This window comes from Helianthus annuus, chromosome 11 (genome assembly GCF_002127325.2).
Source record: "Helianthus annuus cultivar XRQ/B chromosome 11, HanXRQr2.0-SUNRISE, whole genome shotgun sequence".
In the NCBI taxonomy this organism is placed as follows: domain Eukaryota; kingdom Viridiplantae; phylum Streptophyta; class Magnoliopsida; order Asterales; family Asteraceae; genus Helianthus; species Helianthus annuus.
The window spans coordinates 135,418,484-135,490,572 of NC_035443.2; the positions used below are offsets into that span (position 1 = coordinate 135,418,484).

General features: G+C 38.3%; 3 protein-coding genes and 1 long non-coding RNA gene across 12 annotated transcripts; 2 read left to right on the plus strand and 2 right to left on the minus strand.

The window, feature by feature from the left end:
• Positions 1-13,146: 13,146 nt before the first annotated feature.
• Positions 13,147-13,764, minus strand: LOC110888266. The gene has a single exon (XM_022135798.1). It carries the CDS (start codon positions 13,762-13,764, stop codon positions 13,147-13,149), a length of 618 nt encoding a protein of 205 aa, XP_021991490.1.
• Positions 13,765-18,651: 4,887 nt separating this feature from the next.
• LOC110888265 lies at positions 18,652-19,733 on the plus strand. Its single transcript, XM_022135797.1, has 2 exons — positions 18,652-19,094; positions 19,196-19,733. Exons 1-2 carry the CDS (start codon positions 18,652-18,654, stop codon positions 19,731-19,733), a joined length of 981 nt encoding a protein of 326 aa, XP_021991489.1.
• A 44,590-nt stretch (positions 19,734-64,323) lies between these two features.
• LOC110890285 lies at positions 64,324-68,522 on the plus strand. Of its 9 annotated transcripts, none has more exons than XR_004871189.1 (11): positions 64,324-64,684; positions 64,750-64,891; positions 65,034-65,163; positions 65,491-65,568; positions 65,816-65,923; positions 66,123-66,204; positions 66,320-66,483; positions 66,584-66,645; positions 66,745-66,855; positions 67,607-67,733; positions 68,100-68,522. XR_004871189.1 is itself a non-coding variant. In XM_035979240.1 (2 exons), exons 1-2 carry the CDS (start codon positions 67,528-67,530, stop codon positions 68,338-68,340), a joined length of 447 nt encoding a protein of 148 aa, XP_035835133.1. In that variant the 5' UTR covers positions 67,522-67,527; the 3' UTR covers positions 68,341-68,522. The 9 variants fall into 9 exon arrangements, 1 of the variants encoding a protein (XP_035835133.1); XR_004871188.1 differs by having other exon boundaries at positions 64,325-64,684; positions 64,778-64,891; XR_004871190.1 differs by having other exon boundaries at positions 64,325-64,684; positions 64,811-64,891.
• Positions 68,523-71,027: 2,505 nt separating this feature from the next.
• LOC110892020 lies at positions 71,028-71,352 on the minus strand. Its single transcript, XR_002565765.2, has 2 exons — positions 71,298-71,352; positions 71,028-71,222 (listed from the first exon to the last, which is right to left on the minus strand). It is a non-coding gene; the product is annotated as an uncharacterized LOC110892020 (long non-coding RNA).
• Between the last annotated feature and the right edge of the window lie 737 nt (positions 71,353-72,089).

A 72,089-nucleotide genomic window follows, 5' to 3' on the forward strand; every position in this document is an offset into this window, starting at 1 on the left:
ATTATTTTCATGTCCTGAACATTGCATTTCCTGTTTAAAAGGAAAACAACATAAAAGTTCTTACAAGTCCATTGAAGAGTCCAAAACAACCCAGTGTTTGCAAATGCTACACATGGATTTGTTTGGCCCAGTTAGAGTCATGAGCCTTAAAAGGAAAAGATATTGTTTGGTTATTGTTGATGACTTTTCGAGGTTTACATGGGCTTTCTTTTTACACTCTAAAGATGAGACTGCAGGCATTTTGCAAGACTTTGTGACACAGGTTGAAAAGCAATTTGACCTTCCAGTGAAAAGCTTCAGGAGTGACAATGGCACATAATTTAAAAATAAGGAGTTGGATGCCTTCTGTGTGAAGAAAGGGATTGTAAGGCAGTACAGCATCCCTAGAACACCAGAGCAAAATGGGGTTGTTGAAAGAAAAAACAGAACTCTGATTGAGGCTGCCAGAACTATGCTTGCAGATTCAGGTTTGCCATTAACTTTCTGGGCAGAGGCAGTAAACACTGCCTGCTATGTCCAGAACAGAGTTTTAATAAACCCCAGGCACAAAAAGACTGCTTATGAAATTCTGTATAAAATCAAACCACTGATCTCATACTTTAAGGTATTTGGCTGTCCATGCTTTATTTTGAACTTAAAAGATTCCATTTCAAAATTTGCAGCCAAAATTGATTGTGGTTATCATCTGGGATACTCAGCCACTGCAAGGCCTACAAAGTGTTCAATACACGGACCAAGGCAGTGGAAGAGACTGTGAATGTAAAGTTTAATGAACTTTCTTCAATAAAAATCCCAGCAAATCCTGCTGATCTGTTTGATCTTGAAAAGTTTACTTTTGAAAATACTGCTGTCAAGACTAACAGTGCAGGTCCAACAGAGGATACAACAACAGACTATGGGTATGAAATCATCATCCCTCAAAGGTCTGCCACAAAGGGAAAAGCATCAGTTGTTCAAAACATCTGTCAAAGCTCAACCACTGCTACATCAACAGTTGTTGACCAAAGTAGTCCATTCACCACTGCTTCCACATCCTTAAACACTGCTGACAAAAGTCCTCAAACAGTGGATAAAAGTCAGCAGTTGTCCACTTCATTACCTCCTATTCCACCACCTTTTGAAGCCACTGCTGGGTCATCAAAGTCACCAGCAGTGGTTAGCTCAGATGATACACATCTGCAGCCTTCACCAACAAATGCCATCATAACATACCAAGGAGATTTAATCTTCTTGAGATCTCATCCACCTGATCAAATCATTGGCAACATCAATGAAGGGGTGCTCACAAGAAGCCAAACCGAAAACATTTGTCTTTTTGCTGGTTTTCTATCACTCCATCAGCCAGTCAAGTACCAAGAGGCACTAAAAGATAACAGCTGGGTAGAAGCCATGCAAGAGGAGCTCCAACAGTTTAAAAGACAACAAGTATGGGAGCTTGTACCACTGCCAGAAGAGGTTAGTCCCATTGGCACAAAGTGGGTCTTCAAGAACAAAACAGATGAAAGGGGCATTGTTGTCAAGAACAAAGCCAGGCTTGTGGTTCAAGGTTACAGACAGGAAGAGGGGATTGATTATGATGAAACATTCGCCCCTGTTGCAAGATTGGAAGCTATTAGACTGTTCCTTGCCTTTGCTGTCAACCACAACATGAAGGTGTTTCAAATGGATATCAAAAGTGCTTTCCTCTATGGTACATTGCATGAAGAGGTGTATGTATGTCAACATCCAGGTTTTGAGGATCCATTTTATCCTAATCATGTCTACAGGCTAAACAAAGCCTTGTATGGCTTGAAACAAGCACCAAGGGCCTGGTATGAAACTCTTTCCAACTTTCTACTCTCAAATGGTTTCAAAAGAGGTACCATTGATAAAACACTATTTCTTAAATGGAGAGGGAAAGATTTAATGATTGTCCAAATTTATGTGGATGATATTATTTTTGGAAGCACATGTACCAAAATGTGTGAAGAGTTTAGAGAGCTCATGACAGCTGAGTTTGAAATGAGTGCAATGGGTGAGCTGCAATGCTTTCTTGGTCTCCAAGTACAACAATTGCAAAATGGAACTTTCATTCATCAAAGCAAATATGCTAAAGAACTTTTAACCAAATTTGATATGAATGATTGTAAACCATGCAGCACACCCATGGCAACAAATAAGCTGGTCATGTCTGATGAAAAGGATGAGCTGATTGACCAAACACTTTATAGAAGCATGATTGGGTCTTTATTGTACCTAACTGCATCTAGACCAGACATCATGTTTGCAACATGTGTCTATTCAAGAAGTCAATCAGCTCCCAGAAAATCAAATCTCATTGCTGTAAAAAGGATTCTCAGATACATAAAAGGTGCTCCCACACTTGGTATCTGGTATCCAGCTAATGGGAATATCAAGCTTTCAGGTTTTTCAGACAGTGACTTTGCTGGATGTCACACCACAAGGAAGTCCACTTCAGGAGGGTGCCAGTTTCTAGGTGATTGCTTAGTTTCTTGGCAAAGCAAAAAGCAAGCAGCAGTTTCAAAATCCACTGCTGAGGCTGAATACATTGCTGCTGCAAGCTGTACAGCCCAACTCCTGTGGTATCACTGCCTTAAAGACACCACTCATGTTGGACAGTCAGGCAGCAGAAAATATCATCAAAAATCTAGTTTCCCACTCTACCACAAAGCACATCGACATCAGACATCACTTTGTGAGGGATTGCTATGAAAAAGGTTTGATTTCTCTGCATCATGTCCCAACTAAAGACCAGCTGGCAGATGTGCTCACAAAAGCACTTGATACAACCACTTTTGAAAGCCTGGTCTCTAGGATTGGGATGCTAAACATGGAATAACAAGCAACATCTTGTTTTTCTATGAATAAAAGCAACAAAATGTTTTCAGAAAATCAAAAATCCATCCTTAAAAATAGCTAAAAATGAAAATTTCAATAAAATCCTTAAAAGTCTGCCATAACCACTGATTGTTCAAAAGTCTGCTCTACTTCAAAAAGCCTGCCACTGCTGAAAGGCAACCTCTGTTCTCTCATCTCTTGATAACCTCTGTTGTTCAAAAGCAGTGTCTTATCCACTGATATGCTATCCACTGATAGTGAAAATCATCCACTGCTTCCTTACCACTGCCTTCATCAGTTGCTTTCATCAAAGTACTGTCCTTCATTTTTCACCAGGGGTTGTCACGTGGGCAGTACATAGCAGTCAGACCTTTTGTAATGGCTGCCACGTCAGCATTCACTTTCTTCCCATAAAATCCCCCACTCACCATCAAAACAGGGTTTTACTGTCGAATTGAATTCTTAAAAATTCTCTTCTCAAAGCAGTTTTTCTTCTCATTTCTCACAAATTTCTTCGATCATTCGTTTCAAAAATGACAAAATCGAAGCCATCTGCAAAACCCTCATCCAAATCATCATCGAAAACAGCCTCTCAAAAGGCAACTTCCACTGAAATTCCATTCAAATCATCTCACAATCTCCTGGGTCTTCTCACAAAACCAGGAACCACCAATGTTTTCAATTCCATTATTTCCATCATGGCAAAATCAAAGTACAAAACTTTGTTCACCGCCGATGCACCAATCTATTTGGCGACCCAAAGGGAGTTTTGGAAGAATGCAACCCTTGAAAAACAAGGAGACATTGCAACCACCATACACTCTTCTATAAAGGGTAAAAAGGTCCAAATCACGCCACAATCCATCTCCGAAGTCTTTCAACTCGATGATCAGGCAGGTAAAACTTCCTTCACTAAAAATGAGTTGCACATTGACTTCATTGAACGAGGGTATGAAGCCACAATGATGAAGAAACTTACCTTAGGAAAAGGTTATTTTCCTCCTGCAACCAGATTCCTATTTCATACCCTCCTACTATGTGTTTCAAACAAAACCACTTCTTTTAATGAGATCCCTATAAAGATTCAAAATCTGGGATATGCAATTCTTCAAGAAGAAAATTTTAACTATTCTCGGGAAATCTTTAAAGATTTGGTTAATAATGTTGAAACCAAATCATTCTTACTGTTTCCAAGGTTTTTAAGTTACTATTTTGAAAAGAAATTCAGTAAGGATGATTTAGCTTTAATAAACCAAGGTGAGATAACTGTAATAAACTGCCTAACATCTGAAACTTTTTCACGAATGTTAGCACCTTGCAAAACACAAGCAGGGGTGCCTGAGCAGAATTTAGCAGCTACCACTGCTCCTCAGGTATCTGCTGCTGAGCCTACTGCTCTAGGTGATCAAAGCAGCAGACCAACTGTGTTGAAACCCACACCTACCAATCCCAAAAAGCAAAACAAAAAGAAAAATCCAAAACCCCCCAAACCAATCAAAACGGCAACTCTGGAGGATGAGATACCAGAGTTAATGCCTGTGACAACACAAATGTCACAAGAAACCACTGCTGCTTCTTCCTCACAGCAGTTGGTACAAATATCTCAACCCATAACCATAACTCCTCCTGCTTCTTCACAAAAAGAACAGGTTGTACACAAAGGGCCACCGCATTATGATGCTCTGGATACACTCGTTTCCATCATCCACAGCTCAATGCCCGGGGCAAATCCGCTTTCTATACCCACCATCACATCCACAATTCCACCAAAAACACAACTTCTGTTGGATGCAATTGATTTGAACGAGGCATTACCCAGTCCTTCTCAATCACCTGTTAATGAGAATATGCCTCAACAATTGACTAAGCCTGATGTATCATTCTTTGCTAACCCACCAACACAACCTGAGGAGGTTAAACCCCTTGAGTTACAGGAAACTCTTGGTGGTAATCCAAGTGAAGCAGCCACTACAACTGTTGAACCCACTGGTTTACAGTTGGACAGTGGTTACATCAATAAGACTTCCTTGGAGGCAATTCCTTTTATAGCACCTCTGTCAACCACCAGTGGATTTATTTATCCTACTGTCAACATCAAAAGGTTGTCAAGTGTTGAAGGAAGAAGACCCCAGTACCAAGAAAAAGGGGCGTCAGTGGTTAATCTTTGGAGTAAACTCTCTACTTCAACCACTGATAAAACCACTGTTAGTGGGAAATCAGATGATCCCATTAAGTTGGGTGATGGTTTAAAGTACCAAAAATTGACGGCTCGTGTTGAAAAACTTGATAACTCTGTTGCAGAACTCAAAGATATGCTACAACAGTTGTTACAAGTACAAAAGGTACAATCCACTGCTGTTCCATCTCCAGCACCTGCTCCACAACAGGCATCTGCTACCAAAGAGCTCTGGAATCTATTTCAACCTTTTCTCCATCAACAAGCAAAAATAGCAGATCAGCAACATGAAAAACATGTTCAACAGCTGTGAAATGCAATGGAGTCAAGATTCAAAAACACCCAGGCAGATCTAAAGGCTCTCAAATCTCAGATCCTGCACACCACTGGCACTGCTCCTCCATCAGTTTTCTTCATTGATAAACTTCCCGAAGATAATGCCAAAAAGGGGGAGAAAATTCAGGAATGGAGAAGAAAAGGAATAGAGGATGGTCTTTACCTTGCACCAGAAAATTCAAACATGACCAAAAAGATCCCTTTGCCAGATGGGAGCAAGAAAATTGATGTGACTACAAATGCACTTGCAGAAGCAGTTGCATGCGTAAAAAGGGATAGAGAGGCCAAAAAGAAAGCCAGGGTTGATTATCCGGATCAGGGTACTTCAGGGTCAAGAGATGATGAAAATCTTATTGATGAAAAGAAGAAGCCTACAAGAAGAATCAGGCTACCCAAATCCATTCCAACCAGACGTTCAAAGTCTGCTCCAAAACCACCACCTAAAACAGCTGTTGTAACTTCTGCTGTATCCACTACTGTTGGTACTTCAGTGGTTTCAACATCTGATCCCACTTCAACACACACCACTTCAACACACACTACATCCACTGCCTTATCTCCATCACCACCAAAAACAAAATCACCTCCTGCCAAAAGGCAGAAGACAGCAGTTGTTATAACATCTGCTGTAAAGACAACAGTGGTTGGAACACCAGTTGTTTCAACAACTGTTAGTCTACCACAAACCACTGCCACTACAACCACCTTTCCGTCCAAAACATCATCAGTCCCTCCTCAAATAAAGAGGAGAAGGCTAATTCTTAAAGATGATGTCACTTCACCATCCCAAACATCTTCAAAATCTTTAGCTCTTGTCAAAATACCAAAACCATTTCCTCTCTCTTCAGTTCCAATGCACAAGCCCTTACCTCCTGCAGGTGTTCAATTTCCTCTTGAACTAGAAGCTGTTAGAGAAGAAATAAAATCCTTTTATTATGAGGATGACCCTGCCAAAAGGAGTTTGCCATCAATCAAAGGATATTCCTGGCCCAAAAATGTTGATAAATATTTGAAGATAAAGGCCAAGCAAGCAGAGGATATCTCGAAAAGAAACACACAAGGGAAATCTGACAAAGAAATTTCTAGATACTACCAATATCTGCTCACACAAGTCAGTTCCCTAGAACGTTTTGCAAAGAATGTCAGTCAACAAATTTCAGAAAAAGCAGCTGAAACTTTGAAGAAAGACTACATTGAAAGCATTATGATTCACAAAAGATACAAAGGAGAGAGACACATGTACAAAGAGTGGACTGTTCCTGAGCTTGAAGATGAAGCGGCAAGAATTCAAGACATGATAAAAAGGAAAGTCACTCACACTCCTCCTGACTGGGCAAAGTTTAGAAAGAATGTACCTGACAAACAGGTAGAACTGAAAAGAATGAGAGAAGAACTGGTTGCTGCTGAATATGGTAACAAAAGACAAGTTGCAAGATGGAAAGAAGATGTGGTCAGGACAACCTACAAAAGGTTGGAGGAATTAAGAAAGAAAGATCCAAAAGTTCCTCAAAAGCCTGACTATCCTGAAGCAGAGGTTTCAAAAAGACCATCAAAGCTGCAAGTCAGGAGAGCCACTGCTCCAACTGGTACTGCCATCTACAAAATAAGGATACACAAATAGTTGGGAGCTGAAACCATCCAAGAGTTGATAAAAGGAGATGACCTTGTAAAAGAAGGCATAAAGAAAATGATCATAGAAACTCTTAGGTTGGGTCAATCTGCACAAACTGCTCAGCCAGTCATGAACAGGACAGCCTCACCAAATACCTCTGCTAATAAACATCTCCCAAGAAACCCACCAGGCTCAAAAATACAAAAGTGGGAAACTGACAAACAGACCTGCGTATTGACTTTGCTCAGGTCTGGTGGAGAAGTGAAGAAAATATCAAGGGAACAAGCTCTTGGCCTGAGTCTTGAAGATTTGCAGGATCTCCTTGATCTTCCACTTAGCATGGATGATGAAGACACAGATGCCCTTAACTTTGAATTACAATTTAAAGGTCAGATAAGGGAGCTGTTAATGAGGCAATAAAATGTCCACAATAATGAAGAGTTTTGGCATTATCTGTTCCAGGGGGAGATTGTTGGGATTGAACCGTATCAGAGGAACAGATAATTAAAGCCAAAACTAGATCAGAGCAGTGGATCCAGAATAAGCAGATGTTTACATACAAGTCTCTCCACTTGAAAGTGATTACAACAACTGATAACCTCCTATCTGCTGATCTTGCAAAGTGCTGACCTACAACTGCTGCTCAAGTAAAAGATCTGATGGAAGACTAAAGTCCTGCTGATTCAATCTACTGCTTTGAGTCAAGCACTGCTGATCCGGACAAGTGCTGCAGGGTTCACAGCAGTAGAAGGTTGCAGCAGCTGTTCTAAAGTCTGTTTTGTAAAAGAATGTATTAGCAGTAGTTAACACAAGCAGTGTCTGTATAGATCAGAGGTTAGAGTTTGTTAGGAGGTTAGATGTCACTTTCATGGTGACGTCAGCTAAGATGCTCAGTAGTTTGCAAGTGCCTATAAATAGTTCAGTACTTTGTACTTTTCTATTAGCTCTTTTGCATCATTCGTCTTCTTTGCACGAACAAACAACTGAGCTCTGGCTGAGGGGGAGTTTGCATTCATTCATCAATCATTGTAATCGTTGTTGAAATAAATTCAATCTTTCGGTTCATTGTGTAAAGATGTTTGATCAAAGTATTACTCTCGTTTGATTGTATGCAAAGTTTGTTTTCATCTTAATTCCGCTGCACACTCATCCACTTTCATCTTAATTTCAAACACAAAATACAATCAAAATCAAACTCAGATCCAACACACTCTTTTGACTGCCGAGCAATAAGATTTAATCCCATGATGTGGATGAGCACCCGAGACATGGGCTCTACCTAGGATCGGAGGTTGTTTTAGACCCTGAAGTCTTGAGAAGACTAACACCCGATTACCATTATTAAGAGATTCAGCCTTCGAACATTCTCTGTTAAATCTAGCTAGGTTGACCCCGTTCACCGTTCCTTCAAAACAGACCTCCTTAAGCTTCTCCATCCACCAAGCCGGATCCGAAACATTAGATAATTTAATAAAGCCGAACTTGTTCCCAGCTTTATCTCTCTAGCCGAAACAAAAGCATCCTCTAGAATGTCCAAGTGCTCGAATGCCTGCCATAAAGATGATCTATCACACGAATCAGGAAGGTTTGAAATGAAGAAAGACGTAGCTTTCCGAAGTCTTTCTTCCCTGGTATTAAAGATTCTTTCTTTCCTGTAATCATGCTTATTAATAATTGTATTCCAAACGCCGTTCTGGTTTTTCTAAACTTTCCTCCCCATAATGAAAACAGCACTTCAGAACCGGAAGCACACCACGGACCTTTAAAAGGTTAATAGGATTCAAACCGATCTAGCTTAACTATACACTGATAGTCGCGATCGGTATCAGACCTACTAAGCAATCAAAGACACCGGGGAGCCACAGCGAAGTCAAAACGAAGAGCGAGAACGAAACGGGAGACAAGGAAGAGGAAGAGGCACGAAACGTCCCGAAAGGCGAATGGGTGAGACAACAAAACCGAATAGGGAGAAAGGTGCGAACCAGACTTACCACCGGAGTGGATAGCCAAGGACCTTGCATGCTATTCTTATGAGGGAATCACCGTCGAGCACTTCCGGCGGCGAGACGGGAGAAGAGAATGGGAATCATAGTTACTTCTCAAATCTAGTTTAAAGATGATTATTTATGTTATTTTCTTAAAGTATTATTCAATCTACCATTAGTTTTGTGTGTCCTATTTTTTTTTTTTTTAAGAAAAAGGTCTTATTTTATTTTTTTTTCTCTTTCAAGTTTGTGTGTTTGCTAAATAAATTTGGATAGTTATGATGATTTTACGATCGTAAGATTTTTAAAGTTATGACGTAACTATTCCATATTTTTTTAATTTACCCTTACAACATGTTTATTTTCTACGTTTCGTTGTTCAAATACGCGCGTGATGTGCGTTTAATTTACGTTTTCGCGTAAAAAAGCAGCTTGCCACAACATGCAGGTAATTCCACATATTTAAAAAAAATTTGTATATTCTTTTTAAAATGTTTATATTTCAGGGGCCGTATTTTATCTTCACACAAGGTTCACAAATTTTTAAAGATTTTCGAAGGGAGCCTTTCATGGTTTATTAAAATGTAAAATAGAAAATAATTATAGTGAGTTATGTTGAAGAAAAATGAAAAAGAAACTATAGTGATTTGATTGAAGAAAAAAATGATAATAGGTTGGTTGAAAAAAATAAATAAAAATAAAATACTTATAATAGGTTAGTTAAATATTAAGAGAGGAAGAAAACACAACATTTGGATAAATATTTTTCAATCATCTATTTGGGCGTGCATTATATATTTTCATCAAGAATTCTTATTTCAAAATAATTCATATAACAATATTTATAATATTATATGTTTGAAATAGTTGTGGTATACTCGTATCTAAATATGTAATAATTGATATCAGATTAGTCTTTACATGTGCTCATGTGTTATTAAATTTAGATGTTTATGTTAGGTACACAGAACCAACAACCACTACATGATCAATAATATATGTCTATACATAAAACTACTGAAATGACTATCTAGATACGTAATTCGTATTTCAGACGAAGAGTTATTCCAGAATAAATTTTAAAGATAATACTATTATTGCAGGTCTTTTCAAGTTTTGGTAAAGATGGAGATCCAATCAAGTTTCAATCAAATAACAAGATTTAAATGGGCAAACCAGCTAGTTACGCCATACACATATATGTTTGTGGGGCTAGTACCATTTAATTAGTAAATTGACAAAATGAGTTATTGAAGTTTGGAAACTCGTTCTAAAATATTTATTGCATTTTTTTAAAGTCTAAAATATTTATTGTATATTTTTTTAACCGCAATTTTTTGTTGAATGGCATACGGTTAGGATATCGCTAACCGGGTTATTAGTTAGTATGTTAGTATCACCAACTTAGTCTTAAGAGCTAACCGGGTTACTAGTTAGTATGTTAGTATCACCAACTTAGTCTTAAAATTCCTTTGTCTGGACTTAAACACCTCTAAGAGAAGCAAAGCTTTTCCCCCCTCCTCCTCCCCCCCCCCCCCCCCCTCACAACCACTAGGCCAAGAGATCATTAGTGGAAAATTTATTTTAACCTTTGTCGTTTGTAGGATTTGAGCGGCAATAAAATTTATGGTATATTTAGGTGCTGAAACTTAATTAGAAACAAATTATTACAACGGGCTAGACAGCGAATGTATATTATGACCGACAAAAAAAATGTTAATATTACCGTTCAATTTGTTTTTATTTTATCCTTTAGTAACGAAATGTTAACTATATATGTCTATATATTATGTTAAAAGCCACAACTTATAACTTTTTTAAATGTATCATTCAATTAAATATGTTTAATCGAGACCCTTATTTTTATATTTATACAAGCACTATAATTTAATAGGGTTGGATTATTAAACTACAGATTTAGCCTTGAATGAAACAAGTCTCACATACATTATTTAATGACAAGAGGAAATTGTTAGAAGTCGCTGTCATATTGTTAAATTGGACTCATTGTATCTTCTTTTATTGTGTCTTTGTTGTTGCTATTAATGATGGTGAAGAAAATGGAGAGAAGCTTCTGCTTACCATTTTAAATGTTTAAAGCTTCGTTTCTGTCGGTGGCTACTCAATAAATTGTCATCAAGAAGCAAAATCAAAAAAATTATCTAACATATATATCATGACCTAACATGTGGCGATACTTTATAGTTTATAATTTAATCTTCTCTAGGGAACTAATTACTAAATTCATGATGAATATGACATAATATCTAAAGCAACCGACTTGATTGGGAAACCAGTTTTTTGGTTTGGCAATAGTTTTTCTTTAACGGTAAAAGGTTATTTCTATTCGATTTTACATCAATTATTTAAAGTTCTTTAATTGTCGAGATTTTAATTTAGGAACTCCGCTTCAAAAGATATATACCTTTTTACTAAGTGGGTTATCCTACATTCATAATAGTTATATGGGTATAAGTGACCGCATCAATTCACATTAAAATCAAAATATATATGTTTATTTATTATTAATAATATATAATATATTATATGTTGGAAAAATATTATAATTTTTACAAATGAGACAATAGTTGGAACTTATTTTCGTTAATAAATCAACATAATTTAATATTTTGATTTATCATATTGAATGTAAAAATTGAAATTATATTGAATATAATAATGTCCAAAAGCTTTGGTTAACTAATGCTTAACAATTGATATTAGCTTGATATATGCTTATACTATTAAAGAACTTGGGGAAATGGTGGAGCAGGTTAATCTTCAAGGAGAAGCAAAGTTGGTGTTACATGGTATTATAAAAGTGGCGTCTTGGTATATTTGAAAAGCGAAAACGCAAAAAGATTTACTAATGAGACGGTTTGTATAGATAAGATTATTCATGATTTTAAGTTGATAGGGTTTTTATGGTATAAAAGTAGATCCAAAATAGCGAAATATTATGAAAAGATTGGTGTAGTTTCAAACTGATGTAAGTGGTTTTAGTTGGCCGCTCCTATTTTAGAAGTTGTGTTGTGAATAAAACATACATTTGAACCATTTATAACTTTTTTTGAACGGCCAACTAAATAACCGGATAAGCATCCTAAGATGCCCTCAATCGAGTAAATGAATCTCCTTTTACATAACGGTCAATGTTGGATGCATACCCGAGCCACTAAGCCACTAGTTCCGGGGAAAACCCGCCCGCCCGAAGGCCTACTGCGGTAAAACCCGATTCGGCTCGGTTTCAAACTGGCGACCTCCACAGAGGTCTAGTTCTAAACTTCATTGCCACCACCAATGTCCTTCAAAGTGATCCTAGTGGGAGTTGAACTTAGGAACTCAAAGAGAGAAATCAAGTGACTAACCACTAGACGAACTTGTTAAGATGGAACCATTTATAACTAATGCCAAATGATTATGCAAACCTAAAAACTTACCTCACTTTATTTATAAACTATGGTTACTTCTATTAACTGAAACTCCCATGAGCTGATTTTCTCTTTTACAACACTATAAACTTTGATTTACAATGGCTTAATTTTGGACTGATTGACTGAAAGATTTCAAATTAGTTGTATTCATGTAATATCTCAAAATAAACATAAAAAAGTACTTTATCATCAAAAATCAGGCAAATTAGATGGATGTAACCCTAAAATCGCGGAAAGATATGCATCCAATATTTGAAGCAAATTAGAATATTGATATGATAGTTTGTGTCTCAAATGCATGTCTTCATTATAAATTACAAACTACACATTTTATAATAAAAGAATTACAATAACATCAAATTAATAAACAGGTAATTTACATCGAGATAGTTGGTAAACGGGCAACAAGCTGCGCCGCTACCCCTTTTTGAATAGCAAAACTAAGCCTTTTAAAGGTGAAAAACAAGATTTACATTTATCTTGAAATTAAACTCACATCTATTGTAGTAGAGGTCACTACACAAACACAACAAAAGTACAAACAATCAACCTAACAATCAATGAACAAACTAAAGAAAACTTTTTCAGATCTTTTGTACTTGTACTGTTGTACATCATGCATCATCACATGTACTTGATGCATTAGTTATTGTAACATAAGACCCAAGATTTGTCCAAACAACAAGGAGACAAAAGAAGAAATGGACACCAAGGACTGAAACCCTCCAAAGCTTTTTGCATGGTAGTTCTAAACTTTTAGTGACTTTATCCAGATCTACAGCCCACAATTGACAAAAAAGCTTTCTTCATGATCACAACCGTATATGAACCACCACCACCACCACCACCATCAACACTAACTGAATCAGATCCACCACCATACATGTTTCCATGATCAAAAGAAGAACCAAAGCTCATGAAACGGCGTCGTCTTCTTGACCTATATCCATTGGAAGAGGGAACAGCAGCAGTAGCACTACTCATTGAAGATGACCATGAGGATGATGATAGAGAGGATGGTGAGGATGCTGCCACGTGGCCTTTCTTGCTCACTTTCATGTTCAATAAGAGATTGTACAAGAACTTGGATCTTGTGTGGTATTTTCTCTTTGTGTGTTTGGTTTGATCAGGATCAAGATTTGAGGTGTAGTAAGAAGGAGGGGGGGTAAGTGGAGGGACTGAATTGTCAGAAAATTTATGTTTAGGGGTACCAGGTTGAATTTCCCAAGTAAAAGGGACTGAACCTGTAACATTACCATAGTATACTCTGAATGAAGGGTTTGCTGCTGAAGTTTCCTTGGATAGAAGTTTGGAGAAGAATTTGTCATCTTGTTTGATCTTCAGGGGCTTACGTGAAAATTCTGGGCTGCTACTGTTCGGCATCTTGATCTCAGTTTGAGGTGAGAAGAAGTTGATGATGAGAGAGAGAAGCAAAGAGGAGGGAGAGAGAGAGAGGATGTGTGTGTGTGGGTGGTAGTTGAAGTGTACATGCATGTTATGAATAATGAGGAGACATTTATATAATTTAATCAAAATATTATATAGCTAGGAAATCAGTATAATCAATTTATGCCCTTGTGTCATAATTCGGTTGACAATAGGATCTTACTTAGACAATTATTTAATTATTTATCTTTCTTGAATATATGTATGCGGTTCAAAAAAAAAAAAGGAAAAAAAGAAGCGTGTGAATGATGATTCTACTCTTCGTTTAAATCATAAGGCTTTGCGGTACGGGGTTTGTCCCTCTCATGTCCTGCTCCAGCGCCTCCGTCCCCCCATTCCCCCCTAGCCGGCGTCCTGAACGTCGAGTTCCAGACGATGGAGCCGGTCCTCCCCCTCTCTCACATACCTATACATACAACTTATATATACATATTAGATTCATCCCTCATTTCCTCACCTCCATCCTCTTTGCCCAATTTCTCACACCCGATCTACGTGGCGCCTACGTGACGGATCATCCTCCAAGGGAGGACCATCTCCATACCGCATAACCTAACTACTTAATTTTTTTTGGATTAACTCATTTTTTACAATTTTTTTAACTAATGGTAACTCATACACCTCTAATTCTATTTCTTAATCTATATTTTTGTTCACAGTAAAACATAGACTATAAGGTGGTGTTTGTTTTTTAGGAAAAGTACTTCTAAACCTCTTTTGTCTTCCCCAAGCAGACCACGCGCAGACATAAGGGTATGCAACTTGTTTGTTTTTTAGAAGAGCTTTCTCTAAAAAACCTCTTCCCCACCTCTTTCTCGTCCAGACATTGCCTTAAGTCTTCAAATCTCTTCAAAACATATCTCCTTCTCAAAACACACATCTCCAACCCTAATCCTCTATCCAGCCGACCTCCACCACAGCCGCACCCCCACCTCCACCTCCGGCGCAGCCCCCACCCCACCTCCTCGTCCACCACAGCCGCAACCCCACCCCATCGTCCTCCTCCGTCTGCATCTTGACCCTGTAACATCATCACCGATCAACAGCAACGACCCATAACATCATCACCGTCCACCTCCGGCGACCCCTTCACAGCCGTCACATCATCACCGTCCACCTCCGGCCTCCTTCACCGCAAATCTCAATTTTATAAAAAAAATGGGAGTTGAAGCATCAGATGATTCCAGTATTGCTGCTCGTGGAAGATTAGCTGTTCTATCTGCTCATCTTTCTGCCTGTGTCGAATCCAACAAGAATTAGGTTTGTTATTTGTAAAGTTTAATTAGGTTTTGTTTAGTATTATTTTTTCTGAATTTTGATTTATCTGATGAAATTGAAGTGATATTATTCTGAATTTTGATGTGTTTGATGCAATTGTAAAGTCTAATTAGGTTTTATTTGGTGATTTTTTCTGAATTTTGATGAATCTGATCTAACTGTAAAGACTGATTTGTTGATGTTCATTGTAGACTGTAGAGGTTTTAAAAACAAACACTCTTCTCCTTGCAGACCGCAGAGGTTTGGTCCACCTCTTCTGCAACAGATGTCTGCAGATGTGGTCCGCAGACTGCAGACATTTTTTCTCTGAAAAAACAAACATCACCTAAATCTCTTTGGAGGAATATCTTTTCTTCACACACTTCTATTAGGCTATAAACTCTTTGGTATTTTCTTTTTTTGCATAATTGTTATTAACTAGAATAGTAGATTCAAGAATTTTTTCAATGGATTTCTTTTGTAGATTCTTACGATTTTTTTTCCAAATTACAAAAGGTTTTCACTAATTTTTTCACTTTTTTCCAAAACGAGTGGGTTACTAAGAACATACAAAGGTAGGCTAAATCCACCCTGACCTGGCTAACTAGATGGTGAGACGGATAGAGATAACGACCAATGTTTCAGAACCGGATTGGACGTCAAACTGGTCTCCTTAACGGTTCACTGGTCCAACCGGTCGGACCGGTTAGACTGAATGGCGTCATGAATATTATAAAAAATAATATGGTGAAATTTGAAAAATATATTAAAAAAAACCAGTCCAATTGCTGTAAAAGTCGGTTTGACCGGTTGGTTTCCCGATCTAATCGCCATATCGCCGGTTCAATGTAACCCCGGTCCAATACCATGACCCGTACCGGTCCAACCTCCAATTCCCGGTCCGACTGGTCGGTCCGATCTGGCTTTCAAAACACTGATAACGACCATTAAGGTATTTATTTATTATTTTTCGTTATTTTCCTTAATTTACCTATTTTCTACATATCTTTATCTCTCACGTTGATTCTCTCTCTCCGATATCTCTCACGTTGATTCTCTCTCTCTGACTAGTTAAAAAATCTGGAATACACTCATGTCTATCAGTGCGTGTATGTATGTAATTTAATTATTAAGTATCCAAAGTTATTTCAAACAAATGAATATATAAATGAAACAAATACTACAAAATGACTATTTTTAAAGGATTGGGGCAAAACCGTTAAACGACCAAACCACAAGAAGCAAAACGGAAGTTTACTCTAAATGAAACAAATACGAAAAATACAATATAGAAACACTGTAAATATATTCTTTTAGCAATATATTTATCATATTAGATACAACAATCCAACCAAAAAAGTGTCAAAACGATTTCATATGCACCCGTGTATGAAAAAAATCACTACTAGAACCGTCGGTAGGTAACGTAAAGTCCAAAAGGTTATATAAGAAATAAGTTTTAAAATTATTGAAATAAGGTAAATCTATACATGATGTTTTTTTTGTCCTAGTTAGTAATGTGTGGTCATTCATTCCAATCAATGATAATGTAACTTACATCTCTTGCCTAAAGTTACAAAACTAAAGCTAAGTTAATCCAAAACATAGAATAATGAACTGATATAACTATGTTTAGGTTTAATGAAACTATAGAGAACTATAAAAATTGTTAAAGAAAGTGACCTTGTAACAATCAAGTATTTTGTTATAGTATTTTCGATATCAATGATTTTCGCCTAGTGTCCTAAAGGATGGAAGCAGGCAACAGGGCAGAGGAGGAAGAATGGGTGTTTCCACATGGCAAAAAGAGGGCGGGAGCAAGAGAGGAAAGAGGAGAGGCCAAACGTCCTCAAGTTCTTTGTCACTTACATTCCTTCTAGGTGTCGGCCATGGGATCTGGCCAACGCCTTCAGAAGCTATGGGGAGATCGGAGGGGCGTTCATTGCTAAGAAGAAGGACAAAGAAAGGACTTTCGGTTTTGTCAGCTTTAAAGGGGTGAGGAACACAGCTGAATTAGAAGATAGCTTACAAAAGATTAAGCTTGGGGGCAACAAACTGAAGGTGAACGTGGCTATGTTTTCCAAGGAAAATGGCGATTGTGCTCATAAGATTGAAGCAGGTTCCAAAAGGGGGGAAGGGGCCCCGGACATCCTGATGAACAGATCTTCTCCAGTCTTGGAAGAAGATACTGTGGACATTGATCCGGTTGTGTTTACCCTATCTGATCTCTTTGGCAGGGCTTACGTCGTCAGGGCAAAGGATTTCAATTCTCTAAGGTTGTTGAATGTGTCGATGCGTTCAGCGGGTTATGCGGAGGCGGAGATTCAATATATTGGGGGGTTATCGATCATCATGTCGTTTGCTGGGAGGTTTTTTGAGGATATGGTGATCTAGGGAAGTTGGTTCGAGTTGCTTGATCCTTGGATTGGCCAGTGTATGCCTTTTGAACGTGTAGCGTGGATTAATATCCATGGTGTTCCACCTCATTTGTTAGCCCAGGAGGTATTCAACATCATCGGTCAAAAGTATGAAAAGTTGATACAACCTTCTCGGACGGTCAAAAGTATGAAAAGTTGATATAACCTTCTCAGATGAAGGAAACTGACGGGGATCTAACTTTTGACCGGTTGGGGATCATTACGGATTGTGGTAACAGAATACCAGGGTGTCTGAATATGAGGTGGCAAGATAAGATTTACCGGGTGTGGGTGGTAGAAGAAACCGACCCATGGATTCCAAATTTCTTGGAGGACAAGGATGAATCGGAGACAATTTCATCGGGGAAGGTTGGTAAGATGCCGGAGTCAGATGTTAGGTCGCCGGAGAACCTCGGGACGGAGCATTTGGTAGCCGTTTTGTCTTTGCTAGAAGGGGAGGAAACGAAGAGTTTTTCTGGGGAGAAGAGCAAGACGGTGCATGGGGATATGGGGGGTTTTCCAAGTATGTCAGAGAATGTTTGTAATAATAACATTAATGGGTCATTTTCGGCTGGAAGGAATTTTAAAAAGAAAAAAATTAGTTAACAAGGGGTGGGCCTCTTTTGGGGAGCAATGGAACAGCTGTGTGGGCCAGTTATCCCCTAGGCCCAGGAAAATACCAAGAGGTGAAGAGAGTTTTTTTGTAGATGATATGGTAGGGCAAAAAGAAGGTACCAAGGTTATGGGCCACTCAGATGACAAGGGAGGTGACCAGGACCAAAATAGAGGAGTTATTAATCTCAACCTAATTCTAGAAACATCAAAGTCACAATCATAGGAGAGACTTTTTTCTGGTACAATGGGTAGGGACTCTGTGGAGGAAGGGGAGTGGGTTGATGAGACACAAGTAAGATCGATATCTCCGGAAGCTCAGAACACAATTGAATTCGGAAAGAATGTGGGGGTCAATCTCAAAGGGGTAGAAGAAAGGGTAGAGGCCACTCTACAAAAAGCGAAGTGGATCAGGGAGATTAAAGCGGCGGAGAAAGTGGCTTTTGCTGCTTTTCAAGAAACTTGGCGCTCAGACATTCTGGATGCCGACATCGCTCTTTTCTAGGGTCGTTCGGGATGGGTTAAGGAAGTGGTTGATATGATCGGTAGATTGGGAGGCCTATTGTGTGTTTGGGATCCGACTGTGTTCTCCTTACTCTCGTTGCATAAAGATCCCAGCTCTATGCAGGTCACTGGGTTTATTAAAGGTTGTTCAGTTCATGTGAATGTACTTAATATTCATGCTCGTCAAAAACCTGTTGAAAAAGGGGATTTATGGAATCGGATTTTATCTCAAAGAGATGCCGTGTATGGGTTATGGGTTCTAATCGGGGATTTTAATGTGGTTCGTACTGTTAAAGAAAGAAAAAACTCGAAATTCAAACCTAACTGCGCAAGAGACTTCAATAGCTTTATCTATAATGCTGAGCTTTGCGAGTATGATCTTAAAGGTAGCAAGGTCACTTATATCGTGGATGGTGAGCGTGGTAAGAAATTCAGTAAGATAGACAAGATTGTTGTATGTAAAGAGTTTCAAAACAAGTAGCCAGAAGCCTGTGTCAGAGCCTTGCCTCGAAAGTACTCGGATAATAATCCATCCTTATGACAGTTAAAAATCTGAATTATGGCCCTAAACCCTTCAGATTTTTTAGTTCGTGGCTTAATCGGCAAGATTTTCAGAATATTGTGGTTACTGCTTTAGAGAGTTTTTCTCGTGATGGGCCTCCCGATGTTATTTTGATTCAGAAACTAAAATGGATTAGAGGTGCTTTAAAATCTTGGAGGGATGATATTCGAACCAAGGAGGGAGAAGATGAGTTGAAGGCGAGGGAGGAACTGGAGGAGTTGGAACATGTCATGGAAGATGGAGATTTGTCCGACGAGGAAGAATGGGTCAGATTAGAGTGTCAAAAGAAACTGAGATTTTTGGAAGATTGTAAAGCTAAAGATCTTCGACAGAGGGCGAGAATTAAATGGGCTATGGAAGGGGATGATAACACGGCTTTCTTTCATGGGATGGTTAATAATAGAAAAACGTCGAACGCTATTCAGGGTCTGTTCATTAACGATGTTTGGATCAACAGCCCGAACAAAGTTAAAAAAGCTGTTTTTGATTATTTTCGCACGATATTTAAAGAAGATATGGTGGAACGGCCAGCGGTTTTTGAAGGAGGAGATTAAGCCGGCAGTTTTCGAATGCGGCAGTGAACGAGCCCCGGGCCTAACGGTTTCAACATGAAATTTATTAAACGATTCTGGAAATATTTCGAGAATGACTTTGGTAAGATCTTCGATAATTTTTATAATGAAGGATGTTTTTCGAGGGGGTGTACGTCTTCGTTTATCGCGCTCATCCCGAAAGTCAAAGACCCAGGAGTATAGACCCATTAATCTTGTCGGTATTATAAACAAGGTCGTCTCCAAAGTTTTGGCCCACAGGTTAAAAAGGGTGATTGGCTCAGTGATTTCGAAGAACCAAACGGCTTTCCTTAAAGATTGTCTTATCCTAGATGGGCCGCTTATTTTAAATGAGACGATAGCATGGGCGAAAAAAAGTCACTTCGGAGCTTTTCTTTTCAAGATAGATTTCGCCAAAGCCTATGATTCGTTAATTGGAATTTCGTCAATTCGATTATGTCTCAATTGGGTTTTCCTCCGCGATGGTGCCGTTGGATTCACGATATCCTATCTTTGGCCAGATCTTCGGTCTTAGTCAACGTGGCCCCGACCTTTGAATTCAAGTGTTCCAAAGGGATGAGACAAGGAGATCTGATCTCTCCTTTCTTATTTTTATTCGTGATGGAAGCTTTCTCCAGTATGATTAGGAAAGCGAGTAGTGCGGACGCGATTAAAGGCATAAGGTTGCTTAAGAATGATTATGAACGTTGCTCGCTTGTTAAGGTGTTTCTATTTAAGTTCTGGCCTTAGAATTGATATGAGCAAATCGGTTTTATATGGGATCGAAGTAAGGCCTAGTGAAGTTTTGGACAAGGCTTCGGTTCTTCATTGCAAATCTAGTGAGGTCCCGTTTGTTCTCCTGGGAGTTTTGGTAGGTGCTAGGATGTAAAAAATCGAGAACTGCAAAGATGTTTTTGACACTTTTGAAGCCCGTCTGGCTAGATGAAAAGCCTCGTTACTATCGATTGGGGGTAGGGTAACGTTAATTAAGTCGGCGCTTGAAAGCATTCCCAATTATTTTCTATCTCTTTCCAAGGCTCCGGTGGGGGTTCTCAAAGGGCTTGAAGTCATTATTAAAAGGTTTCTATGGGGAGGTAACGACTTGGTTAGTGAAATGAATTGGGTGGCTTGGAATCGAGTCTCGATCCCAGTCGATAAAGGTGGTTTGGGGCTATCCAAGTTGAGGGATGTTAATGCGGCCCTTCTAGCAAGGTGTTTTTGGAGGTACAGGAACGACGATTTTGGGCTATGGTGAAAAGTTATAGATGCCGTTCACAGGTCTAAAAGGTGTTGGAGTTCGGTTCCGGTTAACAAGCATATTGTAGGAATCTGGAAAAATATTGTTAAAGCAGTGGAGCAAACTAAAGAGGCTGGGGTTTAGTTGATTCATAACCTTAGAGGGAAAATGGGAAATGGCAACAACATCAGGTTTTGGCTTGATCCTTGGGTTTGTAACTGTCCGCTTAAGGACCGGTACCCGCTCTTCTTCAGAATTGAGTCCGAAAAGAGGTGCTGGATTAGTGATCGGTTTGACTGTGGATCGCAATCTTTCTCGGGGCGGTGGGCCTGGAAAAGGGAGCCCAGCTCTGGCCCGGAGCATGAAGAATGTGCCTCCTTGGTCTCTCTTTTAATGGGGTTGGTTTTATCCGATTCTACTGACAAGTGGAAGTGCATTGGAGGTAAGGATACAAACTTTCCGGTGAGGGCGGTTAAAGAGTTTCTGAGAAGTGGCGAGGATTATAGTAACAATTTTGTTTTTAAGTGGTCCAAATGGGTGCCAAAGAAGTGCAACATTCTTATGTGAAGAGCCGAGATGGGTCGCATTGCAACGGTTGATGCCTTGACAAAACGAAACTGCTACAATGGTGATGACGTTTGCGTGTTGTGCAAGGAAGAGACGGAAACTGCAGAGCATATCTTCTGTACTTGCTCGGTTACTTCGACGGTCTGGTCCAAGGTTACTCGGTGGTGTAACATCAGCCCCATCTATGCATTCTCCATTAGGGACCTGTTGGTTGTTCACGAATTTGTGAATCTGGGTTCCATAGCTACAATGGCTTTGCAGGGAATTGTTTTGGTGGTTTGTTAGGTGGTGTGGAAAGCGAGAAACGACAAGAGATTTAATGGAAAAGAAATGACGGTCTCCGATATTGTCCAAGAGGTGAAGGTTTTAGGCTTTTTGTGGTATCGTAATAGGTCTAAGAATAGAAATATTGCGTGGAGCGATTCATGCTGTTTCAAAATAATGTAAGTGGTTTCGTTGTTTGTTGTTTTGGCCTCCCTCGGTATTGAGGGTTGGTTTGTGAATAAAAATACACTTTCAAAAAAAAGTATTTTGTTATGTCAATGACTTTGAGTGTTTACGTTCAAATATGTAAGTTTTCCAACCCAAATGAGTGAGTAGCGTCATAATAGTTAGGGTGTAGGGAGTCGTTAGACACTTGAAAGTGGTAAACTTCAAAATCAACCAATGAGAGTGTGCCAAGTCAAAGTGGTAAACTATGCTCAAAAGTGTTAGCAATGGTTAGACACTTTATGAATTGGTAAACTTTAAAAAAAAAGAAAAATGTGTGATTGGTTGAGATGATATGGACCCCACCACACACCCCCCCTCTCTCCCCTTCCCTCCCTCTCCCCGATTCGGTATTCCCTCACCGACTTCTCCCCCACAATCGGTAAAACATGTGCAGTTAATGCCTTGGCATCGGTCACCGCTCGGTGCCGCATGACTTTGCCGACTCCACTCCGGACCGCCTTATTACTTCCTGAATCTCTAGTATGTGAAACATGCTAGTTTTAGGTTTCTAGTTGCATCCCAGCTCCCAACAATGCATTGCAAAAGAAAAAAAATCCATCACTATTTTAGGTTGTTCCAAAAAGACTATTCACTTCAAAATAAGTTGGTAACATTTTCACATTACCCTTAAGATTGTATTCTATCATTAAATAAGTGGAACATTCTTAAAATTACATGTATGTACAAAATTTGATAATTAACTATTTAGAAATACAACAACACGTTACCCTTAAGATTGTATTCTATCATTACATAAGTGGCATATTCTTAAAATTACATGTATGTACAAAATTTGATAATTGACTATTTAGAAATACAACAACTACACATTATAAATAAGTATTTTGTTGGATTGAGGGATCAAGTAGTAACTAAGCAAGAGATGGGTTTAATCAATAATAGAGAGCAAAGCTCCACTTTGTAAACAGAACAATTTTTTTTTTCTCGTAGGGGATGTTTGGCAACTTTTACATGGGTAGGTGTTCAACCGGTAAGAGATGTGAATCATCCGAATCATTAAGAGCTAGTATAATGTTTAACTATTCAGAGTCAAATGCTTGACCAATTGAGATAAGAGGTCTTAACCATTCAGGCTTTGTATAATACTTAACCATTTAGACGCAAATGTCTTAACCATTCAGACATCTGTTCGTGAAACAAACAGTCTAAATCATTAAGTGCTGAACTAGTAAGAGATTTGAACCATTAATAATATTGATGCACTTTTGTGTGGATGTGGCTTGGTTCGGTTCAAGACCGACGTTGCGACATTCCTTAGTCATGCGACCCAGAGAACAACACATAAACGACGAAGACACGAGAACGATCCGGTTGAATATTGATGACATCATCATGACATCATCATATAAATATGGATAGAATGCATGGAATTATATATGTATCTCGATACATATATATTATCTATATATCGATTTACATATGATATTGTTGCTGGTCAGTTCTATTTTAAGCATAATGGAAAACATGAAAACATACCCGTGATTGCAGACAGGCCAACAGAGAATCCAGTGAGTGATGCAGCCATCAAAGTCGACATGCTTGTCAAGGTGATCAGGTTCCTCCTTAGGGTGCAATCTAATGATGGTGATGATAAAAAACCGAATTGGGTGCTCGGTTGAGAGAGAGGTCGATTTGATGTTATTAGAATAAACAAGTTGTGTAACCTTGTCACCACTATATTAGTCGCCTTATATATGCACCAAAGAGGAAACTTAATTAGTTAATAAGGGTAATATGGTCCATCAACAATTACCAACTAATTATTTAATAGGTTGTTATATATTTTCATCTATATTATGTAAATGGTTATAATGGCTATTAGATTAAATATAACACCATAACATATTTAATCTTACGTTATCCCACTTAGCCGAGTAATCATTTACTATGAGTATTAGATAAGACTGATTAGGAGTTAACACTCATTTTAGCTCTAAACCAAGAACCGTAGCAGAGAAATACAGCCCTTGAATCATTATGCGACTCAGGAGCCCCATTAGTCATACTACAACCTCAATTTAAAACCTAATCGTTATGATCAAAATACGCATAAGCCCTTTGTTTGATTTGTAACTTTATTTGTCTATATGTCATTATACCGGTTGAACATATTCTTAAAGACATACAAAATCAAACTGAGGAAATTTCATTAGCATAAAATATAAGCTAGTACAATATGCTAAATAAGGTCTTTAGTAAATCCCATATTCCGAACATGTTCTTCGTAAACTTTAGGTGGGAGACCTTTAGTCATTGGATCCGCAAGCATATCTTTAGTACTAATATACTCAATAATAAGATTATTTTCCTCAACTCGTTCACGTATGAACAGATACTTTGTATCGAGATATAAACCAGCTCCAGTCGAACTGTTCTTGTTCGAGAAACTAACGGCAGCTGAGAAATTACAGTAAAGCTTCAATGGTCTAGAAATGGAATTAACGATTTTGAGTCCAATGTTCAGATTTCTAAGCAATATTCCATGACAGGTTGCATTATAAACAACAATGTAATCTTCCATCATTGTGGAAGTTGTGGTCAACTGTTGTTTATGACTCCTCCATGAGATAGGTCCGCCTGCTTGCATAAAGATGTAGCCCGAGATGGATTTCTTGTCATCTATGCATTTGGAAAAGTCAGAATCAGAATAGCCTACCACTTCTAAATGATCACTTCTTCTATAAGTCACTTTATAGTCATTCATCCCTTGCAGATATCGATGTACCTTCTTAGCTGCCTTCCAGTGATCTAGGCCAGGATTAGTCTGCTAACGGCCTAACATTCCAGCAATATAAGCGATATCTGGGCGGTACAGACTTGATCATACATCAGGCTCCCGACTACTGACGCTTAAGGTATCTGGCTCATTTTCTCCTTCTCAACCTCTGTTGTAGGACACTGGAATGAACTGAAAACATATCCCTTAACTACTGGAGCGGGTTTGCACTATTGCATGTTGTAACATGTAAGGAAACGATCTATGTAAGCCTTTCGAGACAATCCTAAGATCCCTTTGTGTCTATCTCGGTGAATTTCGATGCCAATGACGTAAGAAGCATCTCCGAGATCCTTCATGTCAAGTTATGCGAGAGTAACCGCTTCGACTCATGCAACATGTCTAAACTATTACTTGCCAATAGAATATCATCTACGTAAAGGAGAAGTATAGTAAAGTTGCTCCCACTCATCTTGAGGTAGGTGCATTGATCCACCTGATTCTTTATAAAACCTTGTTTCTTCATGACTTCATCAAACTTGAGATACCATTGACGTGATGCTTGTTTTAACCCGTAAATGGATTTCTTCAACTTATAGACTAGATGCTCCTGACCTTCAGGTTTAAAGCCTTCAGGTTGTTTCATGTAAACATCTTCGTCCAAGTCTCCGTTAAGGAAAATGGTTTTAGCGTCCATCTGATGCAGCTCTAAGTCAAAAAGAGCTACTAGGGCCATGACGATCCTTAATGAATCTTTACGAGAGACAGGAGAAAACGTCTCTTGATAATCAATTCCCTGTTTCTGAGTGTAGCCCTTTGTAACCAATGTCGCTTTGTAGCGTTCAACGTTCCCATTCAGATCCAGTTTTGTTTTGAACACCCATTTACATCCGACGGGTTTGAAATTGTTGGGTAATTCCACCAAACCCCAAACGTCATTTTTCTTCATGGATTCAAGCTCATCAATCACTGCTTTATTCCATTTAGAAGACTGATCACTGCTAATGGCTTCATTGTAAGAGATAGGATCACTTAGCTTTCAGGGATCCATTCAGTCCGGTAGGTAACATAATCATCCCAATTAGTAGGCCTTCTGGGCCTAGATGACCTCCTGAGTTGATTATCGAGTTCAACGTTGTCTTGGTTTTGAGCGTTTGATGTGCCTTCGTTATGAGGTATAATGGGTTATGTTTGTGGAGGTGAATTTGGAGTTGGTGTAGTAGCTTCAGGTGCAGTAGTTGCATTGGGTACAAGAGGAGTGAACTAAGTAATGTTAAGCGATGAGTCCCCCCCCGCGTCTTGTACTTCATGCAATTCTTCATAAGGGTTGGTACTGCTCCCACTGACCTTGAAATCCTCCAGGAACGCAGCACGCTTGGTTTCAACAATACGGGTGACATGGGAAGGACAATAGAAACGATAACCCTTTGAGTGATCAGGATACCCGATAAAGAAACAGGTAGCTGTTTTAGGGTCAAGTTTCCTTAGGAAAGGATTATAAAGTTTTGCTTCAGCAATACAACCCCATACTTTCATATATTTAAGACTCGGTTTCCTTCCTGTCAAAGTTCATGAGGAATTTTAGGGACAGACTTAGAAGGAACTCTATTGAGTATATGAACAACTGCTTTTAACGCTTCAGTCGAGAGGAATAATGGTAAATTAGTGTTCGCTAACATAGTGCGCACCATGTTCATAAGGGTACGGTTTCTTCATTCAGCGACACCGTTCTGCTAAGGTGTACCATGCATGGTGTATTGGTTCACAATCGCCTGACCCTTACAAAGCTCATAAAATGGACCAGGAGCTTGACCCACATAAGTATATCTTCCATAATATTCACCGCCTCTATCTGATCTCACAACTTTCATCTGACAATCTTGTTGTTTTTCAACTTCAGCTTTATAATCTTTGAAAGTTGTAAGAGATTCCGACTTTTCCTTAATAAGATACAAGTACATGTAACGAGAATAATCATCCATGAAAGTGATAAATCAAGTATGTCCTGTTATGCCAGCGATTTGGTAGGGACCACTAATTTCAGTATGAATGATTTCTAATAAATTAGAGCTGCTAGTGGCACCTTTCTTATTCGCTAATTTCATTTTACCTTTAAGACATTTGACACATGTTCCAAAATCAGAGAAATCGAGAGGAGGTAAGACTTCATCTTTTATGAGATGATTTAATCGTTCTCTTGAGATGTGGCCAAACGTTGATGCCACAACATGCACGAAGTCTCTAGGTCTCGTTTCTCTTTCATCTTTGTGAGTGATTCACTAATATTATACGACAACAAAGATTTGGAAAAGTCATCATCTAGTTCTAATCTATAGAGACCACCATCCAGAATACCAGTACCAAAAAGAACAGAATCATAGAGGATAGAGAGTTTGCGATGACCATGGGAAACAACAAAACCGTCTATGTCTAACTTTGGTCCTGATATAAGGTTCCGAGTTACCTCAGGAACATATAAGGTATGATAAAGTTTAATACATAAACCAGTTTTCATAAATAATTGTAATGTTCCAATGGCCTTCACTTCTAGTTCTCGATCATCCCCAACTTTAAGTGTTCTTTGGTTTCTTCTCAGCTTTCGGATTGAAAGGAATCCCTGAGTAGAATTGGTAACATGAACCATAGAACCAGAATCAAACCACGAAGAATTAGCAGGAACATTTAAATTATAGGACTCAAGTATCATGAAAAAATCGTTACCTTTCTTAGTCAGCCACTCCTTAAAGTCAGGGCATTCCTTCTGCATATGTCCTGTCTTTTTATAGAACTTACAGTGGATTTTGCCTACGGAGTTCTTAGAGCTAGAAGGTGCACTTGTATAAGGATTGGGCCTTTGGACCTTGGAAGCATCCTTTCTTTGATAATTATTCTTCCTCTTCTTAGAGTTGGAGGTGGTGAAGTTAGCAACATCAGTAATGCGATCCATCTTCATACGCTCTTTTTCCTGTACGCACATAGCGACCTGCTCACTCATCGTCCATTTGTCCTTCTGAGTGTTGTAATTGATCTTGAATGCTTCATAGGATGAAGGAAGCGAAGTAATGATTAAATGAACGAGGAAACCATCACTGATTTCCATGTCAAGCCCCTTCAGCTTATTGGCCATGTCATTCATCATCATGGTGTGTTCGCGAATGTCGTTCCTCCCATCATACTTAGTTGTCACCAGCTTGAGGATAAGAGTACTAGCGTGTGCTTTAGATGTCCCCTTGATTTGCGCCTCCACAGAAGCCAAGTAGGTTTAAGCGTCATCAAAAGCAGGAATGGCTCCTCTGATTGAATTGTTTATGGACTGCTTCATAAACATGAGAGACATGCGGTTACACCTAGTCCACTTTTCATGAATCATCTGCTCAGCAGCAGTACTTTGAGGAGTAAGGTCCACTGGCTTATTCTCTCTTAGAGCATAATCGAAATCCAGCAATCCAAGCGTAAGCATGAGAGAGTCTTTCCATGCAGCAAAGTTATCACCAGTCAAAGGTGGAATCCCGCAATTGGGTGCTGATAGTGGAAATAAGTTGAGTGCATTATGATACTAATCAAGAAGTCCTAATGTAATCTAAGGGCATGTTATATTAAGGTAGGCATAAATAATGGCCACTTTAATTATGAAGCTGTGATATTGTCTATTACTAACATCACAATAATAGACTTAGTTAAATTCTACTTAAATGAAGACAAATCAGCTTTGGCCAGAATTGTAATCATTTAAGCATGTGTGCAAAGTGATCCTGACAAATCAGCTTTGGCCAGAAATGAGACAATCACTTTAGTTATGTACTTGTTAAGTATCCTATATATGAATGAATTAAATCAGCTTTCGCTAGATATTAAGACATTCATGTTTGTAATGCATACATAAACATAGCTTTCATAATACTTGAATGATAAATAGATGTATCAAATCAGCTTTGGCCAGAAATAATACATCAGAAGTTCATTCAAGTTAAGCCATTTTGGTTTTGTAAAACATTATCTTATTCTGATTAATTAACTAAGTATTTACAAAAACTAATTATTCAATAGCAAACCACTTGGGGGGTGCAGGGGGGCAGCGTGCCCCCGCACGGGGTTCGGGGCAGAGCCCCGAGCTAAATTTTAATTCACATTAATAGCTTAATAAAGTAATGAGGTTTCGAGTGAGATTTCGAGTGAGATCTCGACTCAGTTATGAGATCTCGACTCAACTTGAGATATCGAGTGAGATCTCGAGTAAGGTTTCGAGTAAGATTTCGACTCTCTATGAATCATTATGAGGTTTCAAGTCACTGAGGTTTCGAGTCGAAACAACCTGATTGCGACACACTAATGCCAGTCGAAACCTCAGTCGAAATCTAGAGGTTTCGAGTGATGACGGCCAATGCTTAATGAGATTCCGAGTTCATTATGAGGTTTCGAGTCGCAACCACCAGATCGCGAGTCGAAATCTCAGTTGCAATCTCAGTTCTCCTCGAATTTTAGTGAGATTTCGAGTAGGAATCTCAGTCGGAACCTTAGTCGAAACCACCTATTCTCGAAACTTATTCTCCAAGTCTTGAAACGTACTCATCAACAGCTGTTAGTGGAGATAAAACTGAAAATTCGAATTTTTAGGGATTTCGAGATATGGTTTCCTATTTTAGTGATGATATAATTTTACCAAAATATTTCGAAAATTTTATCTGATTATCTATTAACAGATTTCGAAAATCTTTAGAAGACAAAACAGTAAAAACCAGGAAAAAAACACTCAATAATCAAAATTATATTACAAAACATAAAGGAATTCGAATTTTCCTAAGAACACATGATGAACCCTAAACATAAGAACAAAATTCGGGAACCTGAAACCTGAATTTTAATTTTTTTATGAACAGATTTCGGATATTTATATTACCCATATGATTTCTTAGTTGTGCGACCCAGAGAAATACTTGAGATTTCATATAAAAGGTCTTAACTATTCAGTCTTTGTATAATACGTAACCATTCAAAGGCAAATGTCTCAACCATTCAGACATCTACTCGCGAAACAAATAGTTTGAACTATTAAGTGCTCAATTAGTAAGAGATTTGAAGCATTAATGTTGATGCACTTTTGTGTGGATGTGGCTTGGTTCGGTTCAAGACCGACATTGCGACATTCCTTAGTCTTGCAACCCAGAGAACGACACATAAATGACGAAGACACGAGAACGATCCGGTTGAATATTGATGACATCATCATGATGTCATCATGACATCATCATATAAATATGGATAGAATGCATGGAATTACATATGTATCTCTATACATATATATTATGTGTATATCGATATACATATGATATTGTTGTTGATTAGTTCTGTTTTAAGCATAATGGAAAATATGAAAATATACTGATGTGTGTAAAATGCAACATATAAATTACATCAAATGAGGCATAAAACTAACCTTTTTTAGTACTAATGTTGGAAAAAGTGTGCTTTTGTCTTCCTTTTGTATTTTCAGGACCAAATGAGCTTAAATGAACAAAAGGAACAAATATGCAGCAAAAACTAACATAAATACAAAGAAAAGGAATAAATGTGGCATGCCCGACCCCTCGACAGCATCTCTACAAACAAAAACAAGAAACAGAAGGCTGACCACGGCCCGTGCCCACTGGACACAGGGGCGTGGTCAGATGTCTGCAGAAATGGACAAAGCTGTGGAAGCTTCTATGCCCACTACGGGGGCGTGCCCAGCTCAGCACGGGGCGTGGTCAACGCTAAGATTTGCAGAATCTTCCAAATCTTGATAGTACAGATACTCTTCTGCACACGGGGCCGTGCCCAGCGAACACGGGGCCGTATGGAGCCTAATGCAAACAATTGCAATTAATGAAGGAAGAGAAAGGAGATGGCCATGGGAACGTGTCCAGCGGACACGGGGACGTGGCCGGGCTTCTGTTCAAGCTATAAATAGAGGTGCTTGGCTCACTTCAAACGCATCCCTTGGCAAACCACCTCTCTCCCACTTTTCCACCACTCCACCGCCACTACAACACCCACATCCACCAGCATCATCCATCATCCACCTTAGAGTGTGTGTAGTAGTCTCGGGATCCAAGATTGATAGTAAGAGTTCTTGTCAATCAAAGGCCATGTTTGGCTAAGTCTCTTACACCACTTGGTGAAGACAAGCATTTAATGTATTACTTTTGATTTTTAATCTTTTCGCACTTTTTATTTGGTTTTGTATTAATGACTTTAATACCTAGTTTCTTATGTTGAAGGTGAAACTTCTTTATCATTTGTCCGTGGTGTCTTGGCATTACTTTACTGTCTATATAAAGTAAAAGATTTTCACCATTCATATCTCTATGGTCTATATAGAGATATGTTGGCTACCTGGTCGGGGGTTAAGGGAATGGTTTAGTAAGGTTCTTGCCTTGTTCAGTGTATAGATCCTGCAAGGACCTGGGTCAAGCTTACTAGGACCTCCTTCAATACCCATAGGTATTGGATGGCGGGGGTGCGAATGACTTGATCCCCTCATATGTAAACTACTATTAATACATTAAACCGGCTACTTGGGATTGTATCCCTGCTGACTCAAACCACTTAGCCGAGGGTAACGTCACCTTCAAAAGAGGGGCCTACCACTTTTCGCATTAATAACTTAATTATCTTCCAATATTCCGACCCTTTGGGATTGTATCCTTGCTGACTCAAACCACTGGGATGAGGGTACGTAACGTCACCTTCAAAAGAGGGGCCTACTATTATAACTAAGATAATCTCTTAAAAAGTGCAAAAGTGCGGAAATCATCAAAGGATACATTAAAGGCGAGTCAGATCCAAGTGATTCATCTTGTCTATCTGTTTTATTTTTATTTTTATTTTCAGCATTTTTAGTTTTTAGTTTTTATGTTTAAAAATATTTTCCAAAAATTTTAGTTTGATTAGACGTTGAGGATAAACCGGTACTAAAAGCTCTTGTGTCATTGGACGACCTCGGTATCTTACCAACGCTATACTACGCTCACGATGGGTGTACTTGCCGATGTGTGTGTTTAGTGTTAGTAGAATATCGTGTTTTATAAATTTAAAACTTGACTAATGTGTAAAATGGGCTTAAAATATTAATAAAAACATATTACGCTTCGCACACACCAATACTCGTGATTGTAGATAGGCCAGCAGATAATCCAGTGAGTGATGCAGCCATCGAAGTCGACATGCTTGTCAAAGTGATCTGGTTCCTCCTTAGGATGCAATCTAATGATGGTGATGATGAAAAACCGAATAGGGTGTTCGGTTGAGAGAGAGAGAGAGAGAGAGAGGCCGAATTGATGTTATTAGAATAAACAAGTTGTGTAACCTTGTGACGTCTACATAAGTCTCCTTATATATGCACCCAAGAGGAAACCTAATTAGTTAATAAGGGTAATATGGTCCATCAACAATTACCAACTAATTATTTAATAGGTTGTTATATATTTTGATTTATATTATATAAATGATTATAATTGCTACCAGATTAAATATAACACCATAACATATTTAATCTTATCATTGTATATTGATAATTGATATAGTATATCGATGGTGTGCACAAGATAAGATATCAACATAGATTAAATACACCACATCGATATAGTCTATGTCGATTATATTTATTCCATATCGATGAACCATATGCTATATCGATGTCTGTTATGTATTTCGATGTATATTGTTTTAATAGTTCTTGTGTCGATGTATATCTGCTGGTATATGCTATAAATACCAAGCAGATGTTATGTGTTTAGTAGAGAGCACCGTTCAGAGAGTTTAGGGAAAATATTATAAACCTTGTAATGTTACTCTACTGAAATCAATACCATTGAGCTTTGAATTGATACTCATCTAGTATTGATAGTGTTCTTGCTTGATTTGCAAAAAAAAAAAAAAAAAAAAAAAAAAAAAAAAACTTGGATTCCGCACTTGTTTGTGTGTTCAACAACAAGGATTAGGTTTCTCTAAGATCCTCATTAGGGACCTATAAGTGGTATCAGAGTATTCTTGCTTGTTGAAAATCAAGCATATTAGTGAGATTTGAGTGGTTTTGAGTGTTATTTGATGAGTTCTTGGAAAAATACTAAAAACCCACTTTCTTGAATTATAATTTGGACTAAAAATGATTAAAATGAAGTTGTTTGTTGATAATTTTGGTTAAACACTATTTTAAAACATTGGAGATTGTTAAAAACGTGATTTTTAGTGAGTTTGGGACTTAAAATTTAAGCACCATTTTTCCGATGACAAGCTTGGCCGGAATTCCTTTCCAGAATAGTACTCTCTGGTGAGGGAACTTGATTAGTTGACCTGCTGGTGGAGCAGGAGTGTACCTTCTGTCCCTTTGTGCCCAGGTACAGACCTTGTCTGTTTGCTCAAAATATCGATACATCGCGTTGTGTTATATATCGATACATAGCATATGTATATGTATTGATATATTTCATATATCGATATACATATATATATATATATACATATATATATATATATATAGGGTTATTGAATTTTATCACCTCTAACTATTGGCTATTGGCCGCTGTCACCTCCAACTATCACTTTGACGTCTACCACCCCTAACTTAACACTTAGTGTGTTTTGTCACCACTTCGTTAAATGATCCCTAACTTTTGATCCTGTTACTATACTTTTGGGAGTCTCCTAAGATCCCTAAAACCTTCTTAAGATCCCTATGACACCCACAAAAGTATAGAAACAGGATCAAAAGTGAGTGATCAGCTAATGACGTGGTGACAGAACACACTAAGTGTTAAATTGGGGGTGACGGGTGTCAAAGTGATAGTTGGGGGTGGTAACGGCCAATAGCCGATAGTTTGGGGTGATAAAATCCAATAACCCATATATCTATACATACCACATCGATATAGAGCTCTATTCAAAACCCATCGATATAACAAATATTAGATATTGATATACAATCAATAATCCTTATATCCATATACATGAAACCACATTACAAAATGATGTATCGATATGAAATGTTATTAATATAACATCACTTTGTATATCCATATACTTTTAATCATATCGATATACAAACTTTAAATATCAATTCACTTTGTATATCCATATACTTTAGTATCTTTGTCACCTTGTTTCAAGTAGCTTCATATTTTTTTAAATCAAAAGGAGTACACATCTTTGGGATGCGGGAAATACCCAGGCAACACCGTTGGGAGCAACCACTTAGGCCGTCTGCAATGATTTCGGAAAACTAGTGGGCATTCGTTGCTAATCAAAACCAAAGTATTCAGACGTTATTGATAAGAGATAATGAGACCATAAGCGGGAATTGTCCAGCAAAGTTTTTTCATATAAACGATTACCCTGGTTGGAAATGTCAATTTCAAACATACGCTCTTGCGCAGAATACAGTACTACCCCGTTCAAACCAGCAACTGGGTAAGCCGGATCTAATTCTGTGAAATTGGCAACTATATCCGATGAAGATAAAAAGGCTTATGATCTAGAGAAAAAGGCTTATTCAATTCTTACCCAAGCTCTTGCTAAAGACATTTATCATTAGTTTATCAATTGTAAAACCACAAGATATTTGTGGGAGGCGCTGCGAGCTAGAGGAGAAAGATCAAGCATGATCTTCTCAAGAATGAATATGAAGGGTTTAGGTGCATGGAAAAGGAATCGCTTCAAGTAATGGTAACTAGGTTTCATCACCTGTTGAGTGAAATGTTTGTTTACAGAGTTGATGCTACTCAAATGGTCGCAAGATTTGCAGATGGTTTACCACTGCAATGGAGTCAATATCTAGAAATTCTTAAGGAGAATGGAGAGTTGGAAAGATTGGGGGTTTATGACTTCATACCAAAGTTGGAAAACAAACACGAAGAGGGATAAGAAAAGCCAAAAGAGTACCTATTCCTCAGAATCCAGAGATGTACTATGGAATCGGTATTGGTGGTATTCAAGGTGAAACTCAACCTGCACAGCAGGCCAGACCTCAAACTACATTTGTGTCAAACTCCAATCCTATCTGGGTTCAACCGTCTCCAACTTCACTTCCACCATCATATGCTAATCCCTACCCTCTAACACAGCGAGCTTGCTATGAAAGTTCATCTAATCCTTATGGTGGATCGACATCTAACCCAAATACAGTTCGTCTTGATACATCGAACTTCAGCAAAGTTACTGTAGAGGTTTCCAAGGAACACATGGAGCTTCTAAATACTTTGGTGAGTTCCTATTGCGGGTTAGTAGCTGGAATAGTTGGAAACATTAATTTAACCAATGAAGACTACGCGCAGATAGATGAGGAGGAGATAGAGTTGATTGATATCAAATGGGCCTTTGCAAGTGCGGTGAGAAGAGCAAAAGACTTTATGGAGAAGACGGAAAAACTAACTTGGAGAGCAGAAAGGATACTCCATACGGTTTTTGACAAAGGGATGGTTACGTATTTCAACTGCCGAGAAAATGGGCACTTCAAAAGAGAATGCATGAAGCCCCCACAACAAGGAAATCAGTATCCCTTCAACAGAAATCAAGTTGCTAACAATGAAAGAGAAACGGTTCCTAAAAACAGGTCCAATCGAGCATTGATTGTTTAGGTTGATGAAAATTTTGATTGGTCTGTACAATTAGGAAACGGTGGTGGAGGAGGAAATGCATGCTATGCCAAAACTATAAAGAATGGTAGCGATGGGGAATCTTCGGGAAATAATGACAGTTCTGGTTATTGCGGTAGTTCAGATGAAGAAGGATCGAGTTTAGGTGAAGAAAGATCTGAAGCTGGGATGAGGGAAAATGTTGATAGTGAGGTAGATGATGTGATTGCTAAAACTGAATCGACGGATAGCAAGGAAACAACTTTGGAACAGAAAATTGAATGCTCATCTGATGATTTTTCTAGCATCTTTCAAAAGTTGGATCTTCTACTTTCCGTGCTGCCTTCTTGGCTCGTTTGGATTGCCAATCCAGTCAGGTAAGTTTCAATAAACCTATCTTGTCCAAGTGTGTTTAATGTATGGTCTTAAAAGGTAAATACTTAGAACTAGAAGTTAAATTTGATCACACCAAGAAGCATCATCAGAGTTTGATTGTGGATTTGACAAAGTGTACTGAGGCAAACACAACTCTTAAGAAAAAAGAAAAAGAATTCAAAACAACAATTGAAACCTTAAGGAAAGATAATTATGAACTTAAGAAAACTATTCTTAATAAACAAATTGGTATTAACAACTACATTAATATCATTGATGAAACAAAGAGAGAGCTTACCCTTGCACGATGTGAACATGATGCAATCAAACTCAAGTTGGATAGTTACTCCAACTCAAGATATATTTTGGATCATATCATCGATGTTCAAAAGAAGAAAGGTGATGTAAAATGCATTGGCTATCAGGCTTGTCCTCCTTCGGTTAGACACAACTACACCAAAATGCCAGATAACGAGGATATGCCACATTTTGAACCCACTGTTCCTTTAGATCTTATTGATTTTACTGCTGGTCTAGAGTTCACTAAGGGTGCATCCTCAAGTCAAAGTCAGTCGAATGAAATCAATGATTCAAAGTCTGTGAATAATCAGAGTCCTCCATTATTGAGGATTGTGATAGTTCGGATGACATGTCGGATGAGGAAAAACCTAAGCAGTCAGAGACGGTAACAAAAGAGGAAAACATATCTCTCGAAAATCACATTCTTTGTGATCCACCTGCAAAAACCATCTGTGACTGCTACGGTCAAGTCTATTGAACCTTCTGCTGAGAGTTGTGAAAGCGTGAACTTGCTTTAGACATTGATTGGATCTGATAAAATATATTCAGATAAATATTTCCCAATAAAAAATGTCAATCAATCCTTGATTGATAAAGTTTTCGAGGATTCTACTAGTAAGTTTTTGGGTAAGTCGAGCCGAAGAGTTCTAGTAACTTAGTGTGCTCCTATCCCAAAATTCGAAGTTAGAAAGAAATAGGGGAATAAAAAATAACAATCTTAATACAATCAACGACAGCAAAGTCAAGCTAACCAAGGAAAAGGAAAAAGGCAAACAAAGCCAAAACAAGAAGAAGGTTCAGAATGTGAACTTCGTGAAATCCTGAGGGACTAATAAAATTGAAACTTTTGAAAACAAATCCAACACGGATTTTGTTAAACAAAGTGAAAAGAAACAGAAAAAAAAACTACACACAACACACAAACTGTTGTGATGTAGAACCAAGTACCTCAAGATAACGAAGCTCATCATCAAGTTATCACAACCATGATACTCTGAGATTTGTTGAGATCATGTTTTGAATGCGGTGAGTATGGACACGTTGTTAAGAACTGTCCATATCTTACCAAGGGAAAAACAAAAGTTGATGCCCCCCATGGTAACAATTGCCATACAAGATCTGTTTCACGAAAACAGGACCCTCGTCTTGTTAAACAACGAAAAGTGAAACAGAATAAGAAACAAATAAAAGAGGTTGAAAATGTTTTGAAAACAGAGGTTGTCCAAACACAGTCTGTTAAACAAGATGTTAAGAATGAAAAACAAAAACAAATTTGGAAACCAAAATCGGTAACTGTTTCAGGAGGAGTTCAATTAATTCCGAATCATCGGGAAATCGAAGTCACAATTCTCGACGATGTCGGACGACCCAAGTCAATGAAGGCTTGGTTCCCCCTCTCCAACTAATCTTTAAGTAAGTGTGTAGGATGTTCCAGGAGGAACTCTTGATAGTCACAGGACTGTTGATAGTGGAGCATCCAGCACCATATCGGCGACATGCGGCCTCGACACAATTTTAAATCCAGGAGATCAATGTTACCTCTGATGGAGAGAGAAAAAAAAAAGAAATTAAAATGTCCGGTGAAGGAATGATCATGAATGAAGTTGAAAACTTCGACAAAATGTAAAATGTGCCAAAAATTTGATTGTTATGTCTATGATCGGGTCAAGAGGATAGATTCCAACGAAATGTACGCACTTGTCGCACGTCTGAAGCCTTTTAAGATTCATGGCTTATTCTCCTACAAGAAGTTTAAGACTTACAAAGATTAACATACAGTGTACATTTCTCTATGGTGTGTTGAAGAAAATGTGTTTGTTGAATAAACCAACCGGGTGTGCGGATACCTTGGCGTGGATTGAACAACCGCACACTACTTCTCAAGGAGAAAGACGAAGATCTTTACTGATGCAAAAGTATCTGGAAGACATCATGTATGGACCGACCAATGATGATGTGTACAAGTTTCCCACATGCTCACTTGCTACTTACCAGCCGGACCCGGAGGTTTCTATTCTTGTTGCCATGAAGAGATTTCTCAGTTATTTGAAGTAGCTGCAAAACCGACCTTGAAATCCACACCGGGTGGATATACAGTTTGGGAATGCACTCAGATTCCTGGAAATACACGAAGCTGTTACAAGAATACAGTTTTGAATTTCTAATCTCGCATATCTTTGTCTTTATCGATATTTAAGCTGCTTTGCGAGTTACTAACATCTCGTACAACACTCCTTGACCAAACACATTGATCTAGAATATCACCTGACACGTGATTATTTAAATACGAAACTTGTCAAAGTTCGTTTGGTCCACACTAACTACCAAAGTGCCAACTTATTTCCAAAATTTTGAAAATCAATTTTTATTAAATTAATTTTGGTGAACAGCATCAAGGTAAAACATGAGTTAATCCACATTGGAAAATAGTTTTTGTGAATATTTTTCTTGAGAAAATCCAAAGAGATGTTTTTAAAGGTTTATATTTACTTTTTGAATTTTAAGGGGAGTAAATTCAAATCAGAAAAATACAAAAACATTGAAAACATCAAAAAGCACAAAAACAAGAAAAAAACAAAAATGAGTTTCCTGGTGAGAAAAACAGAAAATGATGGTAAATCAGTGGTCTACTGAAACATCTTTGAACTTAAAATGAAAAATGATAACTAGCTCTATTAGTGATGTATCAGTAGGCTTACAATCATTTTAAAGTGTGAAGGCGATATAAACATAAGTAATTGAACACCGTGTGGGAACCACTCATCGGCATATGGTCTTGGTACCAAAATTTCGTTTGATAGATTGCCGAGGTTCAAAGATACGTGATTTTTATGTTGTTTATCATCTGGTTACCATGGTTGTGTCTTTTACCGAAAACAACGGGGGCGCAAGTCTAGAACTTCCAAGATGCTATACATACGTGTACATACTATACATACATGTATATAATACATGCTGCATACGACCATCAATAAGTTATTAAAATATCACAGTCACCCCCGAATAAGTGAATCTAAATGACGTCTATCATCCGAGAGCCAAGTTCGTCTCTTTGTCGGTACGATGGTACTAACCTGTTCACGGACTTGCTTTTGTGCCCTCCATGCATTGAAAATCAAATTTCTCATAAATAAGTGATTCTATCACATAGGGCTTGTATTCATCATCAAAATAAGTGAGTATCTCACATCATATACATCCAAATAGATGATAAAACAGTATACTCACAAGTAAGATGAACTCTTGTGCATACCTTCATATGGGAATGTGTCGTGAGTGGATGAGCACCGGTCGGTAAGTATAAATCATACCTAACCGTATCCCCAAGTCATATGATTACATCTGATTGTATGGTTTAAGTGGAAAACAACATCAATAATCATTATAGGATGCTTATCTAAATGCTAACTAATTGAACAACAAGGGTGTTTTGGCATGACCGTACACTGATATGATTTTCTTACCCTCAAAACTCGCAAAAAGAATGTCTATAAATATTTATTTATTACTTCCATCTTTACTTTTGAAAAAAATACAAAATATCAAAAAGATTTTAGTTGTGTTTTAATATAAACGTTATAAAATCCAAAAGATTTTGATTCTAAATTATTTTTGATTGACCGGTGTTGGAACTCGAATCTATCCCCCCTAAAGCCTGATTGAAAGCCGAACAACAATCGCATCTTCATAAATGGTTGAAGTTAATAAGCTTTGAAAGTTAAAGATCTAAAATTGAACAATTTTGGAACTTTCAAAGAACTATCGGTTGGTAGTTGAATGAGAGTTTGTCTCATTGTGTCCTCTGTTTATATTGCTTAAAGTCAATCCTTAGTGAGACTTTCATCTGAAAAATTCTCTAAGATTGGTTAACTCCCTTGCGGTTGTTATCATTATGCGTTAAGCTTTGTTGTGTGTGCAGATGTGCCATTCAAACAGCTAAAGGCAAAGAGAACATGTCAGATGACAAGCTGTGGAGTAACGACATGACATGGATGCAATCAGATGATCAAGATGATCAAGTTGCAGTTGATCATTCGTCAACACCATGAGGATCTGAAGCTTTGAGGATCAAAGAATCACGAGTAACATTCAAAGGGGAGTTTGTTGATGCACACCTTGATTGTGACACGTGAAGACTTTCGAAGATCCTGCAACGTGAAGAACGAACCATCACCAATAACATCCAGGGTGGCTTTGTTGAGGCACTTTTGTGTCGGCGTGGCTCGGTTCGGTTCGGTTCAGTTCAAGACTGACGTCGCGACATTCCTCCATCGTGCGACCCAGAGAACGACACACAAATGACAAAGACACTAGAACGATCCGGTTGAATATTGATGACATCATCATGATTTCATCATGACATCATCATATAAATATGGGTTGAATGCATGGAATTTCATGTGTATATGGATATATTTATGTGACACCTCGGATCTTTCCGGATAACCTTTCGATGTAACAAACGTGTACGTAACCGACTAACAGTAAAAGTGTATGAAAAACTATTTGTTACTATGTGTTATGTGCCGATTTACTTATGTGTATATATATATATATAAGTGTTATATATATGTGAACCAAACCCGAGACCCGACTCGAGACCACGGTCTCGAGTGAACAGTGAAGCACTTGGGCCGGTTAAGGCCTTGTAGCCGAGAAACCCAACCCGGAATCCCCAAGCCCATTCGGAACATTATATAAACCCAACCCCACCTCCCTTAATCATTTTACACACTCTCTTCTCACACTCTCCTCTCATCTTCTTCACTAAACCCTAAAACCCTAAATTTCTAGCAACCAAAATCATCTCCCCATTCCTTCATATCTCTCGGATCAAGTGAGCTATCAACAAGGAGGATCGGCCGAACCAAGAGACCACCCGAACACCCCTTTTCTCTCAACCCCGAGTAACCGGTTAGTGTTTATATGCTCATGGTTGTTGATATTTGTTATGGTTCTATGCTTGTTAATGCTTGATTGTTGATGTTATTGCTATAAAAGACTTGTTTGATGATAAAAGCGATTCTCGAAATGATTATATGTCTTAATGAAAAATAATCCGGTTTTGTGTTAAATGGTTTTGATATTCGGATAATGCTAGATGCTTATTAGGATGATTTTGACCAAGTGGTATGCATGATTTTGTGATTTATGATGAAGTATACTAGACTAAGAACCGAGAATAATAAAGCCGATTATGTAAAACAGATTATGATAAATATGTGTCCTTTGATCTTATGGTTTTGGGTAACAAATGATGAATGTAGTTTGAATATTGCTTGATGAACATGAAGAACAATTTGAATGCCTTTGAAATATTTTTGAAATGTGTATATTTGATCTGTTTTGGCTAATGATCAGACAAACAAACATGTTTTAGTGGAAATGGTACATAATTTTCATGAAAATGCATTTCTATTGGTTCGTACAAAATGACAGGTTCTAGAAGGTCTTCATGCACACGTAATCACGGTTGCGAGTCGCAACCTTTGGTTGCTACTCGAAACCACAGCAGGATTTGTCGAGACCTCCCGGTTGCGAGTCGTAATCAACGCGTATCGATCCGATTGCGAGTCGTAACCACAGCTGCTTTGTCGGAACCGCCGGTTGCGAGTCGGAATCTCTGATTGCGAGTCGCAACCAAAGCATGACGAACCGAGACCTCGGTTGCGAGTCGCAACCTTGGTTGCGAGTCACCCCCGTCTCGACTGGGCTGTTATTGGGCCAATGTACTTGTTGGATTGTCTGCTAACTGGACTGCTTGTGTATCTGTTACTGTTCTGGGCCCAATAACCCCACTGTTTGTATGTTGGACTTTCTGTTGACTGGGCTGCATGTATACCCGCTACTGTGGTTTATTTGTATTTACATTAAGTGTGTCTTATACGTGTTTACTTGTACCCAACTTGACCCATACTTGGTAACCATGCTAGGACGTGGTGACCAACATACTTAACCAAGTAACGTATCATACCGAGCAACCCAAGGTGAGTTCACAACTTAAAAGCATGCGTCCCGGTGGTTTGGGACACGAGACTGAAACAACCCTATCCCCTTGTAAAGGAGATACCGTCTACATTCCTTCCCTAGTTATTGGGAAGCAAACTTACTTTATCTTCCCGTGTATTGGGAAACCTTCTTAGTTAAATTACTGTTTATACGGAATGCAACTAACGGCACTAAACGCAACTCTATCACTCAAGTCCCTACTACATAATACCGATTAGTCGCCGGTGCCAGGCGAACGGGTTATTAGTTGATAGCGCTATTTAGGTCTTACCAGCCTCACACCGTGCCATGGTATGGGATCGGTCGTGAACTAATGTACTCAGGCATCCGTCAATGATGATAGAACATTGACATCGGGGCATCCTGCGGAAACGCAAACGGTTACCTAGTGTTCGGTATTGGAAAAACAGTTTAGTAGCTAACTTTTGGGGTAGCTCCCCATGGCATGTATAAACGGATAAATTAACTGGTGAAACAAGTTTTTGGTAATTAAAACTGGACAATTAGTGAACTCACTCAGCATTATTGTTGACCCCTTTACTGCATGCTTTGCAGGTGGCCAGTGACTGGAGCAGCTACTTGGGATATGTAGTGGTCGTCTGCCCGTGTGTTGGGCATTTATTATGCTTGCTTTATGAACATTACTTAAAACTGTTTGTTTATGCTTCCGCTACATTTACTCTGAACTTAAGACTCTGAACACTGAACTTGATATTTGCTAATCTTATGGTTAGTAAGTATTACCTTTGTTATTAATATAAGCTGTCAGTATAATTGGTGGCTGGATCCTGGTCAGTCACGCCCTCGAAGCGGGTGTTATCCGCGGGTGGAATTTGGGGGTGTGACAGATTGGTATCAGAGCCATTGGTTATAGTGAACTTGGTTTTAAAAAGGGGAAAAATCTTTTTGAGAAAAACCAGACTATAACCCGTGACTCGTGACGACACTACACTCCAAGTACAAGGCTCGACTTATCTGACCTCATAGCTCGGACCCATAGTTACTTGCTTAATTGTTTTATGCTTTTCGCTTTACTATACGTACTAGTTTGCCTGATTAGATAGATACATCTTCTCTCTTCTATCTTATTCTCGCTATCACGCACTCATACTATGTTTTCTGGTTATGAAGACAATGAGTGGACGCGGACGAGGAAACGTCAATATGACTCAGGCTCAGTTCACTAGCCTGCTCAACACAGTGGCTGCAGCTTTCGCAGCTCACCCGATAGGTCAGCCTGCACCTGTGCAACCACGTGTCTGTACCTTCAAGACCTTCATGGATTGCAAGCCTCTTCCGTTCAGTGGCACTGAGGGTGCCATAGGACTCCTACACTGGATCGAGAAGGTCGAAGCCGTTTTCGCTGTCTGCGAATGTCCCCCTGCTAATTGGGTGAAGTTTGCTACTGGTACTCTGGAGGGAAGCGCACTTTCATGGTGGAAAGCGCAAATTCAAATGCTTGGTTTGGAGACTGCAAACGCTACTGCGTGGGAAGATTTCAAGGATATGATCAAGGAAGAGTACTGTCACAGGGATGACATCCACAAGCTTGAGAATGAGTACTATGAACTCAAGATGGTTGGGTCAGAGATTGAGACCTACACCAAGCTGTCCAACGACTATGCTGCTCTTTGTCCAAACATGTCTCGACCTATGTATCGAAGGATCGAACTGTACATCAAGGGTCTGGCTCCAGAAATTCGAAGCCATGTAACTTCAGCCAACCACACTACCATTCAGCCGATCGTTCGACTTGCTCACAAACTCACTGATCAGGCTGTGGAAGAGGGCAGGTTGCCCAAAAGGATCAGTGCTGCGGAAGGAAGTTCTAGTGATGGCAAACGAAAGTGGGATGGAAATCAGGGCAAGGATGCTAACCCTACTCAAGCCCCAGCTCAGCAAAGGAAGACTGACAACAACAAAGGCACTCAGCAACAGGGTGGCTACCGGGGAAACTACCCTAAGTGCAACAAGTGTAACAGGCACCACAATGGGGCATGCAACAAGGGTCAGTGTCAGCGATGCCACAAGTTGGGGCACGAAGCAAAGGATTGTAGAAGTCAGTTCCCGGCAAGGCAGAATCAGCAACAACCCCAACAACAACAGCAGCAGGGAAACAACAGAGCATGTTTTAAATGTGGGGCAACAGGGCACATGCGAAAGGATTGCCCTGAACTGAATCAGAATCGCAACAACAATCAGGGAGCTGGGAACAATGAACAAAACAACAATGCTGGGAACGCGAGGGGAAGAGCTTTCGTGATTGGAGCTGGAGAAGCGAGGAACGATCCCAACGTCGTGGCGGGTAAGTTCCTACTTGATGATCGTTATGTTTCTGTGTTATTTGATTCCGGTGCCGATGCCAGTTATGTATCCCTTCGCATTAGTAAGAAACTTAAGCACTCGCCTGCATTATTAAGTTCTAAGCATATCGTCGAGATAGCTAATGGTAAGAACATCGAGGCCACGCACATGATCCACGACTGCACCTTAGAATTGTCTGGCCACATGTTTAGTATCGATCTTTTCCCTGTCAAACTTGGAAGCTTCGACGTCGTCATTGGTATGGATTGGTTATCCAAACATCGCGCTGAGATCCTCTGTCAAGAGAAAGCAGTTCGTATACCTCGCCGTTCTGGTCAACCCCTCATCGTTAAAGGCAACAAAGGTGGAGAAGTCACAGGCATTATCTCGCTTTTAAAAGCCCAGAAGTGTTTACAGAAAGGGCACACCGCTATCTTAGCACTCGTCACCAATACCCACGATAAGGAAAAGAGGATTGAAGATTTTCCTGTAGTACGCGACTATCCCGAGGTATTTCCTGAGGAACTACCTGGACTCCCTCCTCACCGTCAGGTCGAATTCCAAATCGAGCTAGCTCCCGGAGCAGCACCTATAGCTCGTGCACCGTATCGTTTAGCCCCTGCAGAACTGAAGGAACTCTCTACGCAACTACAAGAACTATTGGATAAAGGATTTATCCGTCCTAGTTCATCACCCTGGGGAGCCCCAGTACTCTTTGTCAAGAAGAAGGATGGCACATTCCGAATGTGCATCGACTATCGTGAGTTGAACAAGGTTACCATCAAGAATCGTTACCCTCTCCCGCGTATCGACGATTTGTTTGATCAATTGCAAGGATCGAGTTACTATTCTAAGATTGACCTGCGATCAGGCTACCATCAGTTGAGAGTACGTGACGAAGATATTTCCAAGACTGCATTCAGGACTCGTTACGGTCATTACGAGTTCCTCGTCATGCCTTTTGGAATGACCAACGCGCCGGCGGTGTTCATGGATCTTATGAACCGCGTATGTAAGCCCTACCTCTATGTAATTCGTGATTGTGTTTATCGACGACATCCTGATTTATTCAAGAAGTCAAGAGGAGCATGAACAACACCTGCGTCTTATCCTGGAACTCCTTCGCAACGAGCAACTGTACGCCAAATTCTCTAAATGTGACTTCTGGCTTCGAGAAGTCCATTTCCTCGGCCATGTAGTTAATAAGAACGGAATTCACGTCGACCCCGCCAAGATCGAATCGATAAAGAACTGGCCTACGCCTAAGACTCCCACTGAAGTTCGCCAATTTTTGGGTTTGGCGGGCTACTACCGCAGATTCATTCAGGGATTCTCCAAGATTGCACAACCTCTAACGACACTTACTCAGAAAGGCGTCGCCTACAAGTGGAATGCAGCACAGGAATCTGCCTTTCAGAGGCTTAAGGATAACCTCTGTAGCGCTCCTATTCTCTCGCTACCTGAAGGTACTGACGACTTTGTGGTTTACTGCGATGCGTCTATTCATGGGCTCGGTTGCGTGCTAATGCAACGCGAGAAAGTTATTGCCTATGCCTCTCGACAACTCAAGACGCATGAAAAGAACTACACGACGCACGACTTGGAACTAGGAGCAGTGGTTTTTGCTCTTAAGATATGGAGACATTACCTGTACGGTACCAAGTGCACTATTTACACCGATCACAGGAGTCTCGAGCATATCTTTAGGCAAAAGGAATTGAACATGAGACAACGTCGATGGGTCGAACTCTTGAATGACTACGAATGCGCCATCAAATACCATCCGGGCAAAGCCAATGTCGTGGCAGACGCCCTCAGCCGAAAGGACACTATACCAAAGCGCGTGCGAGCACTGCAACTTACCATTCAGTCTAACCTCCCTACCCAGATTCGAAATGCTCAAGTTGAAGCATTAAAGCCGGAAAACATCCGGGCTGAGTCTCTGCGAGGATCGAGACAGCAGCTAGAACAGAAAGAAGATGGTGCTTACTATGTAGCAGGACGCATTTGGGTTCCTCTCTTTGGAAGTTTACGTGAACTCGTGATGGACGAAGCCCACAAGTCCCGCTACTCAGTACATCCTGGTTCGGACAAGATGTACCACGACTTGAAGACTACGTATTGGTGGCCTGGTATGAAGGCCCACATAGCAACATACGTCAGCAAATGCTTGACTTGCGCGAGAGTCAAAACAGAATACCAGAAGCCAGCAGGTCTACTCCAACAACCAGAAATCCCGAAATGGAAATGGGAGCAAATTTCCATGGACTTTGTTACAGGGCTACCTAGATCTCAACGCGGAAATGATGCTATTTGGGTAATAATAGATCGATTGACCAAATCCGCGCACTTTCTGGCTATTAAGGAAACAGACAAGTTTTCTACCCTGGCGGAGATTTACTTAAAGGAAGTAGTTTCGAGGCACGGAGTGCCAACCTCAATTATTTCCGACCGAGACGCTCGATTTACTTCGGAATTGTGGCAAGCTATGCACAAATGCTTTGGCTCACGTTTGGATATGAGCACTGCTTATCACCCGCAAACGGATGGACAGTCCGAACGTACCATCCAGACCCTAGAAGACATGCTTAGAGCGTGTGTGATCGATTTTGGCAAGAACTGGGAGAAGCATCTACCGCTAGTAGAGTTCTCTTACAACAACAGCTACCACACCAGTATTCAGGCAGCACCTTTTGAGGCATTGTACGGTCGTAAATGCCGGTCACCTCTCTGCTGGGCAGAAATCGGTGATAGTCAAATCACGGGCCCAGAGATGGTGGTAGATACAACGGAAAATATTGCCCAGATCAGACAACGCATGGCGGCAGCTCGTGACCGTCAGAAGAGTTACGCTGATAAGCGTAGGAAGCCATTGGAATTCCAGGTCGGTGACCGGGTTCTACTTAAAGTCTCACCCTGGAAGGGTGTGGTTCGCTTTGGTAAGCGGGGCAAGCTTAATCCGCGATACATCGGACCATTCGAAATTACCGAGAAGATCGGTAAGGTTGCTTATAGATTGAACCTGCCTGAAAAACTGAGTGCGGTACATAACGTTTTCCACGTGTCCAACCTGAAGAAGTGTTTGTCGGATGAAACACTTGTGATTCCTTTTAAGGAACTGACGATTGACGAACAGCTACACTTTACTGAGGAACCGATTGAGATCACTGATCGGGAGATCAAAATCCTCAAACGTAGCCAAATACCTCTTGTACGAGTCCGTTGGAACTCGCGACGTGGCCCAGAGTACACCTGGGAGCGGGAAGACCAGATGAAGCACAAGTATCCCCAGTTGTTCCCTAACGAAAACCCCAGCACTGAAGCTACGAACGAATTTCGGGACGAAATTCCAAACTAACGGGGGGATGATGTGACACCCCGTTGAAACGCTTTCACTTACACTAGCTTGACAGTGGCTGCCTTAACTTTCGGGACGAAAGTTCCTAAAACTTGGGGATAATGTGACACCTCGGATCTTTCCGGATAACCTTTCGATGTAACAAACGTGTACGTAACCGACTAACAGTAAAAGTGTATGAAAAACTATTTGTTACTATGTGTTATGTGCCGATTTACTTATGTGTATATATATATATATATAAGTGTTATATATATGTGAACCAAACCCGAGACCCGACTCGAGACCACGGTCTCGAGTGAACAGTGAAGCACTTGGGCCGGTTAAGGCCTTGTAGCCGAGAAACCCAACCCGGAATCCCCAAGCCCATTCGGAACATTATATAAACCCAACCCCACCTCCCTTAATCATTTTACACACTCTCTTCTCACACTCTCCTCTCATCTTCTTCACTAAACCCTAAAACCCTAAATTTCTAGCAACCAAAATCATCTCCCCATTCCTTCATATCTCTCGGATCAAGTGAGCTATCAACAAGGAGGATCGGCCGAACCAAGAGACCACCCGAACACCCCTTTTCTCTCAACCCCGAGTAACCGGTTAGTGTTTATATGCTCATGGTTGTTGATATTTGTTATGGTTCTATGCTTGTTAATGCTTGATTGTTGATGTTATTGCTATAAAAGACTTGTTTGATGATAAAAGCGATTCTCGAAATGATTATATGTCTTAATGAAAAATAATCCGGTTTTGTGTTAAATGGTTTTGATATTCGGATAATGCTAGATGCTTATTAGGATGATTTTGACCAAGTGGTATGCATGATTTTGTGATTTATGATGAAGTATACTAGACTAAGAACCGAGAATAATAAAGCCGATTATGTAAAACAGATTATGATAAATATGTGTCCTTTGATCTTATGGTTTTGGGTAACAAATGATGAATGTAGTTTGAATATTGCTTGATGAACATGAAGAACAATTTGAATGCCTTTGAAATATTTTTGAAATGTGTATATTTGATCTGTTTTGGCTAATGATCAGACAAACAAACATGTTTTAGTGGAAATGGTACATAATTTTCATGAAAATGCATTTCTATTGGTTCGTACAAAATGACAGGTTCTAGAAGGTCTTCATGCACACGTAATCACGGTTGCGAGTCGCAACCTTTGGTTGCTACTCGAAACCACAGCAGGATTTGTCGAGACCTCCCGGTTGCGAGTCGTAATCAACGCGTATCGATCCGATTGCGAGTCGTAACCACAGCTGCTTTGTCGGAACCGCCGGTTGCGAGTCGGAATCTCTGATTGCGAGTCGCAACCAAAGCATGACGAACCGAGACCTCGGTTGCGAGTCGCAACCTTGGTTGCGAGTCACCCCCGTCTCGACTGGGCTGTTATTGGGCCAATGTACTTGTTGGATTGTCTGCTAACTGGACTGCTTGTGTATCTGTTACTGTTCTGGGCCCAATAACCCCACTGTTTGTATGTTGGACTTTCTGTTGACTGGGCTGCATGTATACCCGCTACTGTGGTTTATTTGTATTTACATTAAGTGTGTCTTATACGTGTTTACTTGTACCCAACTTGACCCATACTTGGTAACCATGCTAGGACGTGGTGACCAACATACTTAACCAAGTAACGTATCATACCGAGCAACCCAAGGTGAGTTCACAACTTAAAAGCATGCGTCCCGGTGGTTTGGGACACGAGACTGAAACAACCCTATCCCCTTGTAAAGGGGATACCGTCTACATTCCTTCCCTAGTTATTGGGAAGCAAACTTACTTTATCTTCCCGTGTATTGGGAAACCTTCTTAGTTAAATTACTGTTTATACGGAATGCAACTAACGGCACTAAACGCAACTCTATCACTCAAGTCCCTACTACATAATACCGATTAGTCGCCGGTGCCAGGCGAACGGGTTATTAGTTGATAGCGCTATTTAGGTCTTACCAGCCTCACACCGTGCCATGGTATGGGATCGGTCGTGAACTAATGTACTCAGGCATCCGTCAATGATGATAGAACATTGACATCGGGGCATCCTGCGGAAACGCAAACGGTTACCTAGTGTTCGGTATTGGAAAAACAGTTTAGTCGCTAACTTTTGGGGTAGCTCCCCATGGCATGTATAAACGGATAAATTAACTGGTGAAACAAGTTTTTGGTAATTAAAACTGGACAATTAGTGAACTCACTCAGCATTATTGTTGACCCCTTTACTGCATGCTTTGCAGGTGGCCAGTGACTGGAGCAGCTACTTGGGATGTGTAGTGGTCGTCTGCCCGTGTGTTGGGCATTTATTATGCTTGCTTTATGAACATTACTTAAAACTGTTTGTTTATGCTTCCGCTACATTTACTCTGAACTTAAGACTCTGAACACTGAACTTGATATTTGCTAATCTTATGGTTAGTAAGTATTACCTTTGTTATTAATATAAGCTGTCAGTATAATTGGTGGCTGGATCCTGGTCAGTCACGCCCTCGAAGCGGGTGTTATCCGCGGGTGGAATTTGGGGGTGTGACAATTTATATATATACATATATATATATATAATGTGTATATCGATTTACATATGATATTGTATATTGATAATTGATATAGTATGTCGATGGTGTGCATAAGATAATTTATCGATATAGATTAAATACACCACATTTATATAGTCTATATCGATTATATTTATTTTATATCGATGAACCCTATGCTGTGTCGATGTCTGTTATGTATTTTGATGTATATCGTTTCAGTAGCTCTTGTGTCGATGTATATCTACTGGTATGTGCTATAAATACCTAGCAAATGTTCTGTGTTTAGTAGAGAGCACGGTTCAGAGATTTTAGGGCAAATATTATAAACCTTCTAATGTTACCCTGCTGAAATCAATACCATTGAGCTTTGAAGTGATATTCATCTAGTATTAATAGTGTTCTTGCTTGATTTGCAAACAAACTTGGATTCCACACTTGCTTGTGTGTTCAACAACAAGGAATAGGTTTCTCTAGGATCCTCAATACGGACCTACAATTAAGAAATGAAACAAACAGCCCCTTAGTTTTCATTTAAATAAAATTTTGGATGGTATGTGAACAAATAGTTTTTTCACATGTAGATTTATTGATGTCTAAATTTGATATTTAACATTTTAGAAATACATTAACTAAACATTCAAAATAAGTATATAACACTAACTACATCCGCGCGCGTTGCGGTGCGGGTACATTGCAAACATCAAACGGATTAGTCTAGACGTTATGTGATGCGTTAACCATATGAAAACGCATGTTTTAACGTATCCGTTTTAACTCATGAATAACGTTGAAGTTGGATCAAAATGTAAAGTAACTAAATTTATAATGTACAATTATTACGTATTTATATGTGACAATACTCATGCACAGAAGACGTACAATATGTGTGATCGAAATACATATTCACATGAATGGTTAAAACTTTATCAGTAGCGTGTTGCGGCGAGGTCGAAACGTCAAGCTGGAATAACCGCATTAGATAACCACAAAATCATTTTTGATCTGACTTATTTCAAAAAAGTTTAAGTTGAAACGTAGATTAAATCGAATATATACAAACACATAAATAAAAACACGCACGTAAAAAATAGTTTTTTAGGTAAAGAAATGAAAGGAGTAAATTTGAAAATGGAATAAAGGAAAGAATTTTAAAAAATTGAGGGGTTGTATGTGGATGGAAAAAAAAGGAAAGAATCATTTTTGTAAATACCATGAACTTTTATGGGGTTGAAAATGGAATAATCTTATGGCGTTAAATTTACATTTTTCATAAGTTAAAGGGGTTATATGCTTATACGGTGGATTGGTGGGTGAAAAAAGGTGACATTATATATATATATATATATATATATATATATATATATATATATATAGAGAGAGAGAGAGAGAGAGAGAGAAACGGGATCAGGAGAAAACGCTCAAAAGTGTGAGAACGGTGAGAACGCTTCCTGGCCTAACACGTGTCACGCCGCTTAGAAAATGGTGGAGGGGCTTTTTTGTCCTTTCATCTTCTGCTATTCAAGTTCCGCTTTTCCCAATATTGTTGGTTTTTAAGATTTTTGGCGTTAACCAAATTCAATATTTAATGGCGTTTAAGGTTTCATCTTATTAACATTTTGACGTTTATGGCGTTTATTCAAATCGTTTCCCATTGTAACCCAGGGGTCAGGAAATCTATTTGAATGGCGTTTTCCAGGCATTTTAAACAAGTTGGCCCATTGTTCTATTATTTCTTATAAACATTTTGGCGTTTGGGTTATCTTGGCGTTTTACAATTGTTGGATTATATTTCAGCCACAGTAGAAAAAAAATACAAGCGAAGAAAATAAATTAAAAATCCTAATCCGATCTCTCTTCACAATATTCACTGTCATCAGTCTCTTTATTCTTTAATGGTACAAGAACTGACACCAAAATATGGCGTTTTATGTAAAACTTAACAAACCCATCGGTTTGATTTTTTTGCCTGCTCGTCTATTGAAGTTGTTTTTTTGTGGATGTTTGTGGACATAGATCTATGACGTGTGGATGGGTTTTTTCGCTTTTTCTTCATGTTGATCTTCATCTTTATCATCATCCCACTCTTCAGTGTCATTGATCTCTTCTCCTCATCCAAGCCTTCTTCAAGAACATAAAATACAAAATGCCATATGGCTGGCATTAGTATCTTTTTCTTGAATTTTTGTCCATCTCATGCAGCAAAATCTTTCTGAATTAGTCGCCTCCGCTAACTATTCATTCAGTGAAATTTGACGAATAACAATACTGAATATCGAAGAAAGCATATTAGCCATCTTTGATTTTTTTGGCGTTTTATAGTGAGTGGTATTTAGTAGTATTGGCGTTTGTTTATTATTATTATTATTATTATTATTATTATTATTATTATTATTATTATTATTATTATTATTTGGTTTGATCAAATGGAAGTTGCTGAGATGTATGATTTTATAGGATCTCCTTTTGGCGCCTAAGTTAGGCGGTGTGTTATTATAATAAAGTATTCGTCTTTTCAATTACTATTTGTAATTATTGTTTTTGGCAAGCTTTATCTCTGAAATCTGTAACACGTCCCATCTTTCAAGTTTGGCGTTTTAGATTCTAATATATTAAATTTCCCCTATCTTTAGTTTTTCTGGTTTGAAGTTACTGTTTCTAGTTTCATTTTAAAGTTTGTTTTTTATTTTTTATTTTTTTATTTTTTTTAGGTTTTTTATAATTCTTTTTCAAACTAATTTTATTATAGTTTTGGAGTTTTGGAGGCATTTAACGGGATGATATCGTTTAAACAAGCATTTTAGCTGTTTTGGCGTTTTTATTATATATGGCGTTTTTATTATACAAGAAAAAAAAAGAATACATAAAAAATAGTTTTTTTTATAATTCTTGTCCAAAGTAATTTTATAATGGTTTGATAAACGCTAAGACATTTTCCTTTTTGGCGTTTTTATTAGATATGTCGTTGTTAATTAAATAACAATCAACTCAAAAATAAAAATAAACAAAAAAATATTGATCTTCAAATCTTCACTGTCACCAGTCTCTTTCTTCTATTGTAGCATCTTCACTGACTGTTTCGACTTTCATATGAAATCAGCCTCTTTTTCTATAATTTTTGTCCATCTCATGCAGCAAATTGTTTTTGAGTTTACACCCTTTCAGCAAAAATGTTATCTTTTTTGGCGTTTTTCCGAGAAAAAGAACGCCCCAAAATAAACCTTCTTAAAACTGTAAATTTTGATCATGCTAAAATCAATAAAGTTGTGACACCTGAGTCACTATGACCATCAAACAGATACCAAACCAATGATATATTGTGTTTCATACTTAGGATTTGTATAAATATGTGTATCGTTTGCACATATCAATTCTTGTTCGAACGGGCTTTAAATCGCTTTCTTGAAGGTTATACGCGAGCTGATGCGTAAATATAACCAGTTTAATGCAACAAACACTCCGGAATAGTGACATAGGCTTAAGACACCTTAAATAAACCTTACATAACTTAGAAATAAGTTTTGGAAGGTTTGGTATGCCGAAATCAAGTTTTGTTCGCTTACAGGGACTAAATTCGACAAACTGCAAAAGTATGTCAATTTGTACTGTAACAGACCCTCTGGAACATGATCATAAGTTAAACACACCCTAAATATCCTTTACATAGCTTAGAAATAGGCTTTGAGGGGTTCGTGGGCTAAAATAAACTTTTTGGTCATTCAGGGACTAAAAGCGTTAAAAAGCAAATAAGTTTGCATTTTCGCGCATATCTTACGTTCTGAATACATCCGGACATCCAAAACTTTATGTAATCATTAAAATATTTTATTTTAGTGATTGGCATGATAAAATTCCATTCGTCGCGTAATTTGGATCGTTTTTCGCATTCGTTCGTGTTTCGTCGTAATTAACCGAACAACGCAACCGTACGACCAAACGAACCGACATCCGAGATATCTTTAATCGTGTTTCATATTCCCTATACTTTAACTTCATTTTAAAGCCTTGAAATGGGATTAACGGGGCTTAAACGTGTCAAAAATGCATCAAAAACCATGTTTTGCACATTCAAGGACCAAAATTGACAATCTGCGATAGTTATCTTAGGAAGGGACCAAAATGAAAAATCTAAATTCCAGCTTGTTCCAGCTCTTCCCCTTATTTTCACATGGTTTTAATGAAACTATAGGCTCCCATGGTTTTACAAAACCATGGGCACATGTGTAAGGATGAGATCGAAGCTCGTTTTACGATGAACGATCTTAACGGTTGTGCAAAACCTATAAATACCCACCTCCCTCATTTGCATTCTTCACACCTTGATCTGATTGCTCTCTAAGTTGAAGTGCTTTCACTTCATACCTGAGAATAACTGGGTCAAACTTCCATTCTTGGACCTTTTGTAAGTCCTCTTTCGTTCTTTTTTCGTGTGAAAGTCAAACTGTGTTTGACTTTCTGCTTTGACCAGCTTATGGTCAACATGAAGCTCGTTTGAACTTCATAACGTGAGCGTAATCACGGTGGTTTTAGTCTCTTGTGACTATACCTACTGGTTACCACGTTATCTAGGCATAGTGGCGAGTCGTAGTTTCGGCCAAAATGCGTATTCTTGCGTATTTTGTAACCAAACTACTTTTAGGTATCAAAACCGTTTGTTTTGATACCAAACCTGTTTTCAAACCTCGTTAAGCATGTTTTAACATGTTTAGCTCGTCACTTTAGGTTTAGTGCTTATGTAGGGTCGTACGGTAAGTGGTCTAAACAACCGCTTATACTTTCGAACCCGACCCGTTTGGTCGATCTTTAGGATCCGAGCAAACACATTAGGTGACCATAGTTGTATAGGGAATAACCTTCCGAAGTTATACCTTATGGTCACGACGTTTAGTTAGTTATATGATAGGTAGTATATATGCCTTAGGTAAATTACCAAAATGCCCTTTTTACGCCAAAATTCATTTTAAGCATATGTAACGTAATTTTTGACATCAAAACTGATTAGGCAACATTATTAGACTTGTTAAGGCATATGTTACTTGTCATAGGACTAGTTAGGCGGTCCGAATGCGTTTTACGCAAACGACGCGTTAAAGTAGCGTAAGCTACCTAAACGGGTCGTAATGGGTCGTAAGCACTTAGGTTAGGTTTCATTTTAGTATGTAGGCTTTGTTAGACCATATCATATGAGTTCCAATACTCATTTGGTTTACGAAACCTCATACTATCCAATCTTCCGATTTAGGTCCGGATATTAATGTAGTTACCTATATTAGGTGCCGTTTGATTTCCGTGATCCCTCTAGCTTGCTTGGTAGTTGTTCAAGACTTCTAAGCACTCTCAAGTGAGTACATAGACCCCTCTTTTACTGTTTTTCAAACGTTTTGGGGTGAAACACATGTGCCTACTTGTTACTTTCAGGATTTCATGTTTTCATATCATATAGTTGCTATTTTCATTAGTACACTATTAGTACATCATTTCATTATGTTTTTTATGCTATGTATGTTCATTTAGCGCATACTTAGTACATTGTTTTACATTACATTTTGTCGCATATGCTCATCCAGCATATGGACACATTGTCTTACATTTTGAACCGTTGTAACCGTTTGACTATGTGAACCGTTTGTGATCATTTGACTATGTGAACTGTGTGTAACCATTGGATTATGTGAACCATTTGTAACCGTTTGATTATGTGAACCGTTCGTGACTACTTGTCTATGTGAACCGTTTGTAACCATTTGATTGACATGAACCGTTTGAAATCTGTTTGAACCGTTGGGTTAGGGAAGTGATTCGGCAACGGGGCGGGTGTAATGTGTTAAAAGCATGGTGGATACGCCGCTAGTACTTCCTATATATAAGTGCTTTTAATACATTATATATCGTTGCGTTATCTAGATTACTTGGGTAATTGTTATCAAAACAAAGTTGTATTACATGGTTTTTCTAACAATATATATGTATATTTATATATATATATATATATATATATATATATATATACACTATTCGAGTTTTTATTTCAAAAACGATTTCCATTTTGGGTTTAATTAAACAAATGTTTTGGAGTTAAGAATCATGGCTACGAGATTTTTATAAATTATAATCAACTTGATTTGAGTTGGTTAATTATGTCGCAATGCGAATACTTTTCAAAATAAGGTTTGTTTTTAAATAAGCATTGCAATATGTAAAACGAGCCATGAATCTGTCACTCACATAGAACCTATGTACTCGCCGACATTTTTATGCTGACGTATTTTCACATGTGTTTCAGGTACAATAGTTGATGATATTTGATGATGATATCTGTGTATGCTCACATAGGAATGGACGAGGCCTTAGTGACATTAAAAGATGCAAGACTAGTTAATTATGTTATGTTTCTTTGTTGTTAAGACATTATAACTCATTTGATTCAATTAAACGAAATTTGTTTGATCCATGGTTGTGAAACAATGATTCTGTTACAACACTCCCCGGCGTTTCTGCCACGTTTTGTTGTTTTACGTGGTCGGGGTGTGACAGAAAAGTTGGTATCAGAGCCAATGGTTATAGGGAATTAGGTTATTAGTAATGCTTTGACCTAGACTATAACCTTCCTAGGACCCTAACGCGAGTTTACTTGCGTTTAGTCAATAAAACAATACCGTTGCCTATCTTTAGGCAACAGCCACAATAAGAACACAAAATTCGAATCTGCTTTGAAAACTAATCATCCGTTCTAGGATGATTTATTATATGGTTTTGAACCTTCAAAGTTTTCCAAATTCTCGTCAAGGTTTGGGTCTAAATAATGTGAACACGTGCAAACTAGAAGGGTGGGTGCCTGTACCCTGAGTTTTCTGTCTAAGGCTAGAGTGTTCATACAAATCCGCAGTATCGGACCAGTCACTCTTACCTGGGAACTCTTGGGGTGAGTATCCACTTATAGGCGAGCATGTCTTCGCGATACATCATGAGGACCTATTTACTTTGATTCAGCCTTTGTGTGTCGTTTATTTGCTTCGTGGTTCAAACAAATGACCATCACCCATACATTTGGTTGGTATTTGTAACATCCTATTCTTACCCAATGCCATTTCACTTATTTCCTCTCTTGTTTCCCCCTTTTAGAATGCCTCCACGACGCGAAAATCAGATACCTATTGAAGAACTGGCGGCTGTCATTACGCAGCAAATGACTGCTGCAATCCCGAACATCTTTGCTCAATGTAACCAAGCTCTCAACAAAAACAATGCCCCCTACAACTTCAAGACATTCAACTCGGCTAAGCCTTCAAAGTTTTCTGGGTCTCAAGGAGCGACTGCACTTCTACAATGGTTCGAGAGTCTAGAGAGCACCTTCAGACATGTTCAATGTCCAAACGAGCGAAAGGTAGACTTTGCTTCTAGTGTCTTTGAGAAGTGAGCTTTGACATGGTGGAATGGTGTGATGAGAGATAGGGGTGCCGATGTAGCACTGGCTCAAACATGAGAAGAGCTTCGAGCTCTGACGATGAAGGAATTCTGTCCTCGTCACGAGAGCAGGGCCTTGGAAAGAGAATTTGACGATCTTAAGCAAGATAGTGGTGAGCATCGAGCCTACATGGATCGTTATGAGGAGTTAAGTATGTTATGCCCGAGCATGGTCACGCCTTTGGATAAGGCAATCGAAAAGTATATTGATGGCCTCCCTGACTCAGTACAAGACATTGTGACTGGTAGTAATCCCACTACAGTTAGATAGGCCATTGAGCTATCCGCTACCTTGACTGAATCCCAGATCAGGAAAGGTAAACTTTTCCGAAAAAGTGACAAGAAACCGGTCGAGGAATCGAAACCCAAGGAGGAACAGACCAGATCCCCTAAGAAGTCAAAGAAGTGAAAAGCTTCTCAGAACTTCGCCGTGGTCGCTCAAAATGATCAAGCCATCCCCAACCAACCAGCTCAACCCCCTGCCAGGAAGCCCTACAATGGAACTGCACCCTTGTGCAACCAATGTAGCCTCCATCATCACGCCAATGTAAAGTGCCACAAATGCCAAACTTGTGGACTCATAGGCCATACAGCAAGAGTTTGCCCAGCTACAGCTGCACCAAATCAAGCTGGCAACAATCCTGCTCAAGGTCGCTTTCCACCAGGTTCTTGCTTCAACTGTGGCGAGATGGGCCATTTCCGAAGAAATTGCCCAAAGCTTGCTAATGCAAATCCAGCGCAAGGATGAGCATCTGACCGATTGGAAGACAACACTGTTTAGAAATAATCAAGCTTTATGTATTATTTTCTTTTGTTGTCAAGATCTATGAAACAGTTGTAATTGTTGTTTATAAATAAATCTTTTATTTTACATAGCAATATATATATATTGATATGGTTGCATGTATAAACAACTTATCCCCTACAATACCAAGGAACCGTATTCCTTGAAAACTCAGACTACCTCCAAATTTCTTCCACTTTATGATCTCTTATGTTTTCCACGAAAATCCTAAGTACCCGTTTCCTCCAAGGAAAACGAAGTACAAGGCGCAAGTTACAACTTTGGGCGAATACCCAAATCCTTGATAGGACACCTAAGGGTATTTCCGCAAGTCCTTAATTGTTGTATACCTTAATTCTAATGTGATGATTCCTTGTAATAAAAAATCGAATTTTTGGAAGATCATCCTATCTTTCAGATAGATGCTTCAGGACGTTAAAGTCCATCGATTGGGTTCCTGGTATGCCTTGAAATACCCACGTTCAAATTGACGTCAAGTTTATAACAATCTATAACAAGATAACAATTAATAACCAAGAAAACAATTATGTGATTATGTGCTTATGTGTTCTTTTTTATGTTTTTGTGTGATCTAAAATTTTTGTTATCCAAAACCTCGTAGAATCTTCCATATCTTCGTATAAGAGATTCATAGTGGGATATCCAAAGGTACTACCTTAAATCCTTAATGGGTTTCTACGTAATAGTTAAGACCCTTGGATTATACAGTACTATTCCATAATTAGACCCCTTGAGTGACCTAGTTAAACAGATTGATCCAAAAATCTGGTTAGGAATATCACGTGATGATATAGCTGAAAAGACTTCTTGGCGGTCTAATTAAAGAGATCATTTATCTATCTAATTAAAAGGACCCTATGGTAGTCTAGTCACCATCATCACAAATCTGATTTTCTTTCCATAAACATTACAAAACAAACTGTGCAGACTGTGCAAGGAATTACGTAATTATGGATGCATATATAATTATGGAATTTAGTGCACAGAAATCACAGCAAGTTTTGTCATGTGCCTAGAGCTAACCCTTTTCATTTCTGTTTCTGAGGAAGCAACCGTTGAAAATGACTTCGTCTATTCATTTTCATTTCTGAAGATTGTCCGTTGAGGAAATGAATTTTGTTTATCCTTTTCATTTCCGTTTCTAAGGAAGCAACCGTTGAAAATGATTCCGTCTGTTCATTTTCGTTTATGAAGATTGTCCGTTGAGGAAATGAATATCCATTATCCTTTTCATTTCCGTTTCTGATGAAGCACCCATTGAAAATGACTCTGTCTATTCATTTTCGTTTCTGAAGATTGTCCGTTGAGGAAATGAATATCCGTTTAATTATCCTTTTCATTTCCGTTTCTGATGAAGCACCCATTGAAAATGACTCCGTCTATTCATTTTCGTTTCTGAAGATTGTCCATTGAGGAAATGAATCTCCGTTTGTTTATTCCTTCATTTCCGCTTCTGAAGAATACTCGTTGAGAAAAATGACTTCGTCCGTTCATTTTCATTTCTGAAGAATGTCTGTTAAGGAGATGACAGGATTATTCCTTGCATATCTCTGGCGGTTATTTGACACACAGTCACAGACAGACTCCTACGAATAAATTTCGGGACGAAATTTCCTAAAGTAGGGGAGACTGTGACACCTGAGTCACTGTGACCATCAAACAGATACCAAACCAATGATATATTGTGTTTCATACTTGGGATTTGTATAAATGTGTGTATCGTTTGCACATATCAATTCTTGTTCGATTTCAGGCTTTAAATCGCTTTCTTGAAGGTTATACGCGATCTGATGCGTAAATATAACCAATTTAATGCAACAAACACTCTGGAATAGTGACATAGGCTTAACATACCTTAAATAAACCTTACATAACTTAGAAATAAGTTTTGGAAGGTTTGGTATGCCGAAATCAAGTTTTGTTCGCTTACAGGGACTAAATTCGACAAACTGCGAAAGTATGTCAATTTGTACTGTAACAGACCCTCTGGAACATGATCATAAGTTCAACACACCCTAAATATCTTTTACATAGCTTAGAAATAGGCTTTGAGGGGTTCAGTGGGCTAAAATAAACTTTTTGGTCATTCAGGGACTAAAAGCGTTAAAAAGCAAATAAGTTTGCATTTTCACGCATATCTTACGTTCTGATTACATCCGGACATCCAAAACTTTATTTAATCATTAAAATATTTTATTTTAGTGATTGGCATGATAAAATTCCATTCGTCGCGTAACTTGGATCGTTTTTCGCATTCGTTCGTGTTTCGTTGTAATTAACCGAACAACGCAACCGTATGACCAAACGAACCGACATCCGAGATATTTTTGATCATGTTTCATGTTCCCTATACTTTAGCTTCATTTTAGAGCCTTGAAATGGGATTAACGGGGCTTAAACGTGTCAAAAATGCATCAAAAACCATGTTTTGCACATTCAGGGACCAAAATTGACAATCTGCGATAGTTATCTTAGGAAGGGACCAAAATGAAAAATCTAAATTCCAGCTTGTTCCAGCTATTCCCCTCATTTTCACATGGTTTTAATGAAACTATGGGCTCCCATGGTTTCACAAAACCATGGGCACATGTGTAAGGATGAGATCGAAGCTCGTTTTAGGATGAACGATCTTAACGGTTGTGCAAAACCTATAAATACCCACCTCCCTCATTTTCATTCTTCACACCTTGATCTGATTGCTCTCTAAGTTGAAGTGCTTTCACTTCATACCTGAGAATAATTGGGTCAAACTTCCGTTCTTGGACCTTTTGTAAGTCCTCTTTCGTTCTTTTTTCGTGTGAAAGTCAAACTGTGTTTGACTTTCTGCTTTGACCAGCTTATGGTCAACATGAAGCTCGTTTGAACTTCATAACGTGAGCATAATCACGATGGTTTTAGTCTCTTGTGACTATACCTACTGATTACCACGTTATCTAAGCATAGTGGCGAGTCGTAGTTTCGGCCAAAATGCGTATTCTTGCGTATTTTGTAACCAAACTACTTTTAGGTATCAAAACCGTTTGTTTTGATACCAAACCTGTTTTCAAACCTCGTTAAGCATGTTTTAACATGTTTAGCTCGTCACTTTAGGTTTAGTGCTTATGTAGGGTCGTACGGTAAGCGGTCTAAACAACCGCTTATACTTTCGAACCCGACCCGTTTGGTCGATCTTTAGGATCCGACCAAACACATTAGGTGACCATAGTTGTATAGGGAATAACCTTCCGAGGTAATACCTTATGGTCACGACGTTTAGTTAGTTATATGATAGGTAGTATATATGCCTTAGGTAAATTACCAAAATGCCCTTTTTACGCCAAAATTCATTTTAAGCATATGTAACGTAATTTTGACATCTAAACTGATTAGGAAACATTATTAGACTTGTTAAGGCATATGTTACTTGTCATAGGACTAGTTAGGCGGTCCGAATGCGTTTTACGCAAACGACGCGTTAAATCTAAACTGATTAGGAAACATTATTAGACTTGTTAAGGCATATGTTACTTGTCATAGGACTAGTTAGGCGGTCCGAATGCGTTTTACGCAAACGACGCGTTAAAGTAGCGTAAGCTACCTAAACGGGCCGTAATGGGTCGTAAGCACTTAGATTAGGTTTCATTTTAGTATGTAGGCTTTGTTAGACCATATCATATGAGTTCCAATACTCATTTGGTTTACGAAACCTCATACTATATACTATTCGATCTTCCAATTTAGGTCCGGATATTAATGTAGTTACCTATATTAGGTGTTGTTTGATTTCCGTGATCCCTCTAGCTTGCTTGGTAGTTGTTCAAGACTTCTAAGCACTCTCAAGTGAGTACATAGACCCCTCTTTTACTGTTTTTCAAACGTTTTGGGGTGAAACACATGTGCCTACTTGTTACTTTCAGGTTTTCATGTTTTCATATCATATACTTGCTATTTTCATTAGTACACTATTTGTACATGATTTCATTATGTTTTTTTATGCTATGTATATTCATTTAGCGCATACTTAGTACATTGTTTTACACTACATTTTGTCGCATATGCTCATCCAGCATATGGACACATTGTCTTACATTTTGAACCGTTGTAACCGTTTGACTATGTGAACCGTTCGTGATCATTTGACTATGTGAACTGTTTGTAACCATTGGATTATGTGAACCATTTGTAACCGTTTGATTATGTGAACCGTTTGTGACTACTTGTCTAATTGAACCGTTTGTAACCATTTGATTGACATGAACCGTTTGAAATCTGTTTGAACCGTTGGGTTAGGGAAGTGATTAGGTAACGGGGCGGGTGTAATGTGTTAAAAGCATGATGGATACGCCGCTGGTACTTCCTATATATAAGTGCTTTTAATACATTATATATCGTTGCGTTATCTAGATTACTTGGGAAATTGTTATCAAAACAAAGTTATATTACATGGTTTTTCTAACAATATATATATATATATATATATACTATTCGAGTTTTTATTTCAAAAACGATTTCCATTTTGGGTTTAATTAAACAAATGTTTTGGAGTTAAGAATCATGGCTACGAGATTTTTATAAATTATAATCAACTTGATTTGAGTTGGTTAATTATGTCGCAATGCTAATACTTTTCAAAATAAGGCTTGTTTTTAAATAAGCATTGCAATATGTAAAACGAGCCATGAATCTGACACTCACATAAAACCTATGTACTCGCCGGCATTTTTATGCTGACGTATTTTCACATGTGTTTAAGGTACAATAGTTGATGATATTTGATGATGATATTGGTGTATGCTCACATAGGAATGGACGAGGCCTTAGTGACATTAAAAGATGCAAGACTAGTTAATTATGTTATGTTTCTTTGTTGTTAACATTATAACTCATTTAATTCAATTAAACGAAATTTGTTTAATCCATGGTTGTGAAACAATGATTCTGTTACAACACTCCCCGACGTTTCCGCCACGTTTTGTTGTTTTACGTGGTCGGGGTGTGACAAAAGTGTTGCTGTATGGTGTTGGATAACATTGTTAATCCTCAGTTAAGAAATATAACTGTCAATGTTGTCCACACCATACAACTACACTTTATTGACAGCAATATATTTGATTTTTGGGTTTTCTGGCGTTTATCAGTCGATTGGTATATATTAAATATGGCATTTGGGGTTTTTGTTTGTGTTTTTTAATTGAAGGTCTGAGTTGTTGTATATATAGGATTTTTTTGGCGGTTTTTTTAGGTGGGATTTACTATAATTTAAATTTGGCGTTTTATTTCTAATGGCGTTTTAGTAGAATGCTGTGTGTTTTTTGTTTTGGCGTTTCATTTTCATGAGATGGCGTTTTGTTTGGAGTAGTAAAAAGACGCTTTTACCCTTATTGAAGTGCGTCCACGTAATAAAATTGATGTTATTTACGAAAATGCCACCGCGCCAATCTAGTCGATAGATTGTTTTGATCGGACGATTGATAAGCGTTCTCTCCGTTCTCACACTTTCTACCGTTTCCTCTAAATCCCGACCCTATATATATAAATATGTATATATATATATATATATATATATACTACTTTAATAAGGATATAGGAAGGACAGAATGGTAATTCGGCAATGTGTTGAAAACACCCTCAATGCACAATGTACAAGTCTTAAGGCATAAAGAAACACAATACTTTTACCCTTCACCCGGATCCATCAAGAGCCGTCCATTTTCTTTCACTTTTTCACACGGATCATAATCTGACGGCTGTTTTTGTGTTCACACGGATCCACCTTTCCCATTCCTTCTCTCTCATAACTCAGATGTCACAAAACTCCAGATCTTCTCTCTCTCTCTCGCTCTACGACTCAAGAACATCATGCCAGATCTCTCATCAGATGCCGTTTCATGACAAGATCGTTGAAGGTCTGCAACCTTTGTTCTAGGAATCTTGAAAATCTTTCGTTATTACAATTTTCTGTAATCATTGTGACCACTACCGGTTGTAATGCAGTGGTTCCGACACCCGAGCTCTGGTGGAGGAGACTAGGGTTTCGGCGAAGATAAAGCCATCGGAGGCTGAACCACCGGTGCAGGTATCATCTTCATCATCTAAACTATCATTGTTGGGAACATGGATGCCGTTTATTGTTTACAATTAGATCCATTGGCAGCTATTGAACCATCTTTCTTCAAGGTGAGAACAAGTTTATCCTATAACTTCTTATTTTTGTTCCACCAAACATTCTATTTTTGTTCCAGCAAACATTCTTATACTTGTAAATTGGAGGTTGAAAACCCAATTAATTGAGATGTACGATAGATTACGGGTCGGAGCAGTTGCAGGCGGAACATATCCATCAATTGGAGTGGATACAACCTGGTTAAGAAACAGGGCTCGAAGGTAGTGCTTTTGTTCTGGACTTTGTGTTTTACAAATTGATTTTGATATTGTTTGAGGTTTTTATTTTTGGCTTTTTGAACATTGTACGAACTTTTCTGTTAATTTTTTTTTGATAGATTGATTTTGCGTGTGCGTAATTTAGGGAATGTATGTAGATTCCATGAGGTTGTTGGGGCTGTGGGGTGTGAGAGGCGGAAAGTCTTATTTGGAGTGACCAGGAATGACGCTACGGTGGTGGTAGTCTTGGACGAGATCTCCCAACAAGTCTTTTGGTTCGGAATCTTAGTTCATTTTGTGCATTGTATTGATTTAATAATATATTGTGACAATTTTGACATTATATCTCTTGATGGGTATTGGGTGAGGCTTTGAATTTGATTCATTTCTCAGATTTTTTTAATTTTCCAACAACTTGGAAGTATTAAATAGTTTTTTTTATTATTTTTTTACTTTATTTGGTGTCTTTTTATACATGTGGATATTAGTACTGTGCTGATCTCTTCATGGATACGTTAATAATTTTTTTACATTGAATTTGGGTTTGCTTTTCTTAGCGTAGCTACAAGTGTTAATGACATCTGATGTGCTTTTTAATGCAGGCCTGAGGATCTTCGGAGGCCATTTGGACACTTTGGTCCTTTAAAGGACATTTACTTGCCAAGGGATTATTATAGCGGGTAAGCTGGTGGTGTAACCCTAATTTCCATAATTCTAGCTGTATCGTCATTTTCGCACGAGGTTCTAATTTGTAGTAAAGTCGTAATTTCTAATGAAAATCCACTTCATTAATGTCATAGTTTGTTTTTGATTAATTGTCCAAAATCTTTCATAAGTCATTCCACAAAGATTTATTCAACCAAAACAGTTTAGATTTTGGATTATATAATTTAAAATATTGAGTTTTATTTCTTTGCCATTCAACAGGAAATAGAGGCTGTAAGGAACAATTTGATGCCCTTAAAGAAAAAGTAGTGTTTGGGGCAGACATGGGAACCGAGAGGTTGGGTATGGAAGCTATCAAGGCGGAGATGGGTACATGCTTATTCACCCTATGTATATTCATATTATTATTGTGCATTTCAGGTGGTTTTGAGTTTCCTTGTAGTAGTATGGGGTCTTCGCCTTGGATTGTTTCTACTGATGCATTATGGATGCAGTTATATAGTTAAACATCGTATAACTACTCTTTAACTTTCATCCTTATAGTTTTATTCTTTCACATTTCTTGTAGAATCTTGAATTGGGGTGAAGATCGACGTTTCGACGAAATGCGTAGTAATTTTGGCAAATTGGCTGTTTTCTGGATTTTTCAGGTTATATTATTATTAACTTCATAGAGTTTATATAATAAATGTAATTTCCTGCAAAACTAGTTCATGTTTCCCAGTATTGTAATTAATTAACTAACAATAATTGTTTTTATGGCAGGCTATAAGGGTTTGGACTTTGGACAGTAAGTCTACCTGTGACAATTGTCAATGCGAGTGACTCAGATCCCGATATTGAAGCATGAGACATAATCGGGTGGATTATGTGGTCTATTGGCATCTCAATTATTGCTTCTTTTTATTAGCGGGATACCATTGATCGAGGTTCGGTTTTTTTTTTGTTTTATAAATATTTGTTATATATAGTTTAATATTGTTATCATTCATACATTGGTTAATCAAATCTGTTAGAACATGAAATCAGGAGTCTGGAGATAAAAAGTATGGAAACGTGGCGGGATACCGACACTATAAAAAGACTACAAGGTTCAGTAATGATATCTTTCACTTCGAAATACTAAAGAAATTGTTTTCTGATATTTTTTTAAAAAAATTAGAAATATTGTGCATTTTTTGTGTTTTCAGTCCTCGGATTCCACTGCCTCAATGGAAGCTTGCCGTCTTGGGTCAAAGCTGCTTTCTATTTGAGCTTCCATTGTATAATCGAAATCTTCCTAAAGAAGAAGCATTGGGCTGGTAAGTCGTTATCCTTTTAAAGTTATGTAGAAACTGTAAATTGTTGAAATTTCAGGGGTGTAAATGTAATTTGCAAGGTATAGAGATTGAAGTGCAGGAACAAAAATGGGTTGATTTGGTTGATGGATTGATGAGTGGTATTTTGTATTTTGTACATTTTTTTATACAGATCTTCATTTTTGCTGTCATTTCCGTTTGCGTCATAATCGGATCCAAGTTTTTGCTGTCATTTCCGTTCTCAATCTAATAGATTTGGTAGTCGTTTTTGCTGTCAATCTCTCCATCTAATAGATTTGGTAGTCGTTTTTGTTGTCATTTCCGTTTGCGTCATAACCGGATCCATCTGCAAAGTAGGGCTTTAGTCATCTCATTTCGATAAGGGTCTTTTGCAAAACGGATCCAAGTTAGCTCGATTTCTAAAAAAATTGGCTCAAGTTGACTCGATTTCTTATTCGAGCTAAAAATGTGAGCTCGAGCTCGAGTATTATTGTGCTGGAGTAAGATAAAGAGTAGGGTTCCTTTAAATTCCAAACTTACTGATTTTGTTCATATCTGAGTGTTTTTGTTTAGTCATAAGTGTGACTAATAAGCTCTGTAATTGGTGTTGGCTATAATTTTGACTTGGAACCCTTTTCTTTGTTGTTATACATTATACAATGGGTTTAAAATACAATGGCTATAATTTTGACTTGTTACTCTTGTCTTTGTTGTTGGCTATATGTATATATGTATATTTGTGTGTTGGATAAAGAAGTGAGGGACGTCGAGCACGGCTTGGGGAGGACGAAGATGACGCGGCGCGGCAGGAGGTGGCGGTGTAGCTGGCCCTCGACGTGGCTCGCCGTCCCGGGGACAAGCCCCACACCCATTAGCCATAGGTTTGCTTTTTAGTTCTGTTTAAAGCTAGGTATTAGTTAAAAATGTTCTTTTTTCTCTTTAGAGACCTTGGTCTATGTGTTTTTATTTGTATATAATATTTTCTAGATTTTTTTTATTTATATTCTTCTATTAGAAATGGAAACGGTATTAAAAAAGTGCAACTGCAAATCTTTAAAATGTTTAACAAAAGGTTCTATTTTGGGGTTCAAGGGTCCATCATTTTTATTTAAACATGACTTGTATGAACATGAAGGCTTTTTTCTAGACTCTTAACTAAGTCATTTCAAAATGGATTAATTTGGGATACAGATTTTGTTATTTTGTAATTTGGTGAATTCTAATGTTATTTTTCACTGTTTTTGCAGCTTCAGCAACATGTTTCAATCACCTAACATGGGATCTATTCTTCTTCTTTACACTTGTGACACTACAAACCATATAGCATGCAGATTCACTGACACATACACATACAACACAAACGTCAATACACATACATTGTACATGAACCAAAAGGTCAAAGCTAAACAATGGCAGGCCTCTTTCTCTTCCACAATGGACAACATTGGTATTCCAACAAGAGTCCGACTGCAGCATGCGGATGTCTGAAGTAGCGAGCGCGGCGCAGCAATCGCAGGGTTCCTACTTTATAGAAAGACGAAATTGGATTTTGTAGAAGATGAATTGTTGTACTTGATTTGTATATTTTACAGTTGAATTGTAAAAGATGAACTGGGCTGGATGTTTAAGAGTTGCACTGCAGTAAAAAAAAATCGAATATGAATTGTTTTTCATTTGTAAAAGTTGAACTTTAGATACAGAAAGTGTAAGCCATCAATAAAAAGTATGTTTAGAAATTCGTGGATGCTCTTCATGAAACTAGCTTCATCTTTTCCCAGTAGATGCTTTAGATTGAAGTGGAGAAACTAAGATTATCCCACATCGGTACGACATCAAATAAATATATACGAGGAACTGCTTAGAAAAAAACCCCACAAGTTTATTGAATTCCTGACCTTTTGACCCTTTTGCCATGTCTAACCCTTTTATTTTGTGTCTTGCAAAATAACAAATGGCTTATTTAAATTTAACTTCTTAGCTCGAGATGACTTTATTTTCGACCACCTGCTTGAGCTAAGGCTTGCTCGGCCAGCTTGCTCAATGACCAGTTTATCTATTTCATTGTAGATATCTTTTGTGCCTCATCTGATACTTCATGGTTAAACCACATATTTTAAATTGTTTAAAGACTCATCTGAAACTTAATGGTTAAACCAAATCACATATCTATAAATTGTTTAAAGACTCATATGATACTTAATGCTTAAACCAAATCACATATCTTTAAATTGTTACAACTGGTTCACTACTTAAAAAATATAACGGGTTTTAATAGTATACTAATTTGCTTTATTACAAGTAATAATTAGTATCCTAAAACTCTTCCCTATCATTTGTCGCTTTTAATTTTTTAATGACGGTAAACTGTAATGTTTGATTTACAAACGTAAATAACCTTTTAAACATCGTCAAAGAAACGAAAAATATATAAAAAGATGTGACAGGTATTATTAATTGACAATCCAAAGGGAAGTTTGAGATTTAAAGGATATGATATAACTGGTGATTAGAGGCTATAAAAAGTTACAATAAGTATCATATTTATCTACACAACCTTGCATAGTAAACCGATACCTAACTCGATTGCTAATGTAGTTTGTCATCAACTATCCAGATGAGAAGAATGTAAACTTCAAATGTTGTATATAATTGGTGATGATTATAATACACCAGTTAGTAGTAGGAGAAATTGTGGGAGTTCATGTATAATGTATTGGTCTGGTATCTTACTTACCAAATATTGTATATAATTGGTGATGAATATAATGTCGTTTGCCGTTAAAAAAAAGAATGTAAACTTCAAATAATGACCTTCTAAATTTAGCGAATATAAACAAGTGTTGTGTTTTCCGTTGCATCGGGAATTTGGATGAATCAAACCAAAAGTTGTCAATCTAATTGAATAAACCAAATCTATAACCGAAAACGGATTGGCTAATAAAATAGACTAATCGATAACCTCCATGTCGATTGAGGATAATAATCTAAACAACCGAACAATGCAAACGGTTCACAATGATGCCACAATAAAACATCATATGAATAAGAAAACTACCGAAAACGAGTATCACAATGCGATGTGTCGCTCCCCCTTGCAAAAAGTCGTCGTCGCCGCATCGCGCGGGTACGGGACTAGTGTATATATATATATATATATATATTAGCCATTTACCCACGCGATGCGGCGGGAGTGACGATTTACAATAGAATACTCGTTTACCGTTAGTTTATCACCTATAGGTTTGGCGGGAGTGACGATTTACAATAGGATACTCGTTTACCGTTAGTTTATCACCTATAGGTTTGTTGTTCTTCGATTTCAATATGGCGCGATAAATTGTAGCAAGTGAATTTAGAGAGAAAAATGGCTCAAGATTTTAGGGTTTCATTGTTTAGAGATGTAATCCGGGTCAAGTAGGATCTATTAGTACCTTATGTAATTTAAATTGTAATCTCTTAAAAACTCATAAGTTAATGATTATAAATCATATACATTGCCGAATATAATCTAAAAAAAAGTGTAATTCAAATCATATACATTGCCGAATATAATAAAGTGACCATCTTTATTAAAAAAAAATACAACCTATAACATGTCGGTTTGGACCAACACAACAACACTCCTTTGTCCAACTATTTATACTTGTATTAAACATAACTACAAAAACAACATTAAAATGTTAAGTGTTGAAAAGGTAACGCTGTCTGATTACTTACTGCACGTTGGCAGATATTTACCAATACATATGCTCTAAAGGTCAAGTCAAGATTTGAAACCTGCCAACCGATGGGTCAATATTGTGTTTTATAACAGATGAAGTGATGGCATATCTAGTAAAGTTAACCACATAACCCAACCAACCATTTTCTTGCTACAACTAACTGATTCCGAAGATCCATTTTTAGAGTTCGAAAGCCTATTTTGACCCGTTAGTTGACCCAAACAATGAACTTGAGTGGCAATGCACACAAAGAATAACTTTACCTTTTGCTGTGCATGACACTTCGTACAAGTGTATACAAGATAATCAATTATGAATACATATTGGTAGCTAGCATCATAAATATGAAATTATCTTGTTTTTGTTGGTCCAATAGTCGTTCCCATTCAAGCATCAGAAATATGTAGGTGGTTTCTAATATATAATCAGAACATGCATACATACATACATCTGTTTTTTTTTAAAAGTAGTTCACTACAGCATGATTGCTTTTTATTATAAACTTGAATGGCTATCATTTCAAATCCAGAAAACTGATTTGGGCTCGATTCAAGCCGACCGGTGTCACTGCAGTAGTCATAGAATAGAGTAAGTACGGAAGTTCTTTGTTGCGTCAAACCACAGGTTCAACCTCTGTTCCCTATTACCCTGCATATACCAAACAAACTTGCGATTAGTTTATGCACAGCTATTCATAATCATTTTATCATGAAATAAGGATACCTGAACAAATGTCTCGCTCGACCAATAGTTTATGCACAGTTATTCGCTCGGTCCAACAACTCAAGCAAATGTTTTCTATGTTTTTTAGGGGGAAAATGGGTGGATCTCTCCACAGGGCATACAAGACACAGGTTATTGGCGGCAGTCCGCCAAATTTAACATATAAAGTTTTTTTATATGTTAAATATGGCGAGCTGCCGCCAATAACCTATGTTTTGTATGCCCTGGGAGAGAAGCACACATGTTCCCCCTAAAATGCAAAGAAAACATTTGCTTGAGTTGTTGGACCGAGCGAACCTTGCACAGGCTCAGTTTTTGCATCACAGCCTCAAACACTTTCAGTTCAGATAGATTACACAGGCTCAGTTTTTGCATCACAGCCTCAAAACACTTTTACTTCAGACAGATTAAGAACACAAGCTCAGCTTATGCATCATAGACTCAACACTTTTAGTTCAGACAGATTAAGAACACAAGCTCAGCTTTTGCATCACAGCCTTAAACACTTTCAGTTCAGACAGATTAAGAACACAAAATCCGGAGTACACAACAAGAGTAATTTGCCACTAAACTTAAACAACCTTTAAAGCATGATGTACACGTGTTTTAAGCACAAGAAACATATATGTAACCTAACAGGCTTAGCTTATGCATCATAGCCTCAAACACTTTCAGTTCAGACATATTAAGAACACAAGCTCAGCTTATGTTTATAGAGACTGCAGCAAGCAAGCTGTCTTTCAGACATGTACTTTTAGATCTGTGAATCTGTGATAATACTTTTACAACTGG

What these genes read in the sequence shown, in the direction of transcription:
- LOC110888266 (XM_022135798.1), bottom strand. Translation starts at nt 13,764, where the DNA reads ATGCCGAACAGTAGCAGCCCAGAATTTTCACGTAAGCCCCTGAAGATC.
- LOC110888265 (XM_022135797.1), top strand. Translation starts at nt 18,652, where the DNA reads ATGATCGGTAGATTGGGAGGCCTATTGTGTGTTTGGGATCCGACTGTG. An exon ending in TGTAAAGAGTTTCAAAACAA is followed by an intron (nt 19,095 to 19,195) that starts GTAGCCAGAAGC and finishes TAAACCCTTCAG; the next exon opens with ATTTTTTAGTTCGTGGCTTA.
- LOC110890285 (XM_035979240.1), top strand. Translation starts at nt 67,528, where the DNA reads ATGGCTATAATTTTGACTTGTTACTCTTGTCTTTGTTGTTGGCTATAT. An exon ending in CCCACACCCATTAGCCATAG is followed by an intron (nt 67,734 to 68,099) that starts GTTTGCTTTTTA and finishes CTGTTTTTGCAG; the next exon opens with CTTCAGCAACATGTTTCAAT.